The sequence below is a fragment of the Rhinopithecus bieti genome, unplaced genomic scaffold (assembly GCF_001698545.2).
Source record: "Rhinopithecus bieti isolate Rb0 unplaced genomic scaffold, ASM169854v2 scaffold_33474, whole genome shotgun sequence".
Classification (NCBI taxonomy): domain Eukaryota; kingdom Metazoa; phylum Chordata; class Mammalia; order Primates; family Cercopithecidae; genus Rhinopithecus; species Rhinopithecus bieti.
Window position 1 is genome coordinate 1 of NW_016814460.1, and position 55,705 is coordinate 55,705.

The 55,705-nt window shown below is 38.7% G+C and overlaps 1 pseudogene; it reads left to right on the top strand.

Moving 5' to 3' along the window:
• Nucleotides 1-14,939: 14,939 nt before the first annotated feature.
• LOC108514621 (voltage-dependent anion-selective channel protein 1 pseudogene) lies at nt 14,940-15,786 on the top strand (annotated as a pseudogene).
• Nucleotides 15,787-55,705: the final 39,919 nt, after the last annotated feature.

A 55,705-nucleotide genomic window follows, 5' to 3' on the forward strand; every position in this document is an offset into this window, starting at 1 on the left:
CAAATTTAGGCCGTATTTGTGTCCTTTGTAGGTACATGGAGGTTCCTTGAAACCATCATTCTCAGCAAACTATCGCAAGAACAGAAAATGAAATACCGCATATTCTCATTCATAGGTGGAAAGTGAACAATGAGATCACTTGGACACAGGAAGGGGAACATCACACACCGGGTCCTATTGTGGGCAGGGGAGAGGGATAGCATTAGGAGATATACCTAATGTAAATGACGAGTTAATGGGTGCAGCACAGCAACATGGCACATATATACATATGTAACAAACCTGCACGTTGTGCACATGTACCCTAGAACTTAAAGTATAATAAAAAAAAAAAAAAAAAGAAAGAAAGAAAAGAAAGAGGAGATAAACAAAGGACCAAGAAACAGCGAAAACAAATAGAAAACAAATAATAAAATGACAGATTTTTGGAAGGTCATGGCAGATGGATCAAGAAGTCAGGAGATCGAGACCATCCTGGCTAATGCGATGAAACCCCACCTCTACTAAAAATGCAAAAAATTAGCCAGGCATGGTGGCAGCTATTCGGGTCAGCTGCTCGGGAGGCTGCTGCTATTAGTCAGCTGCTATTAGTCAGCTGCTGCTCGGCTATTAGGAGGCTGAGGCAGAAGAACGGCATGAACCTGGGGGGCACAGCTTGCAGTGAGCAGACATTGCGCCACTGCACTCCAGCCGGGGTGACAGAGTGAGACACTGTCTCCAAAAAAAAAAAAGACAGATTTAATTGTAGTTACCATAAATGTAAATAGTCCAAATATACCAACTAAAGGGCAGAGATTTTAAGACAGATTAAAAGTATACATAGATATACATATATAAAATACAATAAAATAGAAAATAAATAACAGGATAATAAGAGAATACTATGAAAAGCCTTACGCTCATAAATTTGACAATTTAGAAGAATTGGACCAATCTCTTAAAAAACGCAAACTACCCAAACTTAAGATGAAATAAGTAATCTGAATAAGGCCGTAACAATTAAATAAATTGAATTCATAATATAAAATCTCCTTTAAAGATGTCTCCATGTTCAAATGGTTTCCCTGGAGAATTCTACCAAACATTTAAAGACATTACCAACAACTTTACATAATCTCTTCCAGAATATAAGACGTGTGGGAACACTTCCCAGCTCATTTTATGAAGCCAGTATTACTCTGATACTAAATCCAGACAAAGGCAGTAAGATAAAAAAAAGAAGTAAAAACTAAGATCAATATTTCTCGTGATGCAATTATCAACAAAGTATTAGCAAATCAAATCCAAACCATATAAAGAGAATCATACCTCATACTGAAGCAGTGTCATTTGTCTCAGGTAAATACCTGAGGTTCATCATCTCATACCAAGGTAATTGAGTACACAGACACACAAGAAGTGGGTTTAGTAGTGGTTTAGTAGGCAAAAGAAAGAGAAAGGAGATTAGCTCTCTCTCTTCTGCCAGAGAAAGGAGTGCCCAAGTGGGACCTCCAGCCCACAGTGGAGTGCACAGGGTTTTACAGACTGGCTTGAGGAGGTGGTGTCTGATTTACATAGGGCCCAAAAATTGGTTGGACCAGGTGTGACATTTACATAGCACTAGCAGAAGCTGGCCACTGCACCCTAATATTATGCAAATTGTGTCTTTGCCTGGTCAGCACCATGTTGTCTGCTTCTGACTGCACACATGATTGGCTAGGAAAAGGGAAGATGGAACCACCATTTTGAACATGCCTAACCCTCAGGTAGCCCCTTTCCCATTGACACAACTGCCAGCATTCACCCCTGCAAGCTTCCAGCTTACTTGTCTATGTCTGTAGTTCAATTTTACTAGCTGCTCTTTGTTAGAAAAGAAAATTATTTAGGGGCTGTTTTTCACTACTTCCTTACCCTCACTATCTGCCTAAATAATTTCTTTTTAATTCCTATATCAATACCAAGTGGTATTTATTCCAGGTAGGCAAGGCTGGTGCAATATTCAAAATTCAATCAATGTAATCCCCCACATGAACAGGCTAAATGATAAAAATCATATGATCATATCAATTCATGTAGCAAAATCATTTGACAAAATTCAGTATTTAATCATGATAAAAATTCTCAGAAAACTAAGAACATAGGTATTATCTTAGTTCACTTAATGTTGCTATAACAGAATACCACAGACTGAGTACTTTATAATGAATGGAAATTTATGTGGCTTGTGGTTCTAGAGGCTGGGAAGTCCAAGAGCATGGCACTAGCATCTGGTAAGGGCCTTCATGCTGCATCCTCCCAGGAACAATGATAGAAGGGCAAAAGAGGGAGCAAGTGAGAAAGCAAGAAAGCAAACTCACTTTTATGACCATTTACTCTTGCAGTAATGAACCCATTCCCGTGACAATGACATTAATCCATTCATGAAGGCAGAGCCCTCTTGGCCTAACAGCCCTCTTAACAGTCCCACTTTGCAGTACTATCCCAAAAGTGATTAAATTTCAACATAAGTTTTGAACTTATGTTTCTATTTGCTGAGCAAATAGAAAGCGACATTACTTATGCAGCGCCTTGAGGGAGTGGAAAGAGCTCATGGCAGCCCCTAGCTCAGGCTACTCTAGGCTCCCACCTCAGCACTCTACTCCTGGTTCCCCAAACTCATGTCTTCTCACATGCAAAATACATCCAGAGAGTGAGTGGAAGATGCAGTGCCAGCAGGATGCAGCCTGAGGATCCTAGAGGTGGAGTAGGCAGAGCCCTGGAGCCAGGCCAGGGCAGGCCCAAGAAGGTGCCACAGCCAGAGCAGACCACCCACTGGCCTCAAGCTCATCAGCTCCCCTCCTCTCCCTGTGCCCACTCCCCCACAGGGCCAGAGAGGGTGCCACCACAGCCCAGAGGGAGTCATGACAAAGGGAAGCCAAGAAACAGTTCCTGGGGAGGAGCTCACAGTGCTCCTCCAGGAACTGGCAATAAGATGGCAGCTCCAGTGGGCAGACAGAGGCCAAGTCACTCAGCCTATCGTGGAAGGCCAGGATGCTGCCTTTCTAATGTGACTGTCCTGCTATTAGCCCTCACCATCATGGCAACTCTCACAACTTTGGTCCTGCTGTTCACACAGACTGTGGTGTCCAAGGCAACATGATCCTGGAAGTTCCTATGGTCTGTCTTCTTGGAAAGAGAGGGCCAGAGCACAGGGGCACCTTGTAGATGTGCCTGCGAGGGGACAGGATTCAGTGGCAAGCACTTATCCCAGCAGTTTCAGGTTCTCGGTTGTTGTTTCTACACTTGTAACAAATGACAGGGCCAGACACCCTATATTGTCTGAAGAAATCTCTGCAGAGGAGCAGAATGCAGCAGTCATGATATGGCCCAAACAGTAGCTGTGAGGCAGATACAGCCTGCATCCACCCAATTTGTCCAAAGAAGCCCCCTTATTCTCTGTGGAAAAGATTTCCAGAAGCTGTTGTCAACAACAGAGTCTAAAACACACACACACACACAAAACCACCAACTCTAAAGATCATTCTTGCGAGTGATTTGAAAATCAGGGACAAATTCAAGTGGCAAGATCCCACCCTAATAGCCAGATCTGTAGATCCTACCCATCATGCCAGGGCAAATGCTCTATGCATCATTCCTTAGCTTCTGGTTCTGTTCAAAGTTCTCTCTATGTCAGAGGGGTTTTAAAGCTAGAGGGGCCTTTACCCACTTACCCTTATTCACAGATCTGCATATGGAGGTCAAGAGGGGAAGTGACATGTCCTAAGTGAGAGGAGAGTCAAAAAGAAAATAAGACAAACAATGACCAAGCCTCTAGTGTATACTGGGCATTGACTAGCTACTGATGATATGGAAATGAAGAAAACATAGCCCCTTCTTCAAGGAGCTCAATCTAGCAAGACAGACAGACTCTTTGTAGGCAAAATCAGACTTCCCTGCAGCAAAAGGAAATGTGAAATCAGGGTAACGAGCCTCACCAGGGACAGGTCACCACACTGCACCAAGAGAATCATTTGTGGACCAGGGGCTATGGCATGGCCCTTCTTTGACCTTCTAGCTGTGCTGTAGTGTGAGGTGGGAGCCTGGAGTAGCCTGAGCTAGGGGCTGCCACGAGCTCTTTCCCCCTCAAGGCACTGCATAAGTAATGTTGCTTTCTATTTGCTCAGCAAAATCAGGGACATAGTTTTCTGGAACATGAGGTGCCTCCCCTCCTCCGAGCCCAATGGACAGTCTACTCTGCTTTGTGGGCCCTTGTTTGTGTTAGAGAAAGAACATTCTACGTGGTTCTGAGTGGTAACTTGTGGCCCACAGACCACTGGCAAGTGGAGCCAGAGCTGTGAAGCCCTCAGAAGCCATGGTGGGCCTGCTGCCCACCATGAAATGCATACTCAGCTGCTGCTGGCCCACCTGTGGGCAGTTGGACAGCAGTACTAGTAATGTACAGAATCCTGGGACTAGTGTCAGTTACCCCATAGATACTCCGGGTGATCCAGGCATGCACTGCTGTGGTGGTCTCTACGAGCAGGAGATAACATATGGTGAGAAGAAAGGAAGAGCTGACTGGAAGGGGTTCAGCCCAGGGTGAGGTTCACGGAAAGGCCAGAGCTAAGATGGGACCAGCATCCCAGGCCAGTGGTGGCCTCACATCCACCATGCCGAGGCCAGTCCTCAAATGCTCCAAACCCTCTGCTTGAGATTTCTAAATGAAATGAACAGGTCTTCCCTTCAGGACATAGGTGAGCTTCTGAAAACAGTACAAAAATGCAGGCCTCCTGAACTTCCCCAAGTGAGTGATGCAAAACAGTTCCCACATACTTCACAGCACAGTGGAGATATTTAGGGGCAAACTGCAATGATCTGAATGACAGCACTGACTGTTGGCAACCTGCAGAGCTGCCTGAACAAGAAATTGCAAGACAGAAGCAAAGGCTGGAGCAGGACAAGGCAGAAATGAAATAGGCCACAGATGTTGGAGTGAGGCAACTGATCTCTCTGGCCCACAACCTGCAGAGCATCCTACATCTGCTGGAAGGTGGTAGAGACCATGTAGAGAACGAGGACCTGGCAAAGGAGGGGAACAAGAAAGCAAGACAGGGATTGCTGGCAAGATGACCAAATAGGAGCAGCTCCTATCTGCAGCTCCCAGTGAGATCAATGCAGAAGGCAGGTGAATTCTGCATTTCCAACTGAGGTACCTGGTTCATCTCACTGGGACTGGTTGGACAGTGGGTGCAGCCCAAAAACGGTGAGCCAAAGCAGGGTGGGGCGTCGCCTCACACAGGAAGCACAAGGGGTTGGGGAACTTCCCTCTCCTAGCCAAAGGAAGCCATTAGGAACTGTGCCATGAGGAACGGTGCACACCAGCCCAGACACTGTGCTTTTCCCATGGTCTTCACAACCCACAGGCCAGGAGATTCCCTCCAGTGCCTACACCAACAGGGCCCTGGGTTTCAATCACAAAACTAGGTGACCATTTGGGCAGACACCAAGCTAGCTACAGGAGTTTGGTTTGTTTTTTGTTTTTTGTTTTTTGTTTTTTATTTTCATACCCCAGTGTTGCCTGGAACACCAGAGAGACAGAATTGTTCACTCCCCTGGAAAGGGGGCTGAAATCAGGCAGCCAAGTGGTCTGGCTCAGTGGGTCCCACTCCCATGGAGCCCAGAAAACTAAGATCCACTGGCTTGAAATTCTCACCACCAGCACAACAGTCTGAGGTTGATATGGAACACTTGAGCTTGGTGGGGGGAGGGGCCTCCACCATTGCTGATGCTTGAGTAGGCGGTTTTACCCTCACAGTATAAAAAAGGCTGCTTTGGAAGTTTGAACTGGGCAGAGCCCACCACAGCTCAAGAAGGGCGCTGAGGCCAGACTGCCTCTCTAGATTCCTCGCCTCTGGGCAGGGCATCTCTTAAAAAAAAAAAAAAAAAAAAAGGCAGCAGCCCCAATCAGGGACTTATAGATAAAATCCCCATCTTTCTGGAACAGAGCACTTGGGGGAAGGGGCAGCTGTGGGCACAGCTTCAGCATACTTAAACATCCCTGCCTGACAGCTCTGAAGAGAGCATCAGACCTCCCAGCACAACATTCAAGCTCTGCTAAGGGTCAGACTGCCTCCTTAAGTGGGTCCCTGACCCCAGTGTATCCTGACTGGGAGACACCTCCCATCAGGAGACAACAGACACCTCATACAGGAGAGTTATGGCTGGCATCTGGCAGATGCCCCTCTGGGATGAAGCTTCCGGAGGAAAGAACAGGCAGCAATATTTGCTCCTCTGCAACCTCTGCTGGTGATACCCAGGCAAACAGGGTCTAGAGTGGACCTCCAGCAAACTCCAGCAGAGCTGCAGCAGAGGGGCCTGATTGGTAGAAGGAAAACTAACAAACAGAAAGGAATAGAATCAACATCACAAAAAGGTTGTCCAATCAGAGACCCTATCCAAAGGTCACCAACATCAAAGACCAAGGGTAGATGAATCCACGAATATGGGAGAAACCAGTGCAAAAATGTCGAAAATTCCAAAAACCAGAAAGCCTCTTCTCCTCCAAAAGATCATAGCTCCTCATCAGCAAGGGAACAAAATTAAACAGAAAATGGGCTTGATGAATTGACAGAAGTAGGCTTCAGAAGGTAGGTGATAACAAACTCCTCTGAGCTAAAGGAGCATGTTCCAACCCAATGCAAGGAAGCTAAGAACCTTGAAAAAAGGTTAGACGAATTGCTAACTAGAATAACCAGTATACAGAAGAACATAATGACTTGATGCAGCTGGAAAACACAGCACGAGAACTTTGTGAAGCATACAAAAGTATCAATAGCCAAATCAATCAAGCAGAAGAAACAATATTAGAGACTGAAGATCAATGTAATGAAATAAAGCAAGAAGACAAGATAAAAGAAAAAAGAATGAAAAAGACAAAGAAAGACTCCAAGAAATATGGGACTATGTGAAAAGACCAAATCTACATTTGATTGGTGTACCTGAAAGTGATGGGGAGAATGGAACCAGGTTGGAGAACACTCTTCAGGATATTATCTAGCAGAACTTCTCCAACCTAGAAAGACAGGCCAACATTCAAATTCAGGAAATATGGAGAAAACCACAAAGATACTCCTCAAGAAGAGCAACCTGAAGACACATAATCATCAGATTCACCAGAGCTGAAATGAAGGAAAAAGTTTTAAGGGCAGCCAGAGAGAAAGGTTGGGCTATCCACAAAGGGAAGCCCATCAGACTAACAGCAGATCTCTCTACAGAAACCCTATAAGCCAGAAGAGAGTAGGGGCCAATATTCAACATTCTTAAAGAAAAGAATTTTCAACCCAGAATTTCATATCCAGCCAAACTAAGCTTCATAAGCAAAGGAGAAATAAAATCCTTTACAGACAAGCAGATGCTGAGAGATATTGTCACCATCAGGGCTGCATTATAAGAGCTCCTGAAGGAAGCACTAAACATGGAGAGGAACAACCTGTACCAGTCACTGCAAAAACATACCATATTGTAAAGGCCATTGACACTATGAAGAAACTGCATCAACTAACAGGCAAAATAACCAGCTAGCATCATAATGACAGGGTCAAATTTACATATAATGGTATTAACCTTAAATGCAAATGGGCTTAATACCCCAATTAAAAGACACCAACTGGCAAATTGGATAAACAGTCAAGACCCATTGGTGTGCTGTATTCAGGAAACCAATCTCATGTGCAAAGATACACATAGATTCACAATAAAGGGATGGAGGAAGATTTACCAAGCAAATGGAAAGCAAAAAAAAGCAGGGGTTGCAATCCTAGTTTCTGATAAAACAGACTTTAAACCAACAAAGATCAAAAGAGACAAAGAAGGCCATTACATAATGGTAAAGGGATCAATGCAACAAGAAGAACTAACTATGCTAAATATATATGCACCCAATACAGGAGCACCCAGATTCATAAAGCAAGTTCTTAGAGATCTACAAACAGACTTAGACTCACACAATAATAGTAGGAGACTTTAACACCCCACTGTCAATATTAGACAGATCAATGAGACAGAAAATTAACAAGGATATTCAGGACTTGAACTCAGCTCTGAACCAACCAGACCTAACAGATATCTACAGAAATCTCCACCCCAAATCAACAGTATATACATTCTTCTCAGCACCACATCACACTTATTCTAAAATTGACCATATAATTGGAAGTAAAACACTCCTCAGCAAATGTAAAAGAATGGAAATCATAACAAACAGCCTCTCAGACCACAGTGCCATCTAATTAGAACTCAGGATTAAGAAACTCATTAAAACCTGCACAACTACATGGAAACTGAACAACCTGCTCCTGAATGACTACTGGGTAAATAACGAAGTTAAGGCAGAGATCAAGAAGTTTTTTGAAACCAATGAGAACAAAGACACAATGTACCAGAATCTCTGGGACACATTTAAAGCAGTGTGTAAAGGATAATTTATAGCGTTAAATGCCCACAAGAGAAAGCAGGAAAGATCTAAAATCAACACCCTAACATCACAATTAAAAGAACTAGAGAAGCAAGAGCAAACAAATTCAGAAGCTAGCAGAAGACAAGAAATAACTAAGATCAGAGCAGAACTGAAGAAGATAGAGACATGAAAAACCCTCAAAAAATCAATGAATCGAGGAGCTGGTTTTTTGAAGAGATCAACAAAATACATAGACTGCTAGCCAGACTAATAAGGAAAAACAGAGGAATCAAATATATGCAATAAAAAATGATAAAGGGGATATCACCACTGATCCCACAGAAATACAAAGCACCATCAGAGATTACTATAAACACCTCTACGTAAATAAACTAGAAAATCTAGGAGACATGGATAAATTCCTGGAAACATACACCCTCCCAAGTCTAAACCAGGAAGAAGTCGAATCCCTGAGTAGACCAATATCAAGTTCTGAAGTTGAGGCAGTAATTAATAGCCTACCAAGAAAAATAAGTCCAGGACCAGACAGATTCACAGCCAAATTCTACCAGAGGTACAGAGAGGAGCTAATACCATTCCTTCTGAAACTATTCCAAACGATAGAAAAAAGAGGGAATCCTCCCTAACTCATTTTATGAAGCCAGCATCCACCTGATACCAAAATCTGGCAGAGAAGCCACAAAAAAATAGAAAATTTATGGCCAATATCCCTGATATCAATGTGAAAATCCTCAATAAAATACTGGCAAACCAAATGCAGCAGCACATCAAAAAGCTTATCCACCATGATCAAGTGGGCTTCATCCCTGGGATGCAAGGCTGGTTCAACAGATGCAAATCAATAAACGTAATCCAGCATATAAACAGGACCAAAGACAAAAACCACATGATTATATCAATAAATGCAGAAAAGGCCTTCAACAAAATTCAACAGCGCTTCATGCTAAAAACTCTCAATAAATTCGGTATTCATGGAACATATCTCAAAATTATAAGAGCTATTTATGACAAACCTACAGCCAATATCCTACTGAATGGCCAAAAGCTGGAAGCATTCCCTTTGAAAACCAGCACAAGACAAGGACTCCCTCTGTCATCACACTTGTTCAACATAGTATTGGAAGTTCTGGCCAGGGCAATCAGGCAAGAGAAAGAAATATAGAGTATTCAAATAGGAAGAGAGGAAGTCAAATTGTCTCTGTTTGCAGATGACATGATTTTATATTTAGAAAACCCCATCTTCTCAGCCCAAAATCTCCTTAAGCTGATAAGCAACTTCAGCAAAGTCTGAGGATATAAAATCAATGTGAAAAATCAAGAGCATTTCTATACACCAATAATAGACAAACAGAGAGCCAAATCATGAGTGAACTCCCATTCACAATTGCCACAAAGAGAATAAAATATCCAAGAAAACAACTTGCAAGGAACGTGAAGGACCTCTTCAAGGAGAACTACAAACAACTGCTCAAGGAAATAAGAGAGAACACAAACAAATGGAAAAACATTCCATCCTCCTGGATAGGAAGAATCAATATCATGAAAATGGCCATACTTTTCAAAGTAATTTATAGATTCAATGTTATCCTCATCAAGCTACCATTGACTTTCTTCACAGAATTAGAAAAAAAAACTACTTTAAATTTCATATGGAACCAACAAAGAGCCCACAGAGCCAAAACAATCCTATGCAAAAAGAACAAAGCTGGAGGCATCAGCTACCTGACTTCAAACTATTTTACAAGCCTACAGAAACCAAAGCAGCGTGGTACTGGTACCAAAACAGACATATAGACCAATGGAACAGAACAGAGGCCTCAGAAATAACACCACACATCTACAACCATCCGATCTTTGACAAACCTGTCAAAAACAAGCAATGGGGGGCCAAGCACAGTGGCTCACACCTGTAATCCCAGCACTTTGGGAGGCTGAGGTGGGTGGATCATGAGGTCAGGAGATTGAGACCATCCTGGCTAACATGGTGAAACCCCATCTCTACTAAAAATACAAAACATTAGCCAGGTGTGGTGGCAGGTGCCTGTAGTCCCAGCTACTCAGGAGGCTGAGGCAGGAGAATGGCATGATCCCAGGAAGCAGAAGTTGCAGTGAGCCGAGATCGTACCAGTGCACTCCAGCCTGGGCGACAGAGTGATACTCCATCTCAAAACAAACAAACAAACAGACAAGCAAACAAGTAATTAGGAAAGGATTCCCTATTTAATAAATGGTGTTGAGAAAACTGGCTAGCCATATACAGAAAATTGAAACCAGACCCCTTCTTTACACCTTATACAAAAATTAACTCAAGATGGATTAAAGACTTAAATGTAAAACCCAAAACCATAAAAACCCTAGAAGAAAACCTTGGCAATACCATTCAGGATGTAGGCCTGGGCAAAGAATTCATGACTAAAACACCAAAAGCAATGGCAGCAAAAGCCAAAACTGACAAATGGGATCTAATTAAACTAAAGAGCTTCTGCACAGCAAAAGAAACTATCATCATAGTGAATAGGTAACATACAGAATGGGAGAAAATGTTTGCAATCTATCCATCTGACAAAGGGCTAATATCCAGGATCTACAAAGAACTTAAACAAATTTACAAGAAAACAACAATCCCATCAAAAAGTGGGCAAAAGATATAAACAGACACTTTTCAAAAGAAGACATTAATGTGGCCAAGAAACATATGAAAAAAGGCTCATCATCACTGGTGATTAGAGAAATGGAAATCAAAACCACAATGAGATAGCATCTCATGCCAGTTAGAATGGCAATTATTAAAAAGACAGAAAACAACAGATGCTGGAGAGAATGTGGAGAAATAGGAACACTTTTACACTGTTGGTGGGACTGTAAATTAGTTCAACCATTGTGGAAGATAGTGTGGCAATTCCTCAAGGATCTAAAACCAGAAATATCATTTGACCCAGCGATCCCATTACTGGGTATATACCCAAAGGATTATAAATCATTCTACTATAAAGACACATGCACAATGTATGTTTATTGCAGCAGTATTCACAAGAGCAAAGACTTGGAATCAACCCAAATCCCCATCAATGATAGACTGGATGAAGAAAATGTGGCACATATACACCATGGAATACTATGCAGCCATAAAAAAAGATGAGTTCATGTTCTTTGTGTGGACATGGATGAGGCTGGAAACCATCATTCTCAGCAAATTAACACAAGAACAGAAAACGAAACACTGCATATTCTTACTCATAAGTGGGAGTTGAACAATGAGAACACACAGGCATAGGGAGGGGAACATTACACACCAGGGCCTGTCAGGGGCTGGGGTGCTAGAGGAGCGATAGCATTAGAAGGAATACCTCATGTGGGTGACGGTTTGATGGGTGCAGCAAACCACCATAGCACATGTATAGCTATGTAACAAACCTGCACATTCTGTACTTGTATCCCAGAACTTAAAGTATAATTTAGAAACCAAATTAATTAATTAAAATTAAAATTAGAATAAATAAATACTAAAATAAAAAAACACGATTATCTCTATAGATGCAAAAAAAGGCTTTTGATAAAATTCGACATCCCTTCATGTTAAAAATCCTCAATAAACTAAACATTGAAGGAAAATAGTTCAAAATATAAGAGCCATTTGTGACAAAGCCACAACCAACATCATACTGAATGGATAAAAGCTGGAAGCCTTTCCCTTGAAAACTGGCACAAGAGAAGGATGTCCTCTCTCACTACTCACATTAAATATAGTATTGGAAGTCCTGATGAGAACAATCAGGCAAAAGAAAGAAAGAAAAAGCATCCAAATCGGAAGATAGAAAGTCAAACTATCCCTGTTTGCAGATTACATGATTCTTTATCTGGAAAACCCCATAGTCTCTGCCCAAAAGCTCCTTGATCTGATAAACAACTTCAGCACCGTTTCAGGATACAAAATTAATGTATAAAAGTCAGTAACACTCCTATACATCAACAACATCCAAGCCAACAGCCAAATCAGAAATGCAATCCCATTCACAGATGCCAGAAAAAGAATACAATACCTAAGAATACAGCTAACCAGGGAGGTAAAAGAGCTCTACAATTAGAATTACAAAACACTGTTCAGAGAAATCAGAGATGACACAAACAAATAAAAAAAATTACATGCTCACAGATAGGAAGAACCAATATCATTAAAATGGCCATACTGCCTAAAGCAATTTACAGATTCAATACTATTTCTATCAAACTGCCAATGACATTCTTCACAGAAGTAGAAAATACTACTTTAAAATTCATATGGAGCCAAAGAAAAAAAGAGTCCAAATAGCCAAAGCAATCCTAACCAAACAAAACAAAGCAGGAGGCATCACACTATTGGACTTCAAGCGATAATACAGGGCTACAGTAAACAAAACAGCACAGTACTGGTACAAAAACAGACACATAGGCCAACAGAACAGAATAAAGAACAGAGAAATAAGGTGGCACACCTATAACCATCTGATGTTTGACAAAGCTGACAAAAACAAGCAATGCATAAAGGACTCCTCATTCAATAAATTGTGCTGGAATAGATGGCTAGCCATATGCCAAAGACTGAAACTGGGCCCCGACTTTACATCACATACAAAAATCAACTCAAGATCGATTAAAGACTTAAATGTACAAGCTGAAACTATATAAACCTTGGAAGATAACCTAGGAAATACCATTCTGGACATCAGCCCTGGCAGAGATTTCATGATGTAGACACCAAAAGCAATTGCAACAAAAACAAAAACTGACAAATTGGATCTAATTAAATCTCAGAGCTTCTGCACATCAAAAGAAGCTATCAACTGAGTAAACGAGCAATCTCCAGAATGGGAGAAAATATGTTCAAACTAAGCATCTGACAAAGGTTCAATATCCAGAACTTATAAGGAACCTAAACTTACAAGCAAAAAACAAATAACCCCATTTAAAAGTGAGCAAAGGACATAAACAGACACTTTTAAAAGCAGACATATGTGTGACAAACAAGCATATGAAAACATGTTCAACATCACTAATAATTAGAGAAATGCAAATCAAAACCACCGGGAGATACCATCTCACACCAGTGAGAATGGCTAATATTAAAAAGTCTAAATATAGCAGATACTGGTGAGGTTGCAGAGAAAGGAGAACACTTATACAGTGCTGGTGACAGTGTAAATTAGTTCAACTACTGTGGAAAACAGTGTGGTGATTCTTCAAAGAACTTAAAACAGAATTACCATTTGGCCCAGCAATCCCATTATTGGTTATATACCCAAAGGAATATAAATTGTTCTTCCATAAAGACACATGCACATGTACATTCATCGCAGCACTATTCACAAGAGCAAAGACATGGAATCAACCTAAATCCCATCGATGGTAGAGTGCATAAAGAAAATGTGGTACGTATATACCAGGGAATAATATGCAGCCATAAAAAAGAATGAGATAATGTCCTTTGCCAGACCACGGATGGAGCTGGAGGGCATTATCCTAAGCAAACTAACACAGGAACATAAAACCAAATACCACATGTTCTCACTCATAAGTGGGAGCTGAACATTGAGTACACATGGACACAAAAAAGGGAACAATAGACACTGGGGCCTACTTGAGGGTGGAGGGTGGGAAGAGGGTGAGGATTGAAAAACTACCTGTTGAGTATCATACTTATTACCTGGGTGATGAAATAATCTGTACACCAAACCCTCATCATACATAATTTACCTATATAACAAACCTGAACATGTACCCCATTTTAAAAGGTTCCTCCACATCTTATCAGGGCTTGATAGATCATTTCTTTTTTTAGCACTGAATAGTGTTCCATTGTTTAGATGTACCACAGTTTATCTACTTACTGAGGAACATCTTGGTTGCATCCAAGTTTTGGCAATTATGAATAAAGCTGCTATTAATATGAATATCAATGTACAAAAAAAAAAAAAAAGTCAGTGAGGTGTTTGGTGTGCTGGTACTCTCCCATTTAACAATCAGTTTGAACACCACAGATACACTGAGCTATAAATTTATATTCATTATACTTTTCTTTATGTGAGACCCATTTCACAGCAACAGAAAGATTTAAAAGAATGAGAATACATGAAAAACAAAACACAAATTCAAGTCAGAAAACCAACTGAAAAACATAAATATCAGTTATTCTGTATAGCATTATCGAATCTATATGGAAATAGTCATCATAATAGGTGGCCTGTGCAGCATTATTAGTTTGATAATGTAATCATTAAAGAGATTTTCCATCTTCTTTTTTCATTAACTTACTGCTTTTCCCCTCCATGCCCATCCATGGTAGGGATGAGGTAGTCTGGTATATTATTAATGTTTTGAGATTATACCATGAATGAATGAATATATATATATATATTCTGATACAGATTAGAAAAAGGAAATATATCATTAGATGTTCCACTCTGAATAATAGAAGTATCTACAATCGGTAGCCGCCGCAGAGCCCACTGCCACCACCTCTGAGCAGAAGATGGCTGTGCCACTCATGTATGCCAATCTTGGTAAATCTGCCAGGGATGTCTTCACCAAGGGTTACGGATTTGGCTTAATAAAGCTTAATTTGAAATCAAATCTGAAAATGGATTGGAATTTACAAGCTCAGACTCTGCCAACGCTGAGACCACCAAAGTGACGGGCAGTCTGGAAACCAAGTACAGATGGACTGAGCATGGCCTGACGTTTACGGAGAAATGGAACACTGACAATACACTAGGCACTGAGATTACTGTGGAAGATCAGCTTGCACATGGACTGAAGCTGACCTTCAATTCATCCTTCTCACCTAACACTAGGAAAAAAAAAAAAAAGCTAAAATCAAGACAGGGTACAAGTGGGAACACATTAATCTGGGCTGCGACATGGATTTCGATATTGCTGGGCCTTCCATCCAGTATGTTCTGGTGCTAGGTTACAAGGCTAGCCAACTACCAGATGAATTTTGAGACTACAAAGTCCCGAGTTACTCAGAGCAATTTTGCAGTTGGCTACAAGATTGATGAATTCTGGCTTCACACTAATGTCTGACAGAACAGAGTTTGCTGGCTCCATTTACCAGAAGGTGAACAAGAAGTTGGAGACCGCTGTCAGTCTCATCTGGACAGCAGGAAACAGTAACACGCTTCAGAATAACAGCCAAGCTTCAGATTGACCCTGACGCCTGATTCTCAGCTGAAGTGAACAACTCCAGCCTGACAGGTTCAGGATACACTCAGACCCTAAAGCCAGGTATCAAACTGACATTGTCAGCTCTTCTGGATGTCAAGAAGGTCAATCCTGGTGGCCCCAAGCTTGGTCTAGGACTGGAATTTCAAGCATAAATGAATACTATACAATTGTTTAATTTTAAACTATTTTGCAGCATAGCTACCTTCAGAATTTGATGTATCTTTTAATGTTGCATGTCTGGGATGCAAGTATTGTTAAATATGTTAGACCTCCAGGTTCAAGATGATTCAGCTTTAAGATGTTACCCTTTCAGAAGTGTAGAAGAAACCCATTTCCAAAAAAGGTCCTTTCAGTGGTAGACTTCAGGGAAACTTGGTGGCCCTTTTGAGATGCCAGTTTTCTTTTTTATCTAGAAATGGCTGCAAGTGGAAGCTGATAATATGTAGGCACTTTATAAATTCATATTGAGTAAATGAACGAAATTGTGATATCCTGATAATCAAACTTTGGTTTCCTAACCCTGATTGATGAGAGGCTCACTCTCATCAATGATGAGAGTGCTTGATGGTGTGTACAAACTCACCTGAATGGGACTTTTTTCAACAGATCTTCATGATCTGTTCTCACCCCAGTTCATCGTCACCTCTTTTACACCAAAAGGTCTGTGGGGTATGATCACTGTTTCTTTTGTGCCATTTTGGGGTGGAGAGGGTGGATGTGATGAAGCCAGTAATTCAGGACTTATTCCTTCTCGTGTTGTGCTTTTTTGCCCTTGCACCAAAGTATGAAATAGCTTCCAGGAGCTCCAGCTATAGATTTAGAAGAGTCTGTGTGATTGTAATCACATGGTAACAACACTCAGAATCTAAATTGGACTTCTGTTGTATTCTCACCACTCAATTTGTTTTTTAGCAGTTAATGGGTACATTTTAGAGTCTTCCATTTTGTGTGGAAATAGATCCTCCTCTTCAAATGCTATAATTAACATCACTTTAAAAAATTTTGAATAAAATATTGAAACCTCAAAAAAAATGAAGTATCTACAATCACCAGCCCAGAGGAGATCAGAAATGAGTGAAGCCAAGCCTCAGAAACAAAGATCCAGTAAGTCATGTCAGAATAAAACCAAAACTGACCATAGTTTTGTCTGGAAAGATGGGACAAACGTTGGACACAGGGATCTTGAGAAAAGCAAAAGATGAAAAGGAAACGAGGGAAGGAGACTACAAAAAATCCATTTCCAGAAGTTATCTGATTTTGACCATGAACTTAAAAGTGATATATGAGAGAAACAAATAAACATTGAATAATACTGAATAACGGCCACAGGTGCCCAATGAGTTTGTTATCAGATGATGAGTTTGTTATTAGACACAGGAAAATAGATTATCTCTAAAAGAGTAGAAAATCTCCCAGACACTGCATAGCATAATGAATGAATGAAAATTTTGTTTCATGACAAATTAACGACTGATTAATTTCATTATTAAATCTTAATTTTTTGTTTCATCTTACCAAGGAATAGAGTGATTTTCCAAGTTGAGATGTAATTACAAAATTAATATTTTGTAGAAGTTACATTATTTCAGGAAAGTAAGACAGTGTGAGCCTTCAGAAAAGCAGTAAATCAAAACCTCTATTGCTGTAAAAACAAAATTACATAAAAGCCTGGTGAAATACAATGAAAGTTGAACAGAGCACTGAAGTGACACCGAGCAATGAGAATAATCAAGGAACCTTTTAGCAGAGACAAAATGGACCTCATAGGAGATCTCCAGGCTATTTTCCTTTGCTAGCCTGACCATGTGACTCAACTGACATTTTTGCCAACATTATATGACTCTGGGTATGTTTCTTGCAGGCTGCTAAGTGTTGCCAGGCACCTATGCCAATGCAAATTTGGCATTTTCTCTGACATCGCTGTAACCCAGTTTGTTGATTCCAACAATGAAGGAAGGTGAGTGACAGAGCATGAAAGCAGGCATAAATTCTGGGGACAAAATGGCTCCCCAACGTACCTGAGGCCTTAGTCCCAAGGTCCACTGCTCTGAGCTGGGAGCATACATTTTCATATTGGGAACATTAAGAGATAGAAGCAAGAACAGGAAAATGACATGGTGAGCCTCCTTACAGTTAAGCCCCTATGGGGCATTTTCTTTTCTTTTCTTTTTTCTTTTCTTTTCTTTACTTTTTTTTTTTTTTTTTGCATTTTTTTTATACTTTAAGTTCTAGGGTACATGTGCACAACGTGCGGGTTTGTTACATATGTATACATGTGCCATGTTGGTGTGCTGCACCCATTAACTCGTCATTTACATTAGGTATATCTCCTAATGCTATCTCTCCTCCCATGACAGGCCTGGTGTGTGATGCTCCCCACCCTGTGTCCAAGTGTTCTCATTGTTCAATTCCCACCTGTGAGTGAGAACATATGGTGTTTGGTTTTCTGTCCTTGGGACAGTTTGCTCAGAATGATGGCTCCAGATTCATCCATGTCCCTACAAAGGACATGAATTCATCCTTTTTATGGCTCCATAGTATTCCATGGTGTATATGTGCCACATTTTCTTAATCCAGTCTATCACTGATGGATATTTGGGTTGTGTCCAAGTCTTTGCTATTGTGAATAGTGCCGCAATAAATATACGTGTGCATGTTGTCTTTATAGCAGCATGATTTATAGTCTTTTGGGCATATATCTAGTAATGGGATGGCTGGGTCAAATGGTATTTCTAGTTCTAGATCCTTGAGAAATCACCACACTGTCTTCCACAATGGTCAAACTAGTTTACACTCCCACCAACAGTGCAAAAGCGTTTCTATTTCTCCACATCCTCTCCAGCACCTGTTGTTTCCTGACTTTTTAATGATCGCCATTCTAACTGGTGTGAGATGGTATCTCATTGTGGTTTTGATTTGCATTTCTCTGATGGCCAGTGATGATGAGCATTTTTTCATGTGTCTGTTGGCTGTATGAATGTCTTCTTTTGAAAAGTGTCTGTTCATATCCTTTGCCCACTTTTTGATGGTGTCGTTTGATTTTCCTTGTAAATTTGTTTAAGTTCTTTGTAGATTCTGGATATTAGCCTTTTGTCAGATGGATAGATTGCAAAAATGTTCTCCCATTCTGTAGGTTGCCTGTTCACTCTGATGGTAGTTTCTTTTGCTGTGCAGAAGCTCTTTAGTTTAATTAGATCCCTATGGGGCATTTTCAAGTCTAGAGAATCCTCACTGCATGGCCCATGAAGTCAAACTCCTTTATGCTATTTCTTAAATTTGTCATTATCTTCGCTGCTCCCTGGGATTCAAACTATGGAATATTTTATGATCAATTAATTTTTAAACCATAAAAGACAAATCATGAATTAGCAAGAGAATACACAAAGTAGCCTGTGCATATACAACTATATAAAATATATATAATAAAGAATAAAATAGTATGAAAAGAAACCTCATCTAAGAATAGTTTAAAAGGAAAAGTGATTTAAAGAACAGCAGACTAGAAGGAAGTTCACAAAGTCCTTGGGGTCTTGGACAAACAGATCAAGCCTATACTTTCAGGAACAATACCAACAACTCTACCTAACAGGACTGGGCTGATGAAAAAACAACCACAACATCTACTGGTGCTGCCAAACACTAAATTCCAAAATTTTATAAGTAAGAGTGAATGATGCTAGCATAATGCATTTCTGAATAAGAATCCAATCTTGCAACCACTATAGCCTTGAAAGTTGGATGCTTTTGAAACCAGTATACGCCCAGGAAACGGAAGCTCCCTATAAAGCCTGTTATCACATGCTGTTCACATCCAAAATTAAATCCCGGGGAGATTGGCCAGATTGGCAGAGTTTAGTACACAAGTCTGAGCCTTGGCTGCAAGGATGGTTGGGAAACTGTATTTCAATCTTTTTTTAGGGTTGGATTTATATTTGTCCCAAACATAGAAAAGCTATTCAGAAGACGACAAGCAGCCTCGAATTTCACAATTTTACACCATTGATAGTATTAGGGTTGTGCAATTATTCGTTTTAATATAAATTCTGAAATGCTTCCTTTAATTATTTTCCCAATACAGTGAAAATTGCTCAAAATTACATGGTAATAGTTTTTTTTTGTTTTTTTTTTTGAGACGGCGTCTCGCTCTGTCGCCCAGGCTGGAGTGCAGTGGCGCGATCTCGGCTCACTGCAAGCTCCGCCTCCCGGGTTCACGCCATTCTCCCGCCTCAGCCTCCGAGTAGCTGGGACTACAGGCGCCCGCCACCACGCCCTGCTAGTTTTTTGTATTTTTTTTTTTAGTGGAGACGGGGTTTCACCATGTTAGCCAGGATGGTCTTGATCTCCTGACCTCGTGATCCACCCGCCTCGGCCTCCCAAAGTGCTGGGATTACAGGCTTGAGCCACCGCGCCCAGCCGGTAATAGTTTTATTAAAAGATGTATTTTTCAACTTAACACTTTCTTATAAAGTTGTGCAAACATTCACCATATAACCCAGCAATTCCACTCCCAGTTATTCACCTGAGAGAAATGAGAACTTACGTTCACACAAAAAACTTGTACACAAATTTTCATAGCAGCTTTATTTGTGACAGTTAAAAGCTGGAAATAACCTCAATATCCTCCAATGGGTGAATGGATAAACAAACTGTGTATGTCCACATGATAGAATATTACTCAGCAGTAAAAAAGAACTATTGATACACTCAAAAACTTGGATGAATCTCAAAGACATTATGTTGAGTGAAAGAAACCAGTCTCAAAAGATTACATACTGTATGATTTCATTGATTTGACATTCTCAAAAAAACAAAACCATAGTGATAAGAAAGACATCAGTGGTTTCCAGGACTAATGGGTGGGGTAAGGCTGTAACTACAAGGGGACAACGCAAAGGAGTTTTGGGGGTTGATAGAACTGTTTTATGTCCTGATAGTTGTGATGGTTACATAATGTATGCACAAATCTACCCAAAAATGTGACCAAGCACTAACAGGAAAGAAAAGCAAAATTTACTGTATGATATTTTGTAATGTAAAATTAAAATAATACAGATTTTTATGGTAGAAATGTAAGTACTGCAAGAATTCAGAAAGAAGAGACTGGCTTGGACAAGACCTGAGGGGGAAAAGCAGTTTAAGGGCTCCCTCACCATATACAGAGGGACACTGCGTCAAGGATAAAGAACAAGTACTAAGTCATCAGAGCACTGGGAGGACCACAGAGTGAGCAACAGAATGATCAATTTTTTTATTAAAGGCTTCTAGATAGGAAAAATAAAAGGTTGAAGAAATAATTTTGAAAAACTTAGCAGAACTGCTCATAACCCAGATTTACAAGAGATGGAACGAGAGGAGTCCAGCTCCTACTTAAAGACCTATGTGTGATTTTTCAGACCTGATCACAGGCAATGGTTTCACCTGGCAGATTTCTTGGGAGAAAACTGCTGTCCCCACACCAAACTTGGTGCACAACCAGTGCTCTGCAGTCCCTGAAGAGGGGTGCAGGCTGACCATGCTCTTTCACATATTTACAGTTTTTGACTAATGCCCAAATTCTTAAGTCTCTTTATCTGAGACCCTGGGCAGAGGTCCTCTTCAGGCACTTCTGCTAAGACCTCCTTATAGGGGGAGAAGGAAGAAACCTGAAGAAACTTTTCCCCACTCTGACTCTGTTCCTATTATTTTTCCATTCTAAGCCCCATCCCCCTGTTCTCCACCCCTTCCACTTCAGAATCCGTCAAACTGTAGAAGCCTTTTGAGCTACAGTGAGACAATCCCAATGTCTGAGCTGATCCACATGACCCTTGACTAGTGTGCCATTCAATGGGGGAAAATGGAACAGGTGGACTGAGCATTTTCTCCAGTGTTAACCTCTTGCTTATACCATTGCAGTAAATGAGTAAAGACTTAACTCTCATTTTTGGCTTCTTGCTTTAATCTGCTACTGTAAAGCTCAGCTGTCTCTCACCTAGGACCTAACAGGACACAGAAAATAGGAGAAGGTTGCCAGCACCCAGAAGGATACAAGTACCCAAATTTGTGCCAGGGCCTCAAGAACCAGCAGAAATCCCAATGCTGGGCAAAATAAACAAACAGTAGCCATGGTTGAAGCCAAGGACATGCTGCTCCTTTCTGAGAACACACAGTGTTTCTGTATTCACAGGTCTCATGATGCAGATGCATCTGGTGCCAGGGCAGATTCTGCAGCAAATAATGGAGTCAGTGAGAATAGGAAATAATAATACGAAAAATTATATTACTGAGTCATTATAAGATACATATTAGTGCAACACTTTATTTTTATATCAAGTATACATGCATCAACTTATTTAATTCTCATAAAATCACTCAATATTATTCTTACCTCAATTTTTAAAATATGGAATTTGAGGCATCAGAGTGATAACAGGATATTAGGACTTGCTCAAGATAATAAACCTTCTGATCACTGAAGCTCAAACACAAACCAGGACTTGAAATTTTTTTCCAATTTAGCATAGCTTTGGGTCTCTTAGGTTAGAAGCCCCAGTCAGGATATCTGGGGTCTCCAGGTCAGGAATACACTTCCCTACTTTCCATCTTCACTCACCTTTAAAGGTCATAAAAGTGAAGTTCTTGACTTCTAAGTACACTGTAATGTAAGAGATAGAAGATGCTTTTCCTTTATCTCTATATTTAATTTTTTATTGTGTACTATTTATCATAATTTGGACCATATTAATGTTGTTTTAATTTTACTAATTATTTTATAATGCTATTTCTGTTTAGTGCTAAATTGTTAGCACTTCGACATTTATAAACTAATGAAATACAAATGTATGTTTTTGTCTATTTTGTTTTAGAGAAATGTGCTAGGATAATGCAAATGTTTCCCAAGTTCAGATATTTGAAAGGCCTCTCTAAACCCCGCAGGGAATACTAAGACATTTAAAGGCAAAGGATATGGGGCAGCAAGAGAAAGAGCGTATAAACGAGCATTGGAGTCCGAGAGAAAATGGTGCAGAAGTTCCCAGGGTTCTCATTCACACAGAGAGATACTCTGTTTCCAGATGAACCACTAAGATCTGTGCAAGAAGTCCTAGCTTCAGGAAAGCATAACACAGAAGTTCCCAGCGAGGTTGTTATGCCCCACTGGGCACATATTTGAGCCAGTTTATGACACTTATAAATCATCAACAAACAAACTGGCCTGGGGAGTATCCCACTGCCCTTACCTTGACTAAGAGCCAAAAGCAGGCATCCAGGAGCCTCCAGAGAGAAAGTCAGAGATTTTTTCGATTCAGCTATAAGTCAGGTAATCCCCTTACGGTTCAACAGTTCACCCTCTGACTCTTGGGCAAGGCTGCTTTTTTTTTTTTTTTTTTTTTTTTTGAGACAGTGTCTCGCTCTGTTGCCCAGGCTGGAGTACAGTGGCGTGATCTCGGCTCACTGCAAGCTCCACCTCCCAGGTTCATGCCATTCTCCTGCCTCAGCCTCCCAAATAGCTGGGACTACAGGCGCCCGCCACCACGCCTGGCTAATTTTTTATATTTTTAGTAGAAACAGGGTTTCACTGTGTTAGCCAGGATGGTCTCTATCTCCTGACCTCATGATCCGCCAGCCTTGGCCTCCCAAAGTGCTGGGATTACAGGCATGAGCCACCGTGCCCAGCCTGGTGGGCACTCCTCCTCATCACTCCTCCTTCTGCATCTTTGGCAACATTTAGAAGACAAAAAAAGCAAAGGAATAACTGCCAAAACTCTAATTAATTTGTATCATCAGACAAGGTTTAAGTAAATCAGTCAAATTAATTTTGCCAGTAACGTATTACACCAAGTAGTGACATTATATGTTGAACGAAGATTATTATAATATAAATCAGTAATCTTGCCAATGACACCAATATTACACCAAAGAGTTGTTGTATTATGAGTTAAACTAAGATCATTGTAAAATAAATCAGTCCAAATTACAACAGTACTTTCTCAACCTTCCCTACAAAGTGGCGCTTGTCCATATACCAAATGCTATCATGGATTAGTGTATGAATCAAGGGCTAAGTTCAAGTTAATCTTGGATTCCAAATTTCTTATGGGCCTCATCATATACCCTGTTTCATTCTGTCTTTCCCAAGATAATGTCATATGAGTAATAATTACCTCCAATTACATTTTAGTTTGAGCGTCCATACAACTTCCCATAGGCATGCTCAGCAGATGTTCCGGTTACACACTGTGTGTGAGTAAGCCCCCAAGTAACCTCTAAACTGTCTGTCTTAGTCATCTCTGGTTACCATTACAAAATGTCATAGACTGGGTGACTTAAACAACAGAAATTTATTTTCTCATAATTCTGGAGACTGGAAGTTCAATATTGGAATGCCAGCATGGTGGGCTCTAGTGAGGGTTCTTATCCTGACTTGTAGACTACCACCTTCTTCCTGTGTCTTCACATAATGGAGACAGAAAGCAAACTCTCTGTTGTCTCTTTTTACAAGGGTCATAATCTGATCACAAGGACCCCATACTAGGACCTCACCTAGACCTAATTAATCCCAAAGGTCCTATTTTTAAATACCATTACATTGGGTGACAGGGGTTCATTCAACAATGAATTTTTGGGGATGCAACTAAGTCCACAGCATTGGCATTAGTTTCCATTCACCAAAACATGGTTTATAGGCACATGATACTATGACAAGTTAGGCACAGCAGATATTTTATCTGGGAAGCTTTTTCAACTAAGCTAATAGTAACATAGTGATCTGTGACTCTGTTGTTAAAGTCCTTTGTGCACATCCATGGGACAAAATTTCCCACATGCTACATCTCAAAAGGAATCCTCTATAATAGATATAACCCACAAAACAGGAGCAAAAAGACAAAGTTCCATTAGGTTTATTCCAGGTGTTCACTCACAAGATGTTGTTAATATCATCAAGATACATCATGGAGATGAATCCAGATTGAATGCCTTTATTTTCACTGGGGCCTATCCTGAACCTCCTGCTTCAAACTAAGAAGAGGGTTTCTGCAGAAAAACAGCTCCACCTTTATGGTTATCTATAAATATAGCTAAGAGATAATATTCTCTTGCTCCCAACCTCTCACAAAGCACCAAGGTAACATTCGCTTTTTCTTTTGCATTATATATTGATTGAATTCCTTGTCATCAACAGTCTTTCCTCTTTCTTTCCATTTGACATTAATTTTCACCCTCTTCAGACCGTCTTCTCAGGATAGGACCATAGAGCTAGGTATGAGTCTGACCAGTGCTTCCCTTTGTCCACTCTCAGTCAAATGGAATAGGGCTGAATCAGCACAAGCTTAAAAGATTATCTGGGGACCCCCAAATAGCCAAAACAATCTCAAAAAAGAACAAAGTTGAAGGACTTAGGCCACCTGATCTCAAAACTTATTAGGAAGTTCCAGTAATGAAAATAGTGTAGTACTGGCATGAAGTCAGACATATAAACCAATGGAATAGAATAGACAGCTCAGAAATCAATGCTCCTGTATAAGGTTGAATGATTTTCAATAAGGGTGCCAAGACTACTCAATAGGGAAAGGACAGCTTTTTAACAAATAGTGCTGGGAAAACGATATCCACATACAAAAGAATAAAGTTGGACTCCTACCCTACACCATATACAAAGTTTAACTCAAAAAGGATTAAAGACTTAAGTGTAAGAGGTAAAACTATACAACTCTTAAAAAAAATATGTAAAAACTTCATGGCATGAGATTTGGTAACGATTTCTTGGACATAACACCAAAATATGGGTAGCAAAAGAAAATATAGATAAACTGAAGTTTATCAAAATCAAAAGTTGCTTTCATCAAAGGACACTATAAACAGAGTGAAAAGGTACCCAACAGAATGCAAGAAAATATTTTTAAATCATATATCTGATAAGAGATTAATATCCAGAATATGCAAAGAATTCCTAAAACTCAACTACAATAAAGCAACCCAATTGAAAAAAAAAATGATCAAAGGCTTGAATAAACACTTTTCCAAAGATATACAAATGGCCCATAAGCACATGAAAAGATGCTAAACATCACTAATCTTTAGGGAAATAAAAATCAAAACCACAATGAGACACCACTTTGTACCCATTAGGATGGCTTTATAAGAAAAACAGAAAATAACAAGTGTTAGAGATGATGTGGAGATACTGGAACCCCCTGCACTCTTGGTCTATGCAGCTGCTATAGAAGAGAGTGTGGTGGTTTCTCAAAACATTAAAAAAAGAACTACTCTATGATTCAGTAATTTCATTTCTATATAATACCCAAAATAATTATAAGTAGGGTCTGAAAGATATATTTATACACCTATATTCATAGCAGCATTATTCACAATAACCAAAGGGTGAAAACAACCCAAGTGTCCATCAGCAAATGAATGGATAAACAAAATGTATCTACATCCAATGCAATAAAGAATGAAAATTCTAAAAATAATGAAATTCTGAAATGCTACAACATGGATGGATATTAAAGGTATTATCCTAAGTAAAATAAGCTAGATGCAAATATTGTATGACTCCATTTATATGAGCTTCCTATAGTAGTCAAATTCATAAAGACAAAGCAAGATGCCTTTAAGATGGCTGACTACAGGCCCCCAGTACTAACCTGCTCCACAAAAAAGGATTAAAACAGTGAGTAGATAAGCACATCTCTAATAAAGCATCTCAGAGAAACAATGGCATTCAGAAAGGAAGTTGACAGGGAACTTCTGAGGCACAGAAGGAGAGGAAAACAAAACAGTCATCCCAGCCAGGATTGCCTCAAAGCCAAGAGGAACTTCCCATTGTGAGGAAAAGATAAGCAAGAGATTGCAGTGGTCTAAATTCCCACTTGGAGACTCCTGCAATCCTAGCCATGGGAGAGCCCCTCAGCCCTCATGGGCCCTGAGACCAGTATAGGGAGCTACCTGGAGTCCATATGACAGCACTAATCCAGAAAGTGAGGTTGCACTGGGTCCCACACACCGCCCAAAATCCAAGCAGCTACAGCAAAGTGCCATTTTGAAAGCCCAACCCCTGCTAGACTACATTGTGCCCTGTGCCCTGGGGCCCAATAGCCTTTGCATCTCCACATCCCTGAAGCCCCATGGACATTCCCCATGTCCACCCAGAGGACTATAGCATCGTTATGCCAGCTAGACCCAGCAGTTCAGCTGAATCTCCAGCAATCTAGCTCATGCAATGTCCTACACTCCAGGGAACATATGGAGCAGCACATCAGGGAGGCTGTCCCTGGAACAAAGGGAGCCTGAGTGTATACCCCCCAGAGCCTGAGAGCTACCCACCTGGGGCTGCTGCCACCGACAGCAACCCTGTCCCCTCCAGCAGCATGGTACCACTTACCTGCCTGTGCCTTTAGGGGACCTGAAAACAGGCCTGCACCCCCCATTACTGCCAGTACCCAAGTGTGCCACTCAGGGCCAGAGAACAGGGCTACCATGGCCCCCACCAGCACACACCCACATGTGCCCCATGGGGGCCCAAGTTTTGGCCCACCATCACTACTGCCACTGCCAACACCATGTACGCTATCCAGGAGCTTGAGGACCCACCCACCTGGTCTGCTGCTGTCACCACCAGCACCCCAGCATGTCATCTGGAGGCGTGAGAACCAGCCCACCCAAACCTGCCACCACTGATGCCTGTGTATGACACCTAGAGGACTAAGGACTGACCCTCCCAGCCCATTGCTGCCACCAATGGTGCCTGAGGACTGGCCCACCTGGTGTGCCCATCTCTATAAATCCTCACTACAGCCTCCACTAACAACTGCACCCTAAGCCACTAAGGAGCTCACAGATACTGCTTACACTAATTACAGCTGAAGAAATTATATGGAGACTACACTACTGTGCCCACCTGGAATCAAAGCCAAAGCAACCTACTAAACCAACATTATAGATATATCTACAGGAAAAAAATTTATTCTCAATGAAACCCAATTCATAAAATTGGTAGAAGCAACTGCTATACCAGATGAGCAGATGTTGACACAAGAACAAAAGAGACATGAAAAAATAAAGCATATGATAGCTAAAAACAACATAATAATTGTGCACTAACAGGTCCCAAGAGAAAGGAAATCTATGAAATGCCTTTAAAGGCTCAAAATAATAATATTAAAGAAACTCAGTGTGACACAGAAAACAAAGATAAACAATGCAAGCAAATCAGAAAAACAATCTATGATCTGAATGAAAATTCCACTGAGACAGATATGATTTTTTAAAAGAACCAAGCAGAAATTCTGGAACTGAATAATTTGGTGAATGGAATAAAAACTACAATAAAGACATTTAAGAGTAGACCAGATCAAGAAGAATTTCTAAACTTGAAAACAGTTATTTTGAAGTAATCCAGTCAGACAAAAAAAAAGTTTTTTAAGAATGAAAAAAGCCCTGGTGACCCATGAGACACCACAGAGTGGCCAAATATTCAAATGTTGAGAGTTCCAGAAAGAGAAGAGATAAGCAAAGGCATAGAAAATCTATTTAACAAAATAATAGCTGAAAACTTCCCAAGCCTTACAAGAGATGTAGACATACATCCAGATATAGGAAGCTCAAAATCTCCAAATAGATTCAACACAAGAAGGTTTTCTCCAAGGTATATTATAACCAAACTGTCAAAAGTCAAAGACAAAGAGATAATTCTCAAAACAGTAAAAGAAGAGCACCTAGTCACATATAAGGGAATCCCTATCAGACTAACAGCCTATTTCTCCACAGAAACTTTACAAGCCAGAAGAGAATGGGATGATATATTCAAAGTCCTGATGGAAAAAAAACTGCCATTCACTGGAAGGTCATGAAAAAAAAAAAAAAAAAACTGTCAGCCAAGAATAACAGACCCAGCAAAGCTACCCTTCAAAAATAGAGGAAAACTAAAGGCTTTCCTACACAATCAAAAACAAAGGGAATTCATTACCACTAGGTTAGATCTACACAAAAATGCTTAAAGGAATCCTATAACTGGAAGCAAAAGGACAAGGACAATATCTACCATTATAGAAATACAAGAAAATATAAAACTCACTGATAGAACAGATACCCAAATGAGAAAGAGAAAGGAGTCAAATGTTACCACTACAAAAAAACCACCAATTAGTAAAGATAAGCAAAAAAGAGAAAGAGAGAATATACAAAACAGTCAGAAAACAATTTAAAAAATGACAGGAGTAAGTCCTCATCAATGAATAACAACCTTGAAATTCCCCAATTAAAGAATATAAACTGGCTGAAGAATTTTTTTAAAAGACTCAATTATTTGCTGCCTACAAGAAACTCACTTTACTGTAAAGACATACAAAGACAGAAAGTAAAGAGATGGGGAAAATTATTCTAGACAAAGAGAAGCCAAAAGTGTGCAGGAGTAGCTATACTTACATCACACCAAATGGACTTTATGTGAAAAAACCATAAAAAAAGAAAGGAAGGTCATTATATAATGATAAAGGGATCAAGTCAGCAAGAGCCTGTAACAATTCTAAATATGTTTCCCCTCAACATTGGAACATCCATATATATAAAACAATATTATTAGAGCTAAAGAGAGAGATAGACCAATTACAATAATAGTTGGGGACTTCAACACCCTACTTCCAGCATTGAACAGATCATCAAAGCAGAAAATCAACAAAGAAACATTGGACTTAATTTGTACTGTAGATCAAACAGACCTAATAGAAATTTATAGAACGAACATCTCATTCAACAGCTACAGAATACACATTCCTCTCGTCAGTACACAGAACAATCCCCAGGATAGACTATATGTTAAGACACAAAACAAGTGTCTTTTTAAAAACTGAAATCAGGCCCAGTGTGGTGGCTCATGCCTATAATCCTAGCACTTTGGGAGGCCAAGGAGGGCAGATTGCATGAGCTCAGAAGTTCAAGACAAGCCTGAGTAACATGACAAAACCCTGTCTATACAAAAATTTTTTTTAATTAGCTAGGTGTGGGGGCATGCACCTGTAGTCCCAGCTACTCAGGAGGCTGAGGTGGGAGGATCTTCAGTCCTGGGAGGCCAAGGCTGCAGTGAGTCATGATTGTGCCACTGCACTCCAGCCTGGGCAACAGAGTGAGATTCTGTCTCAAAAAAAATAGAGAGAGAGAGATTATATCAAGTATCCCCTTAGATCTCAATGGAATAAAACTAGCAATCAATAACAAGTATACTCCTTGACCCCTTTGGAGTTCATTTCCTGACGGTAGCCAAGGCACACATTTCAATTCTCAGAACACTGAATGCTGGGCTCTCTTTTATAAAGGCGTCAGTGGAATTTTCATGTCCCTGATAGATTCCAGATAGCTGGTTTAATTGATAGACATAATAGTCCCCTCAAACAACTCTTTCAAATTTCAGCCCATAAAATGGACCTCGGAATGGGTCTCTATATTGCCCCAGGCCTTAATCTCCCTTAAATCAAGGACCTTTCAGTGATTCATATCTCACACCAATTTTTTGAAAACTTTCCCATTGCCCTTTCCTACATTTAAAGGAGAGATACATCTCCCCTACATATGTATAAATATTCATTATATGTGAGACTCTTAAATATATCTTCCTTGTACTTATAAATGTTTAATCTTGCCTCTATCCCACAAATGCTGGAGGCCAATTCAAGGGTGCATAGTCTTCCCAGGACCTATTTGAGCCTAAATTCTCACCACCACTAACACACACACACAAAAAAACACTGTCAAGTGCAGCTGTACACCATTTTGTTAACTGTGGGTATCACTACTATTGGTTGGGTGCTTTCATTGGTCTGCAGTCCAGACCCTCCAAGTAATTGCTCAATTATGGGAAATGCTGAGGCCCACGTGCCATCAAGTTTAGTCAATACAAGCCCTCCAACCCAAATCTTGCAAGCTTGCTCATCACCAACCAAACCAACAATTGAGGCAAAGAGCCCATAGTAATTTAACAAATTAGAGGTCTACCCATAGGCTAATGCTGGAGCTCCAATCTCAGCCATAGATATTTTAATTGGCAAACAGCCTGACATCCTATTAATAACTTACACCTAAACCAAGCCATATGATTTAATAATTATTTGCAACAGAACCCTTCTTATCACCCATCTGGGCAAAATCTTTAATTGTTGGAAATCGTGAGATTCAGCCACTCTTACCTGGGGTTTATGTCCGTCAGTTTGGACATAAATTTGATTGAAGCATGTTCAATCAAAGCCCAATAATAGGCTAGTAATTACCTTTCAAATGGAGTGTACCTTGAAGCTGCTAGTCCAAACTTTCTAGTCTAAAAATACCAGTAATTGCCACTAGGTAGCAATAATAGCCTTTTGCCAAAGGCTCCAGTCGAGTGACAATGAGTACTAAAAACTTCCAAAATCATTTCAGCACAAGAGTCATAAGATCTTAAAGATCTAGGTATTACTAGAACTCATTGAAGCCAGGTGTGGTGGCACAAGCCAGTAGCTCTCACTACTTGGGAGGCTGAGGCAAGAAGATCACTTGAGCCCAGGAGTTCAAGGCTGCAGTAACCTATGATCACACCACTGCACTCCAACTTGGGGGTCAGAGAAAGACCCTGTCTCTAAAATAAATCAATAAACAAATAAATATACCATTTTGAGACTATGCAGTTTAGTATTTAATTGTTCATTCAACCAATAGTTTTTGAGACAACCAAAGCGAAAACAGACAAATGGGATTACATTAAGTTAAAGAGTTTCTGCATAGAAGGAAACAATTCAACCAAGTGAAGAGACAATACACAGAATGTGAGAAAATCTTTGCAAACTACCTGTCTGACAAGAGATTAATAATCAGAATTTATAAGGAGCTCAAACAACTCTGTAGGAAAAAATCTAATAATCCAATTTGAAAATCTGCAAAAAGATATGAACAAATATTCCTTAAAAGGAGACATGCAAATGCAAGCAGGTATATGAAAAAGGGCTTAATATCATTGATCATCAGAGAAATGCAAATCAAAACTACAATGAGATATCATCTCACCCCAGTTAAATTGGCTTATATCCAAAAGACAGGCAATAAGAAATACTGGCGAGGATGTGGAGAAATTGGAACTTTCATACACCGTTGGTGGGAATGTAAATTAGTACAACCACTATGGAGAACAGTTTGGAGTCTCTTCAGAAAACTAAAAACAGAGCTAACATACAATCCAGCAATCTTACTTCTAGATACATATATACAATGGAGTACTATTCAGCCATTGGAAAAGAATGAGATCCTGTCATTTGCAACAAGATGGATGGAACTGGAATCACTTTGTTAGTGAAATAAGCCAGGCACAGAAAGACAAATGTTTCATGTTTTGACTTACCTTGGGGTCTAAAAATAAAGACAATTGAACTTATGTAGGTAGAGAGTAGAAGGATGGTTACCAGAGGCTCGGAAGGGTAGTGGGGGACTGGTGGGGAGGTGGGAGTGGTTAATGCATACAAAAAAATGGAATGAATAAGACCTACTATTTTATAGCAGAACAGGGTGACTATAATCAATAACTTAATTGTACATTTAAAAATAACTAAAAGAGTATATTTGGATTATTTGAAACACAAGGAACAAATGCTTGAGGTGATGGATACTCTGTTTACCCTGATGTGATTATTTCACTTGTATCAAAATAACTCATGTAACCCATAAATATATACACTTACTGTGTACTTACAAAACCTTAAAAAAAATTTAAAGACTAAACATGAAGTTGCAGTACCGTCAAACAATGGATCATTATATAGTACTAAAAATAAAGAAGTTGTCAAACCATGAATAGATATAGAGGATCCTTAAATGCATATTACTAAGTGAAAGAAGCCAATCTGAAAAGCCTATGTAATTATGACTCCAACTATATGACATTCTGGAAAAGGCCAAACTATGGAGGCAGTCAAAAGAGAAATGCCAGGGGATACAGGAATGAATAGGCAGAGCACAGAGGATTTTGAAGGTAGTGAAACTACTCTGTGTAACCCTATAATGATAGATACGTGTTATTATAAGTTTGTCAAAACCCAAAGAATGTACAACATCAAGAGTTAACCTAATGTAAACTACGGACAGTGGGTGATAATGATGTGTCAATGTGGGTTCATCAATCATAACAAATGCACCACTCTAGTGGAGCATGCATGTGAGGGGGCAGGTGATATTTGAAAACATTTGTACCTTCCATTCAATTTTGCTGCGAATCCAAAACAGCTCTTAAAATAAAGTCTAATTTTAAAGCCATATAATGGGAGAAATATTGGCAGGTAACGTTACAAAAGGAGACTTTCATATAAAATATGCAAATAATTCCTACAAATAATAAGAAAATAATATGAACAATCAGACAGAAAAAAATTTAAGAGATTTAAATAGGCACATCACACACACACACACACACACACACACACACACACCCCATCCAAATGGCCTACAAACATTTGCAAAGGTGCTCAACCTCATTCGTAATCAGGAAAATTACTTTCCCAGAAAAATGACACACGTGAGTGGACCAAGGCTTAAAAACAAGAATTCATCCAGCTTTGACCAGAAAGACTCATGTAGTGTGAATACCAGGGTCCTGTGAAGAAGGCAAGAGAGAAAACAAAGGAGAGAAGCAGAAGCAGGAAGAATCAAATTCCAGACCTCCATGCGAAACACATTTCATATAAACCTAAAGATGACTCAATAGGAGAAAGAAATACTTTGCAAAACGAATTTCTTCCAGAAATGGACAACATGGCTTCACAGATATTCCCTGACATAATAAGTAATTGAAAATAGTGTAAAATTGAAGGCTTTATCTTATTACTCCATCTTATAATGTTCTTTAAATTTGTTATTTTACCTTCCCTATAATAGAAAAGTTATTTTAAAGAATGAAGATGTAAAATAATAAAAATATAGAGATGAAGAAAAAACTAGTAGTCACCAGGAGTCAGGGATGGTAGGAGAAGGGGGGTGGATGTGACCAAAGAAGGTAGAGGGATATCTTTGTAATTATGAAAACACTCTGGATCTTTATTGTGATGATGGTTACATGAATCTATATGTGTCATAAAATGTCATAGAACTGGCGGGGCGCAGTGGCTCACACCTACAATCCCAGCACTTTGGGATTCTGAGGCAGGCGGATCACCTGAGGTCAGGAGTTTGAGACCAGCCTGGCCAACATGGTGAGATCCTGTCTCTACTAAAAATAGAAACATTAGCTGGGTGTGGTGGTGCACTGTAGTCCCAGCAACTAGGAAAGTTGAGATGGGAGAATTGCTTGAACTGGGATGTGGAGGTTGCAGTGAGCTGAGATCAGGCCACTACACTCCAGCCTGGGTGACAGAGTGAGACTCCATCTAAAAAAAAAAAAAAATTCTAAAACTACACCCATTACATCGATGTTAATTTCCTAGCTTTGGTATTGTCCTATACTTCTTTAAGATGTAACCATTAAGAGAAACTGGATGAAGGGTAGATGGGATCTCTCTGTACTATCTTTGCAACTTCTTGTGAATCTATATAAATTTCAAAAAACTTTAAAAATTTTTTTGAATGGAAATGTAAATTACATGATATGCCACTGGATTCCAGGAACGGTAAGCCTAGCCTGAGTCTCCAGAAAGGCAGGAAGTTACAGCGCCTATTGTGTCACAAAACCAGAAAGGCCAAACAAATGCAGTCAAATCTGAAACGAGCCCTGAGGGCACACAGAGTAAAGGGACAATTATTACTCTCCTCATCCTTCCCTTCCTCAACCTGACCTTGTGCCTCAGTTGCCATGTGCCCATACTTCATTTGGCCTGATGTGCACCTCACAAGCTGTCAAGAATATACCAAGACTCACTGGCATTCTCTCTTTCATCACGGATATCCAGCTTTGGCGGGGATGGGGAGCAGTGAGATTCCAGTCTCAGTTCTCTTGGGCAGGATAATTCTTGTTGTCAAGGAAGCCCTGGGCATTATGGCAGCCTCCTTGGCCTCTGCCCACTACAGCCAGTAGCACTGCCCCACCACCAAGTTACAACAATAAGAAATGTCTCCAGATATTGCCAGACGTTTCTGGGAAAGCAAGATTCCACCCAGTTGAGAACCATTGGTCTCGGTATTTCACTGAGCCAATCATTAAAAAATGATAAACCAATTGTAAAAAAAAAAAAAAAAAAAATGAAATGAAAGTTTCCAATATCATACTCTTAAAATATTTTCCTTTTGGCTGGGTGCAGTGGCTCGTGCCTGTAATCCCAGTGCTTTGAGAGGGCGAGGAGGGAGGATCACTTGAGGCCAGAAGTTCAAGACCAGCCTGAGTAACACAGCAAGACCTCGTCTCTACAGAAATTTAAAAAATTAAAACATGAGCCAGGCATGGTGGCATGCGCCTATAGTCCTAGCTACATGAAAGGCTGGGGCAGGAGGATTGCTTGAGCCCAGGTGTTTGAGGCTGCAGTGAGCTATGATCAAACCACTACATTCCAGCCTGGTTGCTAGAGTAAGACCCTGTCTCTTAAAAAAGAAATCCCGTTTTGAAGTTTATTATGATAGTTCTATCAGGAACTCCAGACCCTGTCTCTTTAAAAAAAAAAAATCCCTTTTTGAAATTTATTGTGATATTTCTATCAGGAACTCCTAATAAATCATTTTTATGACTCTATAAATCTTGTTCACTCTTCAAACTGTAAATATTTACCCATGCCCCAAGTAGGTCATAGTCCTTCATACATATCTCAATAAATATAGGGGAAGAAGAAGGAGAAATTGAAACTGAAATAAGATAGAAAAGGGAGAGGGAGACAAGTAGGAAGGAAGAAGACAAAAAGAATTATCAGTTCATTCAAGTACTGCAGTTTCAGATAAGCAACTGAGATCTACAGAAAATGCCATATGATTAATTCCTTATCTCATTAGGCCAACACACACACACACACACACTTCAGAGAATTACAGTCTCTCCCTCAAATACCACCATTTCCAGTCCTAAAAACACAGTCAAAGCTCCAAATCTACATGAAAAAAAAAATGTTGTTAAAATTGATTTATTTCATTGCATAGCCATTTTGAATTCTATAGTCAAATATTCTATAAATTATAGTTATGAAATTTCTAGCTATCAAAACTGACCATGTTTTTGAACTGCACACAAGCATAAATGCTCATATTTGTAAAGAAACACACAAGGATGCCCACACTAATGCATGTGAGCAGATAGTGCAAATTCCACCCTTGCTTCTCTGATTGTTCACAGGTGGCCAAATTTAGTGGTGGAAGGATGGGGATAGATATGTATACATCTCCCACACACAAAAAAATAGGATAAGAAAGGTACAGAATATGTTCTTAAGGTAATTAGACTTTTTAAGTCTAAGAGACAAGATTTATACCAATTTTTTCACATCAGAAATTATGATATAACTTTTCATTAATAAGAAACAAAAACAAATGAATTGCTATTTAAATACAAGGTTCCATTAAGACGTCTTTCAAATGACAGTTCACTCAGCGAAATGATTTTGTGAGAAACTACAGAGGTAAGGGGTAGGATTTCACATTGTTAACCAGGTTGCAGTATCTGAACTCTCCGTCATCAGCCCTCTAAACCTTAAAAGCAGAGGCGTGAAACTTTAAAGAACACCCTACAGAATATGCATTGTTTTTGCTTAGACGCAAAACTAAAATTAGGTCCTCCATTTTGGTAAAGCAAAGGAGGATAAGATTAAAGCAAAATGAAAATCATGCGAGGATGAGTAAGGCAAACAATATTGATTTTATAACTCTATAAGCTACAGTCACGTAATGGTATAAGACCGAAACGACAAATTTCATCCAAAGGTCTATTCATCTCTTAGCTTTTCAATAGCAGGGACTATGCCTTATTTCTGTTTATAGTTACAGTGTTTAGCACAATGTCTGACATGTAGTACAGTTTTGAAAATATTTGATGAATGAAAGAGCAAATTAGATAAATGAAGGAATAAACAAGTGAGTAAGTGAGTGAAATCCTCATTTAGTTCAGACATAAACCCGCCTAATGTTACACAGGACTCATTCTGACAATGGAAGGATGTGCCTGTAAAGTGCCAAGTGGGATAAACAGTATAACAGTGTATAACAGGTACGTTGTAAAAGTACGATTATTACCAGCCAGGCACAGTGGCTCACGCCTTTATTCCCAACACTTTGGGAGGCCAAGGTGGGAGGATCATGAGGTCAGGAGATCCAGACCATCCTAGCTAACACGCGAAACGCCATCTCTACTAAAAATGTAAAAATTAGCCGGGCATGGTGGTGGGCACCGGTAGTCCCAACAACTCGGGAGGCTGAGGCAGGAGAGTAGCATGAACCCGGGAGGTGGAGGTTGCAGTGAGCCAAGACTGCACCACTGCACTCCAGCCTGGGCAACAAAGTGAGACTCCATTAAAAAAAAAAAAAAGTGAGATTATTATCAGTCTAACTAGGATTATCTTCATACATTTGAAGATATACCTCCACAGAAACATCAAAATGGAAACTGTCTAAATGACTTATCTGTTTAGTAGGACTTTCATGACACAGTTATCTGAAATTACCCCTTTGTTTCTTGTCTCCTGGAAGGTATATTCCATGAGAGTAAGAAGTTTTTTTCACCTTGTCTTGCTCACAGCTATAGCCCCATAGCTTAGAACAGTGTCTTAATGGAAATTAAAGGCATCAGAAATCGAGTATTGGCATCACGGAGTTCTCATGTCAGCTCTCCTACCAACAGGGTAAAAACTGGGCACGTCGTGAAAAAATCTGAAGCTTTTATCAACTGAAAGAATTTAATGAAACCTGCCCTGTCAAACAGAATTTTTTCGGATAAACAAGGCAATGGGTATAAACATTCTCTGAAAATATGTTACATTCCAGGGTTTCAAAAGTTATGTTGAGAAACGTGAGGCAATATTTTGGAAATCAACACAGCAGTAGGTACAAAATGCACACCACAGGAATTATCCTAAGAATGGATACAAAGAAGGGGAGAAAGTTAAATGCATAAAAGTGATTATTGCTACATTGGTTAAAATAGCCATAACCTGGAAACAACCTAAATGTCCTGCAACAAAATGGATCTAACACAATGTTCAATTATCTTATAATCATCAAAATAAAAAACAATGAAAAGCAAATAATGTAGAAAGAATACTTATAATAAACTTAATTGATGGCCGGGAGCGGTGGCTCAAGCCTGTAATCCCAGCACTTTGGGAGGCCGAGACGGGCGGATCACGAGGTCAGGAGATCGAGACCATCCTGGCTAACACGGTGAAACCCCATCTCTACTAAAAAAATACAAAAAAAACTAGCTGGGCGAGGTGGTGGGCGCCTGTAGTCCCAGCTACTCGGGAGGCTGAGGCAGGAGAATGGTGTAAACCTGGGAGGCGGAGCTTGCAGTGAGCTGAGATCCGGCCACTGCACTCCAGCCCGGGTGACAGAGCGAGACTCCATCTCAAAAAAAAACAAAACAAAACAAAACAAAACAAAAAAAAAACTTAATTGATAAGAAATACAAATTCTACATTGTCTACACGCAACTGATTCGACCTTGTAAAACAAGCATGCATAATAAAGATTTTTAAAAGTGAAAGTAATTGTGTATTAGCCAAGGTAGTTATTGCAAACTATCCTAGTCTAAGGCTAATTTAAACAGAAAAGTAATTCAATAAAGACTATCAGTTCCTGAAATTATTAGAAAGTCTGGAGAAACAGATGTCCAAGCTTCTGGTTAAAATGCCAACAATTTTGCCACAGCACTGGTTTGATGAGAAAACCTCCTGCATGGCCATGGTGCTGCCAAGTACTAAATGCCAAGAATTTGATTAAAGCAACAGTAAAATGTATTTCCCCATCAGAAATCAGTCCTGCAATCATTGCTGTCCTTTCGACCTGTATGTTTTGGCAGGCAATATACGCCAGCAAAATGAAGGCTGTTTTCACACACTGCTCATCTCCAGGCTAAGGTCTTGTGAAAGTTCCTAAAATTAGAAGAGCTAGTTCACAAGCCTGCATTCTGGTTGCAAGAGAATCTGAGAAACTGCAGTATAATTTCAATGTTGTAGGGCTATACACAGCATTTTATTTAACTCTCATAAACAGAGTGGACGTTATTGTTATCTATATTTTATAAATAAAGATATTGAAGTATATCAATTTTGATAAATTATAGATTATTTTGATTTTTGATTTTATATAGATAATCAGGCCATCCACAAATAACGACATTTTTTCTTTCTTCCTTTCCAACTATTTGGCCTTTTATTTCCTTTTCTTATTTTAATAATCAGGCTAGAAACTCTAGTATAATGAGAATAAATGTAGTAATAGCAGCATTCTCTGAATTATTTCTGGTTTTTTTTCCATGTTCCAAAGCTCTTTTATTATTATTATTATTATTATTATTATTATTATACTTTAAGTTATAGGGTACATGTGCACAACATGCAGGTTTGTTACATATGTATACATGTGCCATGTTGGTGTGCTGCACCCCTTAACTTGCATCTACATTAGGTATATCTCCTAATGCTATCCCTCCCCTCTCCGCCAACCCCATGACAGGCCCTGGTGTGTGATGTTCTCCATCCTGTGTCCAAGTGTTCTCATTGTTCAATTCCCACCTATGAGTGAGAATGTGCGATATTTGGTTTTACTGTCCTTGTTGGTCAGGCTGGTCTCGAACTCCTGACCTCAGGTGATCTGCCCACCTCGGCCACAAAAGTACTGGGATTACAGGTGTGAGCCACCACACCCAGCCTATTTCTGATTTTAAGATAAGTGCATTCAGTAATTTATAATTGAATATGATGTTTCCTACAGATTATTTGTAAATAACCTTAATTTTTCATGTTAAGAAAGTTTCCTATTGTTTCTTATTCCTCTTATTCCTTGTTTTCTAAGACTTTTAACAATGAAGGATGTTGAATGATACCAATGCTATTTCTACATTTAATTAAATAATCATGTGTGTTTTATTTTAATATCTAAATATGATGAGTAGTAATAACAGACTTGTTTAAAAAAAATTATTTTCAGAAAGAAATCCAGTTTTCCTGAAGTAGTATCTTGTCTTTAAGATACTTAGGTTGACTTTGCTGCTAATTTGATCATATTTTTGCATCTTTATATAAACAAGATTAGCCTGTGACACATTATTCTTATATTTTCCTTAAAAGATTTTAGTATCAAAGGATGTCACCAAAATGGTACAGCAGAAACAATCTGACTTTGCTCTCCCCAACAGAAAACTAAGAACAAATATCCAGCATCAAGATTATCACCAGGGGCCAGGTGCAGTGGCTCACACCTGTAATCCCAGAATTTTCAGAGGCTGAGGCAGGCAGATTGCTTGAGTCCAAGAGTGCGAGACAAGCCTGGGCAATATGGCAAAACCCTGCCCCCACAAAAACACAAAATATTAGCCAACTGTGGTGGCGCACACCTGTAGTCCCAGCTACTTGGGGGGCTGAGGTGGGAGGATCACTTGAGCCCAGGAAGTTACGGCTGCAGTGAGACATATTTGAGCCACTCCACTCCAGCCTGGGTGACAAAGCAAGATCCTGTACCCCAGCCCTCATATATATACATATATATATCAACCAGCAAAATCCTAAAACTCAAATCTGAGGCTGGGGCAATCCCTAGAGCCACAGAGAAGTGAGAAACTCCGAGCTTAAGGTAAGAGAAACAAACCTGTCTATCTTTGATACTGATCCTCAATCTGCCAAGCACCATTTGTGGAAAATTCCCCCCAGACTTATGGTTTCCAGATCAGAAAAATTGAGATTGAGGTAGATAGCCAGCTTCTCCACCATCATGGATTCCCTTGTAGGAAAACCATTCCTGCCTCAACTCGTGGGAAACATCATGAGTACCTGTAGGAAGGAAAACCCCAAGGCCAGCTGGAGACAAAAAGGGAAAGCGGGACTAGAAACCCCAGTCTGTGAAACTCTGGTCTTTAAGCCAAAGGAGATGCCAAATCAGAGTGTCTGTTCAGCAGCACGACATTCTATGAGGCACATTCTACCAGTCTTCTGGGCACAAATCCCTAGCCAGGTTTCCCTCATGGGTATGGTAACTTCTTTGGGACTTCCTCTCTCTCCTCAATCAGGGATGGGCAACACTCTGAACCGTTACAAGAAGCCCAAGCCAAAACTGGGCTTAAAGCACCATCTAGTGTTGAAAAGAAGGCAACAATCTAGGATAAAGAGACCCACAGGCAGCTAAAAATTACCTCATAGCAAACATACCCTAGGAAGACCAAAACAAGCCAGACAGCAAAAACTGTAAGTAGTCCTCCAACGCAAAGCCATAGATGTATATCCATAAGAAACAACAGCAAACAGGGAACTCTGACCTCCACAAATGAACGAAGCAATGAGCCCCTGACTGACCCTGAGACAATGATGTATAAGCTCTGTTAAAGAATCCAAAGTAGCAGTTCAAAGGAAACTCAGTGAACTCCAAGACAACACAGAAAAGCAATTCAGAAATTTACTACAGATATTTAACAAAGATATTCAAATAATTTAAAAATTTAAACAGAAAACCTGGAACTGAGAAATATGTTTGCTAAACTGAAAAATACATTATAGGCTCTCAACAGCACAATGGGCCAAGCAGTGGGAAAAATCAGTAAGTTCAAAGACAGGCTATTGGAAAATACACAGTCAAAGGAGAAGAAAGAAAAAAGAATGAAAAGAAATGAAGAACGCCTGTGAAACATAGAGAATACTTTTAAGAGAGCAAATCTAAGTGTCATTGCCATTAAAGAGGAAATTGAGAAAGATAAAGTGTTAGAAAGCTTATTTAAACAAATAATAACAGAAAAGTTTCCAAACCTAGAGAAAGATATAATCTAGCTACAGGAAGGCTAGAGATTACCAAATGACTTCAATCCAAATAATACCACCTGAAGGCATATAAGACTTTGAGAGTTTACCCTCAAAGGTCAAGGACAAAGAAAGGATCATAAAAACAGCAAGAGAAAAGAGGCAAATAGCATATAAAAGGGCTCAGATTCATCTGGCAATAGACTTCTCAGGAGAAAACATAAAGGCCAAAAGGAAGTAGAATGACATATTCAATGTGCTAACGGAAAAAAAAAAAAAAAAAAAAAAAACTTCCAACCAAGAATACTGTACCCAGAAAAGCTTTCCCTCAAACATGAAGGGGAGATAAAGTCTTTTCCAAGCAAGCAAAAGCTGACAGAAGGAATTCATCACCACTAGACCCATCTTACAAGAAATGTTAAAAGTTATTCAGTCTGAAAGAAAATAATGCTATCATGCAAAAGCAAAATATTTGAAGATATGAAACTTACCGGCTGAGCGTGGTGGCTCACACCTGTATTCCCAGCACTTTGGGAGGCCGTGGGGAGAGAATGACCTGAGGTCAGGAGTTCAAGACCAGCCTGGCCAACATGATGAAACCCCATCTCTACTAAAAATACAAAAATTAGCTGGGTGTGGTGCTGGGTGCCTGTAATCCCAGCTACTTGGGAAGCTGAGGCAGGAGAATCACTTGAACCCGGGAGGCAGAGGTTGCAGTGAGCTGAGATCACACCACTGCACTCTAGCCTAGGTGACAGAGTGAGACTCCATCTCAAAAAAAAAGAAAGAAATTCACTGGTAAAAGTAAGTACACAGACAAATTAACAATACTCTAATATTGTCATTGTGTAATCTACGCATAAATCTAGAATGAATACCAAAAAAAATCTGTAAAAAATAACTACTGCAACCTTTTAAGAGATTGGCAATATAAAAAGATGTAAACTGGAAAAACAAAAGTTAAAATGGGGGGTGGAATTAAAGTATAGAGTTTTATAGTTTTTCCTTTCCTTCTGTTGTTTTCTGTGATAAAAGTTAAGTCGTCATCTGTTTAAAATAACTTATGATATTTATAAGATAATTTTGTAAGCCTCATGGCAACCACAAAGCAAAAACCCATATTAAATACACCAAAAAGAAAGCTCAGTGAATTAAAATATATTACCAGAAAACATTACCTAACCACAAAGGAAGACACTAAGGAGGGAAGAAAGGAAGAGAGGAGTTAAAAAACAATCAGAAAACAAGGAACAAAATGACAGTAAGTCCTTACCTATCAATTATTATACTGAATGTTAAAGGACTAAATACTGCAATTAAAATACATAAATGGGCTGGGTATGGTGGCTCATGCCCATAATTCCAACACTTTAGGAGGCCGAGACGGGGGATCAGAAACCCTGCCTCTACTAAAAACACAAAATTAGCCAGAGGCAGGTACCTGTAGTCCCAGCTACTCAGGAGGCTGAGGCAGGAGAATCACTTCAACCCAGGAGGCAGAGGTTACAGTGAGTCAAGATCACGCCACTGCACTCCAGCCTGGTGACAGAGTAAGACTCCGTCTCAAAAAAAACAGAGTTCAAATATATGCTGCCTAAATAAACTCACTTTACCCATAAAGACACACATAGTCTGAAATGAAAGGATACAAAAAAGATATTCCATACAAATGGACTCCAAAATCTTCAAGTCAAAGATTATAAAAAGAGAAAAGAATGTTACTATATGATAATAAAAGGGCCAATTCAGCAAGAGGCTATAACAATTGTAAATATATATGCACTGAACACCAGAGCACCAAAATATGTAAAGCAAACATTAACAGATATGAAGTCAGAGACAGACTTCAATACAATAATGTTAGGGGACTTTAACACCCTTCTCTCAGTAATGAACAGATTATCCAGACAGAAATCAATTTTTTAAAATCCAGGTTAAACTTCACACTAGACCCAATGGACCTAACTAATATTTATAGAACATTTCATCCAAGTGATACGGAATACACATTGTTATCATCAGCACATGGAACATTTTCTAGGATAGATAATATTTTAGGTCACAAAACAAGTCTCAACAAATTCAAAAGTCAAAATTATATGAAATATCTTTTCTGACCACAATGGAATACAACTAGAAATTATTAACAAGAGGAACTGAAGAAACTATACAAACACATGGAAATTAAACATGTTCCTGAATGATCAATGGGCCTATGAAGAAATTAAGAAGGAATTTTTTTAATATTTTGAAACAAAAGAAATGGAAACACAATAATAAAGTCTATGGGCTACAGTGTAAGCGGTACTAAGAGGGATGTTTGTAGCAATAAATGTTTCAAAAAATAGAAAGAGTTCAAATAAACAACCTAATGGTGCACCTCAAGAAACTAAAAAACAAGAGCAAATGAAACCTGGAAAGAATAGAAAGAAAGTAATAATAAAGACAAGAGCCAAATGAAATTAAGAGAGACTAAAAACAATACAAAGTATAGACAAAACAAAAGTCGATTTTGAAAAGATGAAATTGGCAAACCTTTAGTAAGAATAATTAAGAGAAAAATAGAAAAAACTCAAAATGAAATTTGAAAAAGGAAACATAACAACTGATACCACAGAAATACAAGGGATCGTTAGAGACTATTATGAACAACTATATACCAACAAAATGGAAAGCCTAGAAGAAATGTATAAATTCCCAGACACATACAATCTGCCTAAATTGCATTGAAAGGAAATAGAAAACCTGAACATACCAATAACAAATTGAAGCAGTAATAGGTCTCCCATCAAAGAAAAGCCCAGGACCAGATGAATTTACTGCTGAATTTTACCAAACATTTAAAGAAGAACTATGCCAATTCTACTCAAACTATTCCAAAAAATTGAAGAGGAGGGAATATTTCCAAACTTATTATATGAGGCCAGCATTACCCTGATATCAATACCAGACAAGGATACATCAAAAAAGAAAACTACAGGCCAATATTCCTGAAGAACATGGACACAAAAATTCTCAAACACTAGCAAACTGAATCCAGCAACAAATTAAAAAGATCATTCACTATGATCAAATGGGATTAATTCCAACAATACAAGAATGATTCAACATACACGAATCAATAAATGTAATAAATCCCATTAACAGAATCTAGGAAAAGAAACCATATGATCATTTCAAAAGACGCTGAAAAAGCATTTGACAAAATACAACATCCCTCTATGATAAAAACTCTCTATAAACTGTTAGAAGGAACATACCTCAAAATAATAAAGATCACACCTAAGAAACTTACAGCTAACATCATACTGAACTGAAAAAAATTGAAAGGCTGTCCTCTAAGATCTAGAACAAGAAAAGAAAGCCCACTTTCACAAGTTTTGTTTAACACAGCACTGGAAGTCCTAGCAAGAACAATTAGGCAGAAGAGAGAAATAAAGGGCATCCAAATTGGTAAGGAAGAAGTCAAATTAGCCTTGTTCACAGATAACATAGTATATTTAGAAAAACCTAAAGACTACCAAAAAACTGTTGAAACTAATAAACAAATTCAGAAAAGTTGCAAGACATAAAATCAACATAAAAAATTAATAGCATTTATATATGCCAACAGTGAACAATGAAGAAAACAAATCCATTTAGAAAGCTAAACAAAATATAAAATATCTATGAATAAATTTAACCAAAGAAGTAAAAAAAATTCTGTAATGAAAACTATTTAAAAACTGATGAAAGAAACTGAAAAGAACACAAAAATGAAAAGATTTCCAATGCTCATGGGTTGGAAGAATTAATATGGTTAAAATGTGAATATTAGCCAAAACAATCTACAAATTCAATGCAATCCCTATCAAAATAATAATGACATCCCTCACAGAAATAGAAAAACAATTCTAAAATTCATATGAATCACAAAAGACCCCAAATAGACTGAGCAATCCTGAGTAAAAAGAATAAAGCTGAGGGTATCACACTACCTGAATTCAAAATACCTTATAAAGCCATAATAACCAAAACAGCCTGGCATTGGCATAAAAACAGACTGATAGGCCAATGGAACAGAATAGATATTAATATCTACATTTATATCCAATTTATTTTCAGTGAAAGTGCCAATAATAATCTTTGGGGAAAGGACAGTCCCTTCAGTAAATAGTGCCGGGAAACTGGATAACCACACGCAGAAAAATGAAGCTAGATGCCTATCACTCACCATATACAAAAATCAAATCAAAATACAGACTTCAGTTTAAGACCTGAAACTGAAAACACTAGAAAACAAGAAACAACATTTGGGAAATGCTTCAGGACACTGGTCTGGGCAAAGACTTTCTGGGTAACAGCTCAAAAGCATAGGCAACAAAAGCAAAACTAGACAAATGGGATTACATCAAGCTAAAAAGAAGTGTCTTCACTGCATAGGAAACAATCAACAAAGTGAAAAGACAACCTACAGAATAGAAGAAAACATTTGCAAACTATCAATTTGACAAGGGATAAATTACCAAAATATATAAAAAACCCAAAAGCAAAAAAGCAAATAATCCAATTTTAAAATGGGCAAAAGATCTGAATAAACGTTTCTCAAAAGAAGACATACAGATGGCCAACAGGTATTTGAAAGAATGTTCCACATCACTAATCATCAGGGAAATGCAAATCAAAACCACAGTGAGATGTCATCTCACCCCAGTTAAAACGGGTTTTAACAAAAAGACAAAAAAAAAATGCTGGTGAGGATGCAGAAAAGGGGAACACTTATATACTGTTGGTGGGAATGGAAATTAGTGTGGCCACTATGGAAAACAGTATGACGATTCCTCACAAAACTACAAATGGAACTACCGTGTGACCTAGCAATCCCACTACTGGGTATATGTCCAAAAGAAAGGAAATCAGTATATCAAGGAGATATCTCTATTCCCATGTTTGTTGTAGCACTGTTCATAAGAGCCAAGATACAGAATCAAGCTAAATGTTCATCAACAGACAAATGAATGAAGAAAATATGGGACATATAGACAATAAAATATTATTCAGCCATTCAAAAAAGAATGAAACTCTGTCATTTGCAGTAAAATGATTGTAACTGAAGGTCATTATATTTGGTGAAATAAACCAGGCACAGAAAGTCAAATACTTCAATTCTCACTTGTATATGGTGATCTTGTGAAGGTAGAGAGTTGATTGCTGGTTACCAGGTTACCAGAGGCTAGGAAGGAAGGATGAGAAGAGATTGGCTAATGGGTACAAAAATACAGTTAAAAGGAATAAGAGGCACTGTTTGAAAGTACAACATGGTGACTATAGTTAACTATAATATATTGTACAGTTCAAAATAGCTAGGAGGGAAGAATTGGAATGTTCCCAACATAGAGAAGAGATAGATGTTCAAGGTGATGGATATCTCAATTACCCTGATTTGATCACACATTGCATGCATGTATCAAAACATTACATGTACTCCAAAAAATGTATGACTATTATATACCAGTAAAAAAAAAGTTCAAAAACAGATTTTAGTGACAAAGTTATGCTATTTTTATAAAATAAGTAGATAGTATTCCCTCTTTTATATTGTCAAAAAGAGTTGTATATGTTTGGAATTATTTATTCTTGAAATTATTGTTATGATTTATGTGTAAAACCTCCTGCTGTAATCTGTTTGCTTGTTTGCTTGCTTTTTATGGAAAGATGTTTAATTACAGTTTCCATTTGTTTGTCATAACACCATTGAGGTTTTCTATTTTTGAGTTGATTTCATTAATTTACATTTTCTGAAACTTTGCACATTTCATGTTTTCAAATTCATTACCATGAAATTATTCATGACATCTTCATTATATTTTTAGTCTCTGCAGCATCTGTGATTATCTCCCCTTCTTCCACTACTAATATCGTTCATCTGTTTATAAGCAATGTCCATCTTTAGTCAGAAGGAATTTTACTGCTGATTCCTTCTACTTCTCCTAAATCCACAGCACAACACAGAAAGCCCAGAGCCAGGGGACACAGTAAAATCTTTGACTTTACAGATACCCAAGCAGCCTTAAGTATTCTTTTATTGCTTATTAACCAAACTGTAATGCCTATTAGCCACTTGGACAATCACCCAATTTTAAAACATCCAATATAAAATATGAAAAAATTTAACAAATTAATCACCAAAATAATCAAGAATAAACAGGACAAATTTTGAGAAATCTCTCACATTCTTAGGCAGGGAAACACGCACAAAAAAGAAAATAATAATGTAACAATTGTTGAATTTTATAGTAGTTTCATGGCAAATGTTCAAATTGGGAACATGGATTAGGCATGCCACAACTCAATACATAACATAGTGTAATGTACACATTATAATGCATGTATAACCCATCATAAGATAATAACCACTAAGCATATCTAAACACATCTACCATTCAAATTAAAATAGTTTTCATAAGATATCCCCCCAAAAAGGAATGTAGTTAACTAAAATTATATAAGCATGTCCAAATTTGTTATTCACAGTTTCACTGATTTTATTCCTTAGATTCATAGTATCATTTGCTGGTGTCTGATTGCTGTACAAAGTCCCTCACTGTTTCTACTGGACAACTGATACCTCACTTATTCTCTAGGAGTGCTGCTCTGAATGATCAAAGCTCAGAACAAGTATGAAGACATGTTTTCAGTGGGCAGAGGCAATGAGGAAATTCTCACTTTGGCTCTATCGGTAGATTTAAACTGTCATCCTACTAGAGTAGTAACTTCTAAGATTCAATCTTGAGCAAGAGCAGAAGGGGGGCCATTTAGGCCTGGAGTCAAAGGAGATACTCTGCGGCCCTGCCCAGTGATTCCGAAACATTTACTCACAAGCACCCTAAAAGGATGTGGAAAAACTACATCTCCTCTCATACATTTTGTAATTGGCATTTAAGATTTTTAAAGAAATTATTTAAGCTTAAATAGTTGCAAGTGATATAACTTCTCACACATTATAATACTGACATTTTAAATAAAACTGCTACTTCACTCTTTTAAATGTATCCAATGGAATCTAAATGCCATAGCAATTTGACACCCACCATCAAACACTTTTAAAAGACAAGGTACTTTTAAAGCTAAAAATTTCACAAAATTCTTTTTTCTTCTTGAACTTGTATTTATATTCTATCCTCCCACAGAATTTTATCCTAATATATATTTGTACTTGAAAGTATTTTATTGATTACCTCATCACATTCTTCTGCAAAAAAACATGTATATTATTTAAATTATTTCTGTTGCCATAAGTTTCCAAATGCTAAAAATTTACTTCTGATCCAAAATTTTACTTATTCGCTATTGATCAAAATAATACATGTAACTTATAAATCCTGACAAATATCAAACATAACATTGCAAATGTATCTCATAGATGGGACTTTCTCCCATTAGTTCATGAAGCTAAGAATGAATGTTACTTAATTATACAGAGTTCAGCATCAAAGCTACTTCTATTTCCTATTTTTACTTGTGAGCATTGACAACATCATTTCAAATAAATCAGTTGATAAAAATGGATAAACGTTTTCAACAATGTCACTCAGTTCTTTGAACCCTTTTTAAGTTATATGTTTGAAACATCACGTAGACATCTATCATCAAAAAAGTAAAAGTCCATTAGTTGACAAAAAGTTAGACACCACTTGATTTGGAAAATGATTGGTTATTCAGTCATTAAAGTCATTCACTTTCTTAACACTGGCTCCATATTTCAAATATCCCTCTGATGTCTTAGAGATTTGCATGCATCACCATAAAAGACAAGGTACTTTTAAAGCTAAAATTTCACAAGATTCTTTTTTGTGATTTTAGTAATGCACCTACAACGTTCTGCATGGGTGAGAAACTTGCTTTTCTTTTTCAAATAGGAGAAGTATAATTGGAAAAGGGAGAAGGGAAAGGCACATCAGCAGGATTCCTTGGTCACAGGCTGGCTCTCAGGCAAATTTTAGAAAAGAGTGTGTGGAAACCGAGAATCTGGAAATTTATTCCCTTTAAGCTACCAGTGGCAGTATACACCCAAGGTGTGCATGAGGATTACTGGTATCACAGTTTACTAGATAGCTCTACTTTAGAAACCACGTGCAAGATAATAATCAGTTCAATCAATCTAATCCAATAACTATTTAATAACTGGCTACAAGTTGTAAAATAACAGATTGTATAAATGTAAAACAAAGAATAAGAAGCACAAGATTTGGCACCTCTCAGAGAGAGGTAGTCAAAAAGCTCTGGAAAGACAAATAGGAGTAGGGACACTAGATGATGACGCGAGGGTTTGAAATACAGCAGATGATGGAGCAAGTACTGAAGGCGTCCGTGTGTGCCAGGAAAGTCTGAAAATGAGGAAGGTGGAAGCTGGTATAGGTGAAAAAAAAAAGATCCTTGATTTGCATGTGAAATGTGGTATCAGGAGCAGTCTCCCCTCAAAAGGCTATAAAAATATGAGCATCTACAAGAGAGAGCCAGACCTCAGTCAAGGAAAGAAAGTAGGGAGGTTGCGCCATTGCACTCTAGCCTAGGCAACAAAAGCAAAACTCCATCTCAAGAAAAAAAAAGAAGAAGAAAAAGAAAATAGGGAGGAAACAGGTGTTAAAAGGAGTCTGTTAACCACAAACCAAAAAACTTTGCTGCTTTGCTTTTCTTGACTCCTTTGCACATTTATCTTTCTAAGGAGCACTTGCTTAGAAGAAAAACGGCTTGGTCAAGGCAGAATATTCTTAGGTTTTTCTGGCATAAAAACCTTCTTGGGAGCTATGGCAGCAATTGTAAATGACATGATGCTGGAAGTATCCTTGAGGTCCTTCAAGAAAGAGAGAAACAGAATGAGCAGAACAGGTGAGTCAGGCTGTAGGAATGTTACACCATGGTAGTGCCCACAGATAGCACCAACACTAATGCAGCATCAGGATGCCAGGATTCCTGGAACCACAGGAAGGGAGAAAAGTCAGAATTTTAAGCTTCATCTGTAGACCCAAAGGGAGAACAAGGAGGCTTCAGTAAATCCCTGGTGTGGGGTAACGATATTAGTGCTTTTGATGGAATTATTTGAAAAATGAAACATTTTATTCCCGTCGCTAGTTGGATGTGTTTCACCAATAAGCTTTTTTTAATCGACAAATAATAATTGTATATATCTGTAGGGTACAGTATGATGTTGTGATATATGTGTAGATTGTAGAAAGATTAACTCAAGCTGATTAATACATCCATCACCTTCCCTAAATAAGCTTTTGACGTAGGTGCTAAAAGTGAAAATGTAACCAGTAGAAGCCCAGGCTCTGAGGCAGCTGCAGAGGAAGCCACCCAGATTTCACCCACACCCACCCTCCCCAAAAAGGATTCATGTGGCTGTAATTGGGGAAAAAAGAAATATTCTTAAAAGCTAATTTCTCTGTGGGATCAGGGCGCAGAATATGCAATTTAGAGACATAACTTTTGTATGGAGCTATGAAAATGGGAGGAAAACAGAATTGTTCAATAGAAGGTATTTTCTATTACTGGCATTGTATTAAATTGGGCTACACTGCCATCTGCAGGTCACTGTGAAACTGTGCGGTGACCAAACTTAAGATGCTGTATCCAAAAGTTAAATCAGGAAGAATGAGCAAGTAGCAGAGATAAACTCCATTACACTGTGTTCGAATTAACTGATTTCAGTTCTACATGGACATATTAAGTAAGCGTCTCTGGAAACATCAAAGAACATATATAATCAATTGTTTGGTCTCAAGCGAATGTATATGTAATATTTTTCACAGAATCAGCTACTTTACCATCTTTGCCATCAGAATAATGGTAGAGTACAGGCTTTAAGCCAGGCTACCTGAGTTTGAATCCCAAGTTGACAACTGGAAGATCTTGGACAAGTTATGAAACTTTCTCTTGGCCCCATTTTCCTCATCTAAAAAATAAAGTTAATAATAATGCTTAATTCAAAGGATGAGTTTGAGAATCAAGCTAATTTGTACATGTAAATTGTTCATAATGGTGCCTGGCACATTGTAAGTGATCAATAAATTTTAACTATTATTCTTCCAAGAAGCTGACCATAGATTTGTTAAACACATGGGATAACAGGAGAAAAAATAAAGGTGAAGAGTCCCAATCCCCCTCACCATCACTCTTGCCCAGAAAAGAGGAATATGCTAGGAGGTTATGATTGGTCAGATCCCAGGATGCTATATAGAAAACTGGGATATTAACAGGCCTCTACTTGTGAGTAACACTAATTTAATTTCTTTTTTTAATTATTATTTCAACAGTTTGGGGGAACAGGTGGTGTTTGGTTACATGGATAAGTTCTTTGGGGTGAGATTTTGGTGCACCTGTCACCCGAGCAGTGTACACTATATCCAATGTGTAGTCTTTTATCTCTCACCTCCCTCCCACCCTTCCCCCGGGTCCCCAGAGTCCATTATATTATTATTATGCTTTTGCGTCCTCATAGCTTAGCTCCCACATGTCAGTGAGAACACAGAATGTTTGGTTTTCCATTTCTGAGTTACTTCACTTAGAATAATGGTCTCCAACTCCAGCCAGGTTGCTGTGAATGCCATTATTTCATTCCTTTTTATAACTGAGTAGAATTCATATATATTCTACTATATTCCATGGAATTACGTATGTGTATATATATATGTACACACATATTTTCTACTATTACTATATTCGCATGGAATTATATAGATAATAATGATTAGTATAATACATATATATATATATATATATATGAAATACTCAATTGATGGGCATTTAGGCTGGTTTCATATCTCTGCAATTGCGAATTGTGCTGCTATAAACATGCATGTGCAAGTATCTTTTTCATATAATGGCTTATTTCCTCTGGGTAATTCCAGTAGTGGAATTGCTGGATCAAATGGTAGTTCTACTTTTAGTTCTTTAAGAAATCTCCATACTCTTTTCCATAGTGGTTGTACTATTTCACATTCCCACCAGCAGTGAAAAGTATTCCTTTTCACCACATCCATGCCTATAATTTTTTTATTTTCAGTTATGACCATTCTTACAAGACTGTAGTATCACACTGTGGTTTTAATTTGAATTTCCCTGATCATTAGTGATGTTGAGCATTTTAAAATATGTTTCTTGGTCATTTGTAAATCTTCTTTTGAGAATTGTCTATTCGTGTCCTGAGCCCAGTTTTGATGGGATTATTTGTTTTTTACATTCTGATTTGTTTGAGTTCCTTGCAGATTGTGGATATTAGTTCTTTGTTGGATGCATAGTTTGTGAATATTTGCTCCCACTCTGTGGGTTGTCTGTTTGCTGATTATTTGTTTTGCTGTGCAGAAGTTTTTTGTTTTAATTAAGTCCCATCTCTTTATCTTTGTTTTTGTTGCATTTGCTTTTGGGTTCTTGGTCAATGAACTCTTTGCCTAAGCCAATGTCTAGAAGACCTTTTCCAAATTATCTTCCAGAATTTTTTTGGTGTCAGGTCTTAGATTCAAGTCTTTGATCCATCTTGAGTTGATTTTTGTACAAGGTGAGAGATGAGGATCCTTCTACATGTGGTTTGTCAATTATCCCAGCACCATTTGTTGAATTGAGTGTCCTTTCCCCACTTTATGTTTTTGTTTTCTTTGTCAAAGATCAATTGGCTGTAAGTATTTGGCTTTATTTCTGGGTTCTCTATTCTGTTCCCATGGTCTATGGGCTTGTTACCAATACCATGCTGTTTTTGTTTTTTGTTGTTGTTGGTTTGTTTGTTTTGTTTTGAGGCAAAGTCTCACTCTGTCACCCAGGCTGGAGTGCAGTGGCACGATCTCAGTTCACTGCAACTTCCTTCCCTGGGTTCAAGCAATTCTTCCACCTCAACCTCCCAAGTAGCTGGGATTACAAGCACGTGCCACCACACCCAGCTAATTTTTGTATTTTTAGTAGAGACTGGGTTTCACCATGTTGGCCAGGCTGGTCTTGAACGCCTGACCTCAAGTGATCGACCTGCCTCAGCTTCCCATAGTACTGGGACTATAGGCGTGAGCCACCGCACACTGCCTACCAAGCTGTTTTGGTAACTATAGCCTTGTAGTAGAGTTTGAAGTCAGGTAATGTGATGCCTCCAGATTTGTTCTTTTTGCTTAGTCTTGATTTGGTTATGTGGGATCTTTATTGGTTCCATATGAATTTTAGGATTGTCTAAAGGCATTTTGATGGGAATTGCATTGAACTTATAGATTGCTTTTGGCAGTATGGTCATTTTCACAATATTGATTTTACCCATCCATGAGCATGGAATGTGTTTCCATTTGCTTGTGTCATCTATGATTTCCTTCAGCAGTGTTTTGCAGTTTTACTTGCAGAGATCTTTCCTTGGTTAGGTGTATTCCTAGATACTTTGTTTTTGAAGCTGTTTTAAAAGGGATTGAGTTCGGCCAGGTGTGGTGGCTCACACTTGTAATCCCAGCACCTTGGGAGGCTGAGGCAGGTGGATCACAAGGTCAGGAGTTTGAGACCAGCCTGGCCAATATAGTGAAACCCCATCTCTACTAAAAGTACAAAAAAATTAGCTGGGCGTGGTGGTGGGCGCCTGTAGTCCCAACTACTCAGGAGGCTGAGGCAGGAGAATAGCTTGAACTCGGGAGGCAGGGGTTGCAGTGAGCCAAGATCGCGCCACTGCACTCCAGCCTGGGTGACAGAGCGAGACTCTGTTTCAAAAAAAAAAAAAAAAAAAAAAGAGGCGGGGATTGAGTTCTTGATTTGATTCTCAGCTTGGTTGTTGTTGGTGTGTAGCAGTGCTACTGATTTGTGTACATTGATTTTGTAACCTGGCACTTTATTGAGTTTATCAAATCTAGGAGTCTAGATGGTTTTGGTGCCAAATTCTACCAAATCTTTAAAGAGAAACTAACACCAATTCTCCTCAAACTATTTCAAAAAATTCAAGAGGAAAGAATTCTCCCTAGCTCATTCTGTGAGACCAGCACTACCTGATACCAAAACTAGACAAGGACACACAAAAAAAGAAAACTACAGGCCAATATTTCTGAGGAACATAGATGCAAAAATTCTCAACAAAATATTAGCAAACTGAATCCTACAAGACATCAAAAGATCATACACCATGATCAAGTAAGATTCATCCCAGGGATCCAAGAATGCTTCAACATATGCAAATCATTAAACATGATACATTACATCAACAAAATGAAGGACAAAAATCATACGATCATCTCAAAAGATGCAGAAAAATAATTTGATAAAATTCAACATCCTTTCTTGCTAAAAACTCTCAACAAACCAATCATAGAAGGAATGTACCTCAAAACAATAAAGGCCATACGTGACAAATCCATGCTAATATCATATTGAATGGTGGAAAGCTGAAAATTTTTTCTCTGAGAACTGCGACAAGATAAGGATGCCCACTTTCACCAAGTGGCTTCAAATATCACATGTTCTCACTTATATGTGAGGGCTAAACACTTGATCTTGAGAAGGTAGAAAGTAGAAGATAGATATCAGAGGCTGGGAACAGAATGTGGGTGGGAGAAAGGATGAAGAGAGGTTGGTTAATGCCTACAAAAATACAGTCAGATAGAAGATATAAGTCCTAATGTTCAACAGCAGAGTAGGGTGACTACAGTTGCAACATATACTTCAAAGTAGCTAGAAAAGAGTACTTGAAATGTTCCTAATGCAGAGATAATACTGAAGGTGATACATAACCCAAATACCCTAATTTTATCATTATGCATTCTATGCATATAACAAAAATATCATATTTATACCATAAATATGTAAAGTATCATATCAATAAAAATAATTTTTAAAATGCATTTTTATTAAAAAACTCTTCTGTCTTTGAATCTGCTCTTCAACTTTGACTTCAACCTCTGCCTTTATCTGAATACCTACTTCCACACCCATTTCTGGCATTACTGAACATCTGCATGACCAACGATCATATTATCTTAAAGGTTCCTTGATAGCCAATAACCTAACAACATCAATAATACAAACGTGTGTCATTCAGACGCATCGCTAACCCTCATGTAAGCATTCTGTGTGAAGAGTGAATTCTGCAAGTGCAGTGAATTCTGCAAATACAATAAAAGGTTAACTTAGCTAGGCCTGGTGTGTTCAAACCCTGCACATTCCAAAGAAAGGACTGGCCTTTGATCAGCTCCTGGTAGATAACCTCTGAGCCTTCTGGAATAGCTTTTTTTTTTTTTTTTTTTTTTTTTTT